Source organism: Ornithodoros turicata, chromosome 1, assembly GCF_037126465.1.
Source record: "Ornithodoros turicata isolate Travis chromosome 1, ASM3712646v1, whole genome shotgun sequence".
Lineage (NCBI taxonomy): Eukaryota > Metazoa > Arthropoda > Arachnida > Ixodida > Argasidae > Ornithodoros > Ornithodoros turicata.
This window is the reverse complement of record NC_088201.1, coordinates 96846456-96917328: the sequence shown is the minus strand read 5'-3', so window position 1 is coordinate 96917328 and position 70873 is coordinate 96846456. Positions and strand designations below refer to the sequence as shown.

The window sequence follows — 70873 nt, the reverse complement described above, 5'->3', positions numbered from 1 at the left end:
GATTGATTGATTGATTGATTATGTGCTTAATGGCACAAATGCCATAGAGCACCAAAACTATGGTGAGTGTGTCGGAGATGATTATGGGAAAGATGATGTGAGAGAGAGTGTGTGGTAGTTAAAACCTACCTACAGGTATGAGCGATGAGATTGACCAGGATAAGAGAGAGAGGAGGATGACGATAGCAAGCGAGCATGGCAGTTAAGAATGGATTATATTTCATATCATATCATTAATATATATTACACTACCCGTATTCTTGCAGGAACAGGTATATCAATTCATACGCATATAGCAACACACAGTCTTGTCTAAACACGTATACGCATGCTGTTGTACCTTCCGTACATTTTATTGCAATAACAGAGGTTACTGCAGTACTGTAACGCATGAGCAGGTTATCTCATGCCCCTTCCAGCAGTGACAGAAAGGTGTGTGTATGTGGGAGTGAGCATACGCGCCTGTGACCGGGCAATCGTTTTGCCCGTTCTTTTTTATGAAACAAGTGCAACACACAAACAGGGTGTTCCAGTAGCCACATCAGTTTTTGACGTGAATATGTCTTATAAATTTTCAACCACATGGTATGGTTTCTTGTCGCTTTCGGACTTTCCCATGAAACGGTTCACTTTGTTGGACCAACTCCTGGTAACCTTGATGGAGATAGAGCTCTCCGGAAGGTAGTTCGTGCACACTGTCCAGCTGAGTTCGAAGGCTTTCCAAACCGTTGTCATGTTTGAGAAAACGAAAGAGAAAGCCAGACACCAAGGGTAAAATGTGGGACAGGGACGCTTACACAGTGTCCTGGCTTATTGCGCCTCAACGTAAGAAATGACAAAAATGTGGTGGGACAGCCAAATAAATGTCGACAATTATTTACAGCCATCAAGTCCGCGAAAGAGCCAAGGCATAAATATGCAGTCCGCTGTTTTACGCGTTGTGCACTACCCACACAGAGTGCTTCGCTAATGTCAAACCGATGAAAGAAATAGAAAAAGCGTGTCACGGAAAATATATGGACGACATTCGTCTGTTGGGAATATAACAAGGAAATTTGGTTTCAATATCTAAACTTCTAAACGTGCCGAATCAACATGTTATCTTCTTTTTGTCACAAATAGAAAGCACGTGTAGGGTGTCCCACACCGCACTACAAGCGTGTAATGGGGTGTGGGTCTGGCATGTAAAAACTGTCGTTGCCACACGAGGAAGACTCACTATGATCTCGATGATGAAGCAAGCAAGGTAACAAGCAAAACAACAGGTATCTGAAACAACAGTGAGAAAAGAAATGCCGCTCCCCAGTTGCTTCGGGGCGCTAACACGTAATAAAAAAAAATCAAAAGAATACGAAGAGGTAAGGTCAGTTGTTTTCTAGCTTTGCCGTATTATGCATTTGTCTCTCTCTTCTTTCTTTTCTTTTTTTTCAAAAGTTACCGTCGCGATTTCTGATATTGAAAGGAGTATGTTGGACAAATCCTTTTTTATAGCAAGAAGAAAAAAAGAGGAAAGAGAGAAAACAAGCGATAGCAAATCGTGATATCTTTTTCTTTTTTTAGAAACTGAGGCATGCATTACATGAGGCATATGCTGTTATACTGCCTCAGTGTGAAGTATTCCCGTCTTTGCGTTGCAGGACCTCGAAAACCTTCCGTAAAACGTTCCTTCCGTGTGCCAATGCCCTTGACTCTTGCCTTTGTGAAGGGATAATAGGCTCGTGGGGTAGCCCAATTCCGAAGGGCTATTTTGGGAGTACGGATTTTCTAAGGAACCGGTTTAGAGAAAGCAGAGTTCCTGCTGGCCGCTAACCAACAAGATAAGGATGGTGGCGCCGCGTTGTAGCGGCTGATTCGACGTGATGGGGAAGGGAAATGGTGGGACCGTAGCCTTAAAAACACAAGAAGACAAAACCTCGATGATTTCTAATATGTGGTATATACAAGGTCAGCTACAAGACGTCTACAATTTTCAGATGTCTACCAGATGTCTTGTAGATCACTAATTTTGGACATCTAAATAATGATAAGACTTCTATATGTCTAGTCAACGTCTAGCTTGGTCTATCTTTAGACTTAGCCCTAAAGTCTAAGGTTAGAACAGGTCTGGATGTCTACTACACTAGACTACCATGTGTTCCATGGACTAGGCTGAGGGCATATTTTGACACGCATGACTTCGTTGCACATCCCACACAGAATAGATACCTAGAAGGCAACACACCTCATACAAAGTGAGGTTTTCACTTTTCACAAGTGAGGTATTTCATCATCACTTGTGAATTGATGACTGCTGAGGTGCACTTTGAGGGGAAGAGGTGATAATCTTATGGAACAGCATCTGGGGCAAATTTCTGGATGAATTTCTGGAACAAATCCTGGGTTTTCCCCCGAGTGCAGACAGCGTTGGCATAGTACGCTGCACCCTTCCAAGTCCTGTGCGTCTCATACGTTGCATACATCGTTTATCAATGCATACCAGAAGCATACTCGCATACCACATGCATATTTCTGTATGTTTTGTGAGCTATGACATATGATAATACGATTAACACACAATACGATAAAATGCGATAAATACCAAATAAGATAGACCTAATATGATTTCGGTGTACACCTACCGTACTGCTATGCCTACATCTGTTTGTGTGTAATAAAACCTAGGCTGTGGGCAAATTTTTGACATGTATGACTTCGTTGCGCATCCCTCAGAGTGGCGCAAAACTAACATGTAATTTTGCGCTATAGCTTTGGCAGAGAAGATCAAGAACACCAGGGGAAGAGACAACATCTCCTTGGACGGATTCGTATATAAGAGGCAAGGAAGAGGCAGGAAGGGACTCTCACTGGCACTGTGTCAAGAGGCCCTGCTGCAACAGTGCTATCATTGTCAACGGAGCTACCAGGCACCCAAACGTGAGCGCAGATCACAACCCCCCTGCAAGTGACAGCAAGGTGAATGTTGCGAGATCGCACAGCGACTTCAAGCAGCTAGCCATAGCGTCAGAAGACAAACCCGGGGCAGTCCTGGCCAGGACCATCCGCAACCTTGCACAGGAAGAGAAGTCACTCCTGGTCAGGGAAAGTAGTCTGAAGCAGTGCATTCGATATCAAAGAGCATCATCGTACCTCTGCAGCCCCAATCTCTTTGAGGACTGCACAACTGGACCCTAACACAAGTGCGTGCCCGGAAGAGATTCGTCATATTCGACAATGGTACTGAAGCATGTAACAGGCTCGTATTTGCTACCACTTCGGGATCTTTGTGCAAGCGATGTTTTGTACACGGACCGTAGCTCTGACTTCACCCCAAGACTATTCAGGCAATCTACTTCGTTCTTCAGTGTCCTTCGTGTATGCTTTCATGACGACGAAAACCAGCTCTTGCGAACTCCAGATACTGTCATGACAGACTTTAAGAAGGGAGAAATGAATGCAGTGAGAGCTGACCTCGGGGGAAGATGGCCAGACGAACGCCTGTCTTCTTCCACCTCTGCCAAAGCACTTGGAGGAAGATTCAAGACCTGGGTCTTGTTAGTAGTTACAAGGAGAGAGCCAAGGAGAGAGCCATTCCGCACTTTTGTGGGCGTGCTCGATGGAGTGGCATTTTTGCCCGTTAGGAATATTCAAAGTGGCATGCAAGTACTAAGGGCTCTCGTACCTGAGGAAGCAGTCGCATCTGTCGAGTACTTCGACACAACGTACATACGTAAGTGGGTACGTACATACGTACATCTCGAACCATCCCATCGGGGGACAGCAATGTCCGAATACGCAGGACCCCTCCATGGTTCCCTCCTGAGATGTTTAACGTGAATGATGCCACACTTCAGGGATTTTTTTCAGGGATCCCCATATTTTTCAGGGATCATGCGACACCGGGGAAGTTTCCTGTGCCATTTTGCAGCACATTGCAAAGGGCATTATCACGGTTGCAATGTTCGCAGTGGAGACTTTGGACAATGCTCCCGTGCTTAATAGTAACACCTGGGTAACACCAGATGAACCCAGAATTTCTACGAAATCTACATGTGTTGTCTCCGTTTACTGTCCTGAAATGTTCGTTGCTAGACCCATGCAAATCAATGAGAGAAAGCTAGATGCTCTCATTGCTCCTGAGTTTGTTCCATGTTATCGCATATTTCGTTACCTGTTTCCCAATCCTGAGTTTGACCCACACCAAACTTTTCGTTGTCTCTTGTCCTTGGAAAGTCATGAAGGCTTCAGAGTTTAGTATAATATGTATTGCACTGAGGAACGTCCTGTCGCTACAACTGGCTTTTTCGATATCTGCCCTCTTTCTACTATATCTAGTGTTTGAAAGTAACTTGTAGTTCTGTTGTATCCGTCCTTCCATGTTCCAGCCTCAGAACGGCATTCCATCATGCGGAACACAGCAACAATGGACCATTTTTCCACAATCGCTTCAAACGCTGTGCAAATTTAACACACCATCCACACTATTCGAAGCGGACACAGCGCCACCCATAAGCCATTTTCCTTGCCAATAGAGCAGTCAGTAATGGTTTAGTTGAGAATAACAACGAAACTCTCATCTCAATCCTTCGGAAGATGTGTGCAGATGATCCAACTACAGTTGAACCTCTCAATAATGAACGTCGATTTAACGAAATCCTCTGTTTAACGAAAAATTTCCGTTGCACGAACGCATCCCTATAGACGCCAATGTATTTTTGCATTCGATTTAACAAAATACATTCGTTTGGTCACCTCTATTTAACGAAATCTCTGGGCTCTTCTGCGCGTGTCTTTCCCCTTAACCACGAAGAAAAGGAGGAGAAACCTTCCCTCTCTGTTGTCCTTGCGCAAGTTTTCGTTGGTTACTTCGGTTGTCACGTGCTGTAGGCACGAGCGTGCCGACATGTGCGTCTCCGCTGCCGGTAATCGTTGCGCCGACGCTGTTTCGAAACCGGCGCGAGGGTCTCTTCGCACCTGTTTTCGGACAAGAAAACACGCATTGCTGACATCTCGCGAAGTCTAATTTGCTTGTGTTGATGAAGACGACAGTACGTTGCGGTTTTGTGCCTTTTCATTACTTGTTTTTGTTCGCGCCGCTGATGCTGACTGTGGTAAAATGGGCATGATGCCGCTGCCGTTCAAGGTTCCATCGGCGCAGACGTCTACGTGACATGTACCCGTTTCTCGTTCTTTTCGGCGGTGTACGGTTGTTCTTTCCGGATGTCATGAGTGCAAGTGAACCAACCAAGAAACTTCGATACGCGATCGCGTAGGAGAAAGCAGTCGAGGTCATCCGGAGTTACGAAGGTTATGAATGCTCAGAACGATATTGTGCACAAATTACGCGTTACCTAGCGTTATGTAATGAATAAAGCTTGATATTTTGTGCCCTTCTTACCTTAGTACCTGTTTTATGTCAAATGACGTTTTGCGGTACGCGCGGCGCTGGTAGTGCGGCGGCCATCTTTGTTTAACTTGGCGTGTTCCATTTAACTAATATCTCCATTTAACGAAACAAAGAGCCAGCATTTACAAATTCATTATATAGAGGTTCAACTGTATGTGGAAACGTAAACTTCACCAAGCAGCATTTGCATTTAACACGTCTGCTAATGCAAGTCTCAATGTGTCTCCCTTTGAACTTTTATATGGGTATACGCCAAACGTAGTTCACAACCTTATAATAGCATGAAGGATACTTCCCTCTGTGAAAAGTCATTCATCAATTACTGTGATAGTGTCAACAGCCATACAGAAAATAATGTTACTGAGCGCCCTACTGGAGATGACGGGTACACATATGTCCCTACGTTGCCAAGCTGTCCTACTATGTCATAGCACGGCCCCTCGATCGCTCTCTACGCTTCGCTTGGTATGACCTGCCAGGTGTCCCCCCCATCACCGGTGATTGAAAAAGTTCGTATTTCTCCCGCATTCTTTGTGAGGGCACTGACCAATGGGGGATGTTGCTTGTATCCCTAATTTCAGGCACGAAAGCAGATGTGGTGATGCTCACAGATACTAAGAAGCAATGTACATGGTTTCTGAATCCTGCCTTCCGGATCTGCTGAAGACCTGTCCAGAATGTTCGACAATAAGAACTGTAACAGAACTCAACTGCAAGGGCTCGTGCCTACGTGTAGCTGTGAAATTCCAAAACAATCACACCATTGTTTGGTATAGCCAGTCTTCGCTTGGTGAAAAAAAGCCAGTCTGAAACATCTTAATGAGTGCCGCCTGGTGTGTGCTCTTATTTTTATTCACCTACATCTGGAATCCCTCAGGGTTCTAATGTCAGACCTTTACTATTTAGTATATTTATTAACGACCTTGCATCATCCGCTAAGCATTCAACTCTACTTCAGTACGCTGACGACTTCAAGATCACGAGGATCATATCTTCTCCATCTGACTGTATTCTACTACAAGAAGACATAAATAATGTCATTAGCTGGTGCTCAAAAAATCGATTGAAGATCAATACTACAAAAACCAAAATTTTATCATTCACCCATAAAACAAACACAACAGTTTTCAATTATATGTCAGATGCAGAGATTAGCCGTGTAACTACTATTGGCGATTTGGGGATCACTTGATTCTAAACTGAAATTCCATGAGCACATAGAATTCATGCATTCCTCTGCACCTCGTGTTCTCGGCCTACTGACTTATAAATGTAAAGTGCTTGATACTCCCGCAATCTTCATTAAATCGTTTAAGTGCTATGTTCTTCCACTACATATTGCCCATAACACCTTCCTCACAAAATATTCCCGGCTTCAATAAATATGACTATTCAAAACTCTTGGCGTATTTTAAGCTTCAACCACTGTCATTACGGCGCAGTATTGCTGGTGTTACGTTCCTTTACAAATGCATCCACTCTATTCTTGATGCTCCCTATCTCCTCAGCCGTATTAACTTTAGTTCTTGTACTGGTACTACTGTACGAGTGGTTAAATTATCGGGCTCAATAATTCGCGAATTTGTGAGGAGCCAGGATCAGGCCATTACTCTCGGAACATTGAATTTGCAGTATCGCAGTACATTGACAGAGGTGTCTTAGGGGCCCTCCACCTTTAAAATCCATGAAGAAGTTAACAAAAGGCATCACAACTGGGTAATAACCCGTTGCATTTGTCTTCCTTTTAAGCACTTCTGAATGAGAGGGCTGAGAATATGGGTCCTTGCTCGGCTGGTGTCGGGGTCATTGCCGAATGGCCACGTCTCCCGTCATTACTCTTACCGCATCGAGCAGGTACGACTGGCATTCAGTGCAGCGTAATAGCGTAAGAAACTGCGTACATAAGTTGCCTCAGCGTCCTGGGTAAAATTTCTTACATATTACGTTCGCATATTTTTCCGTCATTGGTTTGAATATTTCGCGGAACTTTAAATTCGCGAAGAAAAGAGCGCTCGCGAATTTCACAAAAATTACTACTGTATGTGTCATCCACCGTCTTTCTACGTGCGTAACATCTGTCTAAATGATCCCCTAATGCCCTGCCAGATGATGCTGAACTCTGTACACACATCATGTGACGTGTTCTCTACTTCCTACGTGGCATTCATGCAGGCAAAGTACTGCTTAGTTGATGCTACAACATTTCAGTTTTAATTATTTATTTCTTTTTGTTTTTTTACGGCACAAGGGCAACTATTGGCCAAAGAATGCCATCACATATGTCCAGCTATTTCCATTTTTTACATCTACTATCATTGCATATGTATGTCTGTGTTTGCTCGTTCTACGTTCTAGGGTAGGTAATAGATTTCAGAGTTATATACTTTACATAGGAAGTGAGGCACGAAGTGATACTTGGGGTAACCCAAAGCAAACAGATGCCATGGTATCCTTCGGCCACCCTTTGCATGCTTTTGCTGTTAATTCAGAGGGTCCCGAAGCTTAAGGGCTTGTCTTGGGCGAGGGAGTTACCTATATTTCTCTGTCTTAAAAGGGCTTTGAGATGGTTCACGGCCAAGGGGCGAATATTGGAAGTGTTCGATATTCGTCTCGAATAAATCTTTTGGTGAATAGTTTGAATATATCTGAAGCGTAAAATATCATTTCAAGAGCGCCGACAGCAGCACTCCGACAGTATCGGTTTCACTATGCTACATTTGGCGGATTTTCTTTCGACGATTTCCAAACAAAGCCAATCCTAAGTTGGTGCCATTTCAACCTGCTGTTTGTAACCACATGACCATGTTCTCAAGCCATGCATCGCAAATCACAGCTAAGGCCTTTCCTTTTCTGCGATTCTGCAAAAATTCGCGGAATTGTGGGTCTGCCAAAGAACATGAGGTTTTGCGCAGAATTTTGCAGAAACCGCGTGCTTAGCTCACTCTATGCGCGAGATGAACGGACTTTGCTCGTACTGGGTCGGCTTGCGTTACAGCGTAGATGTGCCAACCAGATAAGGCCACCAGGCCGTATGGCCCCATCTGTGTGCTGGAACAACCCTCTAACATACTGGGATTCTGGAGTGGAATGCAAACGCTGACCCCTGCTTTGGTGTCCATAGCTGTCAAGCACCTCTCTGTGACAGTAAACTCTGTACATGCAGAGGAGTCACTTAGCAAGTACAATTTCATAGTGACAAACATCACTCCCTCTCAGAAGAAAGTACAATGTACCATGTTATGCTAAGTCACAAAAGTTGTAACCGTGTTCCTCCACATTTATTTTCTGTCCGAACTAGGGCAATTTGCCTTTTGCCGTGGAAAAGTGCAGAATTCATAGTTCCCTGCTTCAGAATTCAGGAATTGCCACAGCAGAAAAAGACTGGCTTTAATCACAGCCAACAGACGAACAGCAACCTAGTCGACGGTTGTTTATGTGTCCACATTGTGCGGCTTTGTCCTGTTATTACTGCAAAGACGGCATGCTGCATGTGGGTAACTGATGCAATTTCAAACTGACAGAGCCACTCCAAAGATGAGTTCTGTATGACGTTTCTTCACAAAACTCTCCACGTCAAAGGCGATGTGCAACGAGTCCTTCAGAAACGACTACTCCATTAACCCTTTGTTGCCCATGGCAACCACCACAAGAGACATTCGAGCCTGTATGAGGAAGTAGAAAGAGAAGAAAGTAGCTGAAAGACTTCACAAGTCGGAACTATGGGCCAACAACCGAAAGTGGCTGACTGTTTTTCTCCCAAACTGAGATCAACTGATATCAGAGTGAAAGGAACGACGAAAAGGATCGCTCTGTTCGTATCACGTGGTCTGCACATTGAGTGTCGTAGAGGAAAAAGGGTTCCGAGATATGGTTGAATATGCCATGCCTGGGTACCAGATACCCTCTAGAACTACGTTTGCAAGAACGATAATACCAAAAATGTATGCTTAGATGAAATAGGAGGTGAAGCACAAACTGCAGGAAGCTTTCAAAGGAGACGTGAGAGCCTTTGCTCTAACAAGTGACGAATGGACGTCCAAGGCTGGCGACAGTTACGTATCGGTAACTTGTCATGTTGTGGACAGTGATTGCGTCATTCAGGTCTACGCCATCGCCTGCAAGCCGCTCTTCGACGCCAATACAGCTGCAAATCTTCATGATTTGGTACAAGGGGTGATGGAAGAATTCGAACTTCCGCAGTAGAAGCAGATATTCATAATAACCGACAATGCGAGAAACTACATGTCTGCAGTCCTGAACACGGGCTGGACACAACTGCAAGGTTTCGTCCACTGGTTCAGCTCCGCATCAACGATGCGAAGACAGAGCTGTCTGAATTTTGGGAACTTCGCTGCAGGGCAAAACTAATCGTATGTCGCTACAAAAGGCGTGCACAAGCTTGGAACTGCCTTCGTGAGATCCAAGAAGCAATGAGGACCTAGCACTGCCTAGAGGTGAGTCAAGGTGTGCCCACATGGTGGAGCAGTGAGTTTCAGATGCAACAAAGGCTTTTCAGGTTGAAACTTGCCATATGCACTCTGTTGTGCACTTCACGAGTCTGAGAAGATTGACAACCTCATTTCGTCAGAGTGGAGGTGTGCTGCCTCCATGACACCTATCATTGAACCATTTGCAGAAGCCACCAGTGAGCTCTCTGGAGACGCTCTGGGGCTCTCTGGAGACACATTGTCAGAAGTGATACCACTTATGCACTGCATTGAAACTGTGTTACAGAAAACTGTAGCAAAGAAAAGAAAGAAGATTGTGCCAATATTGCATCCTGTCTGCTAAAAAAAATTCCAGACATGTTTTGCAGATGTGAAAATGAACACTGCCCCTGCACTTGCCACTCTGTTGAACCCCAGGTACAAAGATGTTTTCTTCACATCAGCTGCTGAGAAGAAATGGGTGCGCACATTGCTTAAAGAAATGCTTGGAAGTGTTGAAAGTGACCATGTTTCAGGGGGACCAACATGTGAAGTACCAAGCCCATGAGTCATTAGTGTGGAAGGTGCTCAGTGAGATGAGTACGGACGTGACAAAAGACAAAGAAACCATCTCACACCAAATATCACGTTACCTGATGAAGCGAAGAATCCCAAGGAACAGTGAACTTCTAATATGGTGGAAGGCATCTGGAAAGTTTGAGTTCCCTGACCTCATTTGGCATTCACCCAACCACTGGAGCACCACAGAAACAATGATCTAGTACATCGATACAATCCGCAAGACCCAGCAGCACAAGCCCTTCGGGCTACCCATGGACATGAAAACACTGCTTGCTTTTTCAACGTCTTCGTGGCTCACCGAATGAGCGATGTTCAGGAAGAGCTATGCAAAAATAACATTAGTCATGAGTTCATACCGGCCGGATGCACAAACTATTTACAGCCCCTCGATGTACACTTCAACATCGTGTTTAAATCGGAAATGAAGAAAAAGTTAATAGCTTGGTACTGAAGCACCTTTGCGCCACAGGTGGGAGATGGCGAAGACACCGAAGTCAGTCTGGCAACATCTGCAATGAAGCTACTATATGTTGCGTGGCTGATAGAAGTCTGGCGATCTCTACATGACAAGCCCGATATCGCCCGAACTGCATTTCAGCAAAGCGGAATTGCGCACACTTGTGCTACAAACTCTCTTGAATGCGTTTCACTGTAAGCTACTCCGTAAATAAAGTAAATAAGCCACTGTGTAAATGAAGTTTTCATTTGGCACATCAAAGCATTCAAATTATCAATTCGCAAATAGAAAATTGCATGCGCCCTTTAAATTGAGAAAATTGGGAATTTAAGGGCGCATGAAAATAAAGGATTTTACAGTAATGACAGAAAAAAAGCCTGATGAAGGAAACGTATACACCGTAGGACCCACATTGCTATGCTGCATTATAATTTCAACAGTGCAAGGATTGTGCTAAAACATGACAGAACAGACAAGTACTTCCTGAAAGGGTGTAAAGCAACGCGTTGTCATTCCACTGAAGGCAAATGCATCATATGAAGTACACATAAACATTTCATATTGTATGCATTGCATACATGCTACACCTTTTCCAAACAATACCATACATTTTAGGCAACATGGACAAGCTATTCGTGGAGCTTTTCAGATGATTGAACAAGTGGCCAACATATGAAAATGCTGAGAAGGCAAATCCACGTATGCAGCGGCCAACATTGTGCAGCTCCTACGGGCAGAAGCCAAGCATCGCAGAAGTAAGGCAAAATCATTGATGGACCGCATCAGAGATGGACGGACCGCAATGCAAGGTAAGCCACCGATGCATTCACTGGTTGTTTGTAATTGTGATTTGATATAATCATGCATTATCAAGGTTGAAGGGAGACTGCACAGAGAAGAGTGAAAGGGATGAGCTCCTAGCTGATGCTCCAAATGTGCATCACACTTACACACAGTAGGTAACACTACCTCTTTGAAACAAAACTGTTACACTGAGGAATAGCAATGCAACAGACGGAAGACGAGTATACAAACATGTACTTGTTTTCAGTTTCTTGCACTACTATTTTTCCACAATTATGCACAGGGCCTTGTGTTTTAGGGTGAAATCCAGTAAAACCCATTTTTACCCCCAATTTGTCTCTCTGTGCACCATTGTCACTTCAGGTAAACCCCAAAAAGGCCCGAAAACAAATTCTGCAAGGTACCAATACCCACGCTGGAGAATGCTAAGCGCTGCACCCTCAACATGGTTGCCCTGTATCTTGAATTCATCTAGAATGAGACAAGCACACTCGTTTTTTTATTTTCCACACGAATATGCCCTTTTCCCTCAGATATCACCCAATTTTACCTCGGTTTACAGCTCATGATATAAATTCAGAGTTTCCCCCCACATTTTCAAAAGCATAACACCCAAAAACCCAAGACCCTAATTTATGCACCTACAGTTCAAACTTCGTATTCTACCGTGTGACACTCGCCTAACTGTCCATTGCTGTAAGCAGGTGAGTTGGATGGGGCATCAGATGTAGTGACGAAATTCAGTGATTTTCCCAGCACCCTCCTAACCCCCCCCCCCCCAAATAGAACATACCAGCGAGAAAGGCAAAAAAAAAAAAAAAAAAACACTGCAAAGGCAGCAGATATGGGCACACTCCCCTACTTAGTCTTTCACAGCTTCTATGACAAATTCCATGATTTGGATCACTACAAAGAACTGTTTTCTCTGGTGATGACTTTTTTGTGCTTGACTGCTCTTAGTTCTGCACATGGTGGAGGAAGAGAGAGCTGTCCCAATGGCGCCGCTCCACCGCTGAGTGCTCATGGCAAATTTTTGCACGCGGTTCGTTCAAACGTCACGAGATGGCGCGGCGAAGGGTGGGGCTGAGCGCCCGACGTACGGGCTGTTTGAAAGGCTACGCGCAAAGTACGAAACCGCTATTACCGTTACATCATAAATTGTCCGCGCTCCTCCGTCTCCGTACTTTTCGTGGTGGTTTCTGTGCACACTTTCCTCCATCTGGTGTTGTTGTTCTCTTCTGTCTCATAGTAGTTCGCCATGGGTAAAAAGTGTTTCGTACCCCGCTGGACGACAGGGTGCAAGTCATGCAAGGAAAGATTTTCCCTGTTTGCTGCGCCGAAGGACGAGGAGCGTTGAATGTTTGGCGACGCGGGATACCGAGGAAGGATCGTGTACTTCAGGTTACTGACTACGTCTGTGAAAGACACTTTCGAGATCATTTTGTTACAAAAATGTGGACAGCCGAATATAATGGCAGTACGTTGGCGAGTGCACCACGCCGCGCATCATTGTCGAAGGACGCGGTACCTACAATGTTTCCAGACTGTCCGGCGTATCTCTCGAAAACGGTAAAATGTAGGAAGCGACCACCCGAGCGGCAACTGTTGCCGCCACAGAAGAGGAGAAACTCAGCGTTCTGCTTACACAGCCAGGAGCCGCTGGAAAATTTTCCGAGTTCGTCTGAACCGTCTGTGGTGTTCGAGAGCACTACCGCTGTAGAAGCACAAGTCAAGGTGAACCATAGTCTTCCAACAGATATGGAAACCCACTCAGCGTTTGCAAGCTTGTTCACTGACTTTCGACTAACACGCGTGCCATCAGAAAAGTGGGGTTTTCATCGACTTGAGATGGACGGTGTCAGAAGTGTTGTGTTCTTGCAACTGCAACGTATGAAGGAGCATGACAAGGGCCTGCGACAGGGGCACTTTTCCTGTTCGTCTGAAGAGAACGTCATTGGACCATGCTGCTCAGGAATTATGAGCCACAGTGCTGGGTTGGTAGCCCCTAAAGTTGTGGAAATTGATAATAAAATGAAGATTACAACTGTACTGCTGGGAAAGGTAGTTTCTACAGAAGAGCAGCTCTATGCTGCGTAAATGCTGGAAGACGTGAGTTCCCCCCTGGAGCGCGTCGATCAGATGAAGCTCTGTGCCGGTGGGCCAAGTCCAAAGGAATATCCTGGAGTTCAACCGATGAGTGTGTACCTTGACATGACCCACAAATGGCGCCACAAGAAGTGCTCGTTGATTGTCACCTCCGATGGAACAGTGTGCCAGAAATGTGCAAGCCTGTCAAGTACCGTGCGTATTCGCCAGAAGAGGGAAATAAAGAAACAGGCATTGAACCGACCTGTTGCTGGTCCGTGCTTTCGTAATCAAGGTCGTGAAAAACTAGCGGCACTTCAGCGTGCGAATTATGCCTTGAAGAGGTCGAAAAATAGGCTTTACAATAGGTTCATGCACCTCTCTGCAGAGCTGAAGAAAGCCCGTGAACGTGTGCAAGAGATCTCCGAAGAGGACCTTGAGAGCGAACTGAACAGGCTTGGAATCCCTGGCGCACAACTAATGGCAGTCAAAGAATGCATAGCTGCTACGAAGGTGGCTAACAAAAAAAAAGCTGGCGGTACACCGAAGAATGGCTTCTGACGTGCCTTCTGCTACACATACGCAGCCCATCAGCATACTCTTTTCTTCGCAACAACAACATTCTTCCTTTGCCTAGCGTGACAACTACACAGAAGTATCTAAGCATGGTGAGGGTGAAATGTGGCTTTGACAAACGATTTTTTGCCGCATTCAAGAAAAAGATGGACACTAAGGATGACAATGAAAAAATGGCTAGGAAGCAAGCGAGCTGGTGAAGATGATGCATAATGTAAAAAACCCCGAGACTAGGGAACACGAAGGGACAGAACACTTCGTGTTTGTGTCTGTCCCTTCGTGTTCCCTAGTCTCGGGGTTTTTTACATTATGCACTAAGGATGAGTTTCAATGGCATGGAATTCTAGTTTTCGATGAAATGCAAGTAAGAAAGGAAATGCGAGTTCATTCAAAGACGATGACTTACAGTGGGTTTAGTGACTTTGGGGATGGAATGAACACCAATGACAGCCTTGCAGACCATGGACTTGTGTTCATTTTCCGAGCATTTGGTGACCAGTACTCCCAGCCAATTGCAGTCTTTGCAAGTAAATACTTCCTTGTTTTGTCTTCTCATTAACAACAAAATTAGTGACCTCCTAAATAATAATCTTATCCCTGACCAGACCGGCAAATTCATTTGACAAAAAACCGTTACGCCAGGTTCTTTCTATTCACACAGAAAACAATCCCGTAAGACCCATAATTTCTGGTATCAATACACCAACGGAAAAGCTGTCTCAAGTGGTCGATCCCTACATTAAAGAACTACAGATTTCCTTTCTAAAATTATCTACTTTAATAAGAAATGCTCCCAAACCAGTAATATTCACTTGGTGACCATGGACATTCCTTCATTGTATACTAACATCCCTCACGAAGACGGTCTTGTTGCAGTCGGTTCCTTTCTTAGCTCATACCCTTCTGATGTCCTGGATCTTTCTGCCATTACTTCTCTCCTAGAATTAGTCAATTGTAACAACTTTGTCATTATCGATAAACACCACGTTCAAGTCCATGCAGCTGCCATGGGGTTCCCGGGTATCACTAAATTATGCGAACCTTTTCACGGGTCAATTCGAAGCCAGAGCTTTGGAATCTTTCCGTGTAAAACCACTACTGTACCCAAGATTTATTGATGAAATCTTTCTCCTATGGTCCAGTGATGAGTCCGCCTTGCATTTGTTTTTTGAAGATTTCAATTCTATTAATGATAAAATTAAATTATCATGTAACTATTCGAGAATCTCAGTAAATTTCCTTGACGTCACAGTATCACTTAAACCTGGTAGGCTAGTCATAGGCCTGTACAAAAAACCTACCGATAAGCATCAATACCTGCACTTCAATAGTTACCACCCTGCTGCACAGAAAAGTGTACCATACGGTCAATTTCTACGCCTGAAACGGATTCGCTCAGAAAGTGGTGGCTTCTTTGAACATGCTAAAGAGATAACTTCCAGCTTTCGAAAAAGAAGCTACCCTACAGACCTTATACATCCTTCGTTCACCAAATCCTCATCCGTTGACAGAGATGCTCTACTAATCCCCAAGCCTAAAAATGACTAACAATTTAATGTTTGCTACCACGTACCACAAATCCCTCACCAATGCAAAATCAATCCTTAAAAGGCACCTCAACATTCTACATCATGATGATAAGTTAAAAGAAATTTTTCCATCTACTCCTAAGGTTGCATTTCATCGATCAAATAAGTTATGGAATATTCGGGCACCACCTCGGTTAATGCAGAGCCAACATGGCTGTTACCCTTGTGGAAACAGACGCTGCAAACATTCAAGTTTATCCTCGTTTCCACAGTCGCGAACAGCACCAATTCTCCTTTTCTCCTTATTATCCACCAGCACCTCCATTGTAATACTTGTGGAAGACAAAAAGAGGGGGCGCTGAGCGCGCTTATTGGCGAAGGTAGATAAGCCGCAGAGCGCGAGGGAGGGGGGGTATTCTAATCGGCAGCTGCCACGACAGGCGGCGTTTCTTTGACTGGGAAGAAAGATGTAAGTTCACGTTTGTGACCTAGTAGAAGAGGTGTCCATTGACTTGTGTCTGTGTCTCTCGGTGCAGCGGTTTGGGAGAAGGCTGGTTGAGCTCGACCCCAGGTGGGACTTATGGGGTGGAATCCCACACACTCCAAATGTTTATCTAATTTCTTGTATCAGATGCAATGTTCAGTACGTAGAGGAAACTTCAAACACTATATGCAAGCGTTTCTATGGACATAAATTTGACATTCATAATAAGCGCCAATCTCCGGGTTCTGTACATTTCTATCTCCCTCATCATCATATAGACACGGATTTGAAAATTGTCATATTGGAATCTGGTGCTAATACAGATACAGAGTCCTACCTACTACGCAAATTTAAATCTCTTGGCCCACGGGGCCTAAACATAAGTTTAGGTTCCCTCAAACAAACAAAGTTGCAGTTTCAGAATCGAAAAGGCTTCCAGGTACACAAGGGGACGCAAGCAAATATTTGTGAAGTGAATACTTCAACTTTCTGCCGCGGGTGATGCTGCTGGTGGGCTTGAAAGGTGGTGTCAGCCTCGTCAGGAGCATGTCGGCCAGGACAAGAAGTAAGAAAACATCGAGGGCACCTTCCAGGGGCAAGCCATCGCCAGCAACTGGAAAAGGCTTTGCAAGTGTTCCTTCCCCGACGTTGAAGACGCACTTCTCGCCTGGTTCAAAGACGTGAGAGGAAGAAACCTGCTGGTGTCAGGTGCGTTGTTGCAAAAAAAAAGCATTGACTTCGCATTTCTTCTCGGTCACAACGCGGAAGATTTCTGCGCCAACAGTGGCTGGTTGCAGCGGTTCAAAGGCCGGCACGAAATCTCCTGCCATGTGGTCGCCGGCAAAGCGCCCAGTGTCGACGAGGAGAGCTGCTGAAAGTGGCTTGAAAGAGTCCAGCCGCAACTGTGTGACTTCGACAAAAAGTACATTTATAATGTGGATGAAACTGGCGTTTTTTTCAAGCTGCTGCCGGAATGATCCCTTTCAGTGAAAGGACAAACCTGTCATGGCGGGAAAACAAAGTAAAGATCGGCCGACAGTGCTGTGCCTGACAAACATGGACAGAACGGACAAGCGGAAGCTGGTCGTGATTGAAAGTCCAAAAATCTGCGGTGTTTCAAAGGCATCCAGCTGCTGCCTGTGGATTAGTGTGCCAATGAAAAGGCGTGGGTTACAACGCAGCTCTTCGAGCAGTGGCTCATCGCTTTCGGCCGGGACATGGCTCAGACAGGGCCGACGTGTGCTCTTGCTTCTTGAGGACTGTTCAGCTCACAAGGTCGCAACGCCGTTGCGATCTGTGACACTCCTGTTTCTGCCCCCAAACACTACGTCAGTCATGCAACCACTAGACCTGGGTATTATTTGGTCATTGAAGAGCCAGTACTACCGCAAGAGGCTTGTGTCCAGATTCGTGTTCGATATGGACCAACAGCGAGCCCCCACGCCAGTAACTGGGTAGTTTCATTTATAACCGAATGATGCCCGCCGGTCACATTTTTTATTTCTCTCGAAAAAAATATATGTTATCCCACCCACAAACAGATGCAAAAGGTGCCTGATCACAGGTCTCTGATATTTTCTTCTCCGTCCATAGCGCTTCGAAGCAACCGGCGCAATTTCGCGGCTTAAATTTTTTCCAACCTTGTGACCTGGTATCTCTCGAACGAGATGTCCCATTTGAAGGAAGTTTTTTTGCTGACAGAGTGGATGGCGCATGTTCCATCGTAGGCTATTAAATTTATATGCTCAAGAGAAAAGTATACGAAAAAAAATCCCGAAAACTCAACAGAGAGCCTTTTTACCGCACGTTTGGAAGGTCATGGCCGAGGCCCTGGATCTCCGACTGTGATGTTCTTCGCATGAGCAGAAAGATAATTCTTTGCTTTTCGTTTGACGTTAAACACATTGCTTTATCTTCAGCCATTATCCTGTAACAATGCTGTGAACACGGAAGGGTAGGGGAAAATTCTCATTTTCGCAGCAGTTTTTACCCAAAAAGGACATCTTCAAATTTTCCGATATTTTGTACTGACATAGCCGAGACCAGGTCCCCCAAACTCACCTCGGAAAAGCGTGCAACGAAGAAGGCCGCCACTAGATACCCCACTGTTGCCGTTCCTGATCACTTCAGCGCGCTAAGTTTAGCGGCAAAATGTTTTTGTTGTTTCTGCGAATGAATCTAGTCTTTATATGTCCAAATAAAACGCGTATAACAACTTTCTGTGTCGTGTTTCACTTTTGGTCCCGTTTTTAAACGTGTTGAGCGATCGGAAGGATCTAGTGCACCGCTGCGTGCATCACACAGCGTACCTGTCGTACACCAGGCGCCGCAGGCGCAGTCGTCCATTTCTCCTTCGGTGACTTGGCCTGGCTTGGATTGTGCTTCAACTGGATCTTTAGCGCGCTACAATCAAACGCAAGCCAACGTCTGGTAACAATGGGGTATCTAAGGGCGGCCTCCGGGATTGCACGCATCGGGATAGGAACAAATACATGGGAAAATGGCGACCTTGGGGGACCTGCTGAGACATAGCTCTTTCAGGATATGCAATAAAATGTTTGCTTATTTTGGTCCCACAGGGCACGCAATTTTTTTTTTTCGCACCCCTTTTGGGCAGCGCTCGCAGGGGTCAGACACACGTACAAAGAGTGGACTTCTACCCCACCCCCTGTCTTTTTCTTTTGCTTTCGGTGAGGGTGCAGTCAGGCCGAAGGCCGACTATAGTAATATGGACAGATCCCTGTGATGTCCGCAGACAAGCAAAAGTTCGGGGCGCTGTGTGGGAAAAGACTGTCTTGAGGCGTCTACGGTGTTCCCGCCGCTGTCCACATTTTAAGACAAGGGCCTTGCTTTCCTCGATGTTACGTATGGATTTCGTTTTATCGTTGGCGTAGCGTGTACTTCTGCGCTCCCCATGGCCAGCCGTAGCTACACCAGAAGTCGACTATACTGCCCGGACTACACTCAACGACACAAGAAAAAAATACCCTGGAACAAGGACTTCAGGCCGGTATCGTTGATAGGATCAGGGCTTTTGAATACCAACTTGAGCACCTTGGAGGCAGTCCATGTCCACGACACTGATGAAATATGTGTGAACTACTACAACATGTTTCGACTGCAGGTTGCTAAGGCAGGGCCTTCAGGTGAACAAGATCTTCCGGCTTCAAGCCCTGACGACGCTGACTTAAGTGACCCCACCGAAATTGTGCAGACTGTGAACAGGAGCATATCAGAGCAAGATATTGGTGTGAGCCCACTGAGGCACCCATAGTAGACGAAGTAGAAGGAACAGAAGTAGAAGAAACCAGCAAATAACAAAACAAAATTACAAGAGAATAGACGTCTCGCGCTTCGGTTTGGCAAAGCCGGAGCATTTACAAATGCCATGTTCCCACGTCCGATTTCCTTCAAGCACGTAACCTTGAAGGGATTAACCGGGTGGGAAAGCCTAAGCAACAAACTTTTGCTTGTCTGCGGACATCACAGTGATCTGTGCACATTACTATTCTCGGAATTCGGCATGACAACACCCTCACCGAAAGCAAAAAAAAAAAAAAAAAAGAAGACAGGGGGTGGGGTACGTGCGTTTGACCCCTGCAAGCGCTGCCCAATAGGGGTGCGAAAAGCAATTGCGCGCCCTGTGGACCAAAATAAGCAAACATTTTATTGCATATCCTGAAAGAGCAATGTCTCAGCTATGTTAGTACACAATATCTGAAAATTTGAAGATGTCCTTTTTGGGTAAAAACTGCCGCGAAAATGAGAATTTCCCCTACCCTTCCGTGTTCACGGCATTGTTACGGGATAATGGCTGAAGATAAAGCAATGTGTTTAACGTCAAACGAAAGAGCAAAGAATTATCTTTCCGCTCATGCGAAGAACATCACAGTCGGAGATCCAGGGCCTCGGCCATGACCTTCCAAATGTGCGGTAAAAAGGCTCTCTGTTGAGTTTTCGGGATTTTTTTTCGTATACTTTTCTCTTGAGCATATAAATTTAATAGCCCACGGTGGAACGTGCACCATCCACTCTGTCAGCAAAAAAAAATTTCGTTCAAATAGGACATCTCGTTCAAGAGATAAAAGGTCACAAAGTTTGAAAAAATTTAAGCCGCGAAGTCGCGCTGGTTGCTTCGAAGCGCCGTGGAAGGAGAAGAAAATATCGCAGAGACCTGCGGTCAGGCATCTTTTGCATCTCTTTGTGGGTGGGATAACATTTTTTTTTTTTTAGAGAAATAAAAAATGTGACCGGCGGGCATCATTCGAATATAAATGAAACTACCCAACTGTGAATGCTGCCACTGAGATGCTCTACGGGGCCTGGAATGACATCACCAGGAGCACGATTCGAAACTGCTTTCTAAAGGCCGGATTTGGGTCCCGTGCCACGGAAACTTCGATAGAAGACACGGGACATTACCTCGAAGCACCTGTGTGGAGACGCCTCAGCGTGAACGAGGTCACCTTCGACGAATTTGTGTCGGCAGATAACAACGTTGCGATGGCAAGTGAGCTGACGGACGCCGAGATCATTGCTGGGGTCAGCCAGGAAGGCAGCGGCGAATGTACAGAAGCGGTGACTGACGATGAGTGTGAAGATGTGTGAAGATGAAGATGAAGAGTGTGAAGACACGGACCGCCGTCTAACGCACTGTGAGGCTCTCTCCATGGTACGTGCACTGAAGGACTTCTTTCTGGAACATCCGACAGCGTCCGATGAAATTGTTCGTGATGCGTTTCATTCGCTTGACAAAGTTGAAGTGATTGTCGTGAACAGCGCTGTTGCCACGAGGCAGCAGAAGATTACAGATTTCTTCAAATAAAACAGTTTTGTTTGCCTTATTGTGTTTTGAATAGATTTTGAAATATTGCGGACGCTACGCGTGTCCCGGGGGGGGGGGGATTGTCAGGATTTTTAGTCTCATTTCAATGCTGTACTTTTACAGCGAATATAGCATATAATGAACCAATTTGCAATTTCCGTGCGACTTCGCTGTAACGAGGTTCGACTGTACTTGTAAGTGCAGACGGACGCGCATTGGACTTCAACATCTATCAAGGTGAAAAAAACGAAGATCCCCATCAAACCAAAAGGATTGGGGCTCGGTAGCAGCATTATGATTAGAATAATGGATCCTCTCCCTGGGAATGAAGCTGTTGTGCTGTGATTCGACAGGTATTTCTAAGGCCCTTCTTTTTCTGAGATTCCGAAATTCTGCAAAAATTCGTGGCATTGTGGGTCTGCCGCGGAGTATGAGGTTTTGCGCAGAATTTTGCAGGAATCGTGTGCTTAACTCAGTTTATTCGCGAGATGAACGGACTTTGCTCGCACCGGGTCGACTTGCGTCACAGCGTAGATTTACCAACCGGATAAGGCCATCAGGCCGTGATATGGCCCCATCTGTGTGCTGGAACAACCCTTTAACTCCTCTCTGTAGCCCTCTCTCTAACCCTCAACTCTCTGGGATTCTGGAGTGGAATGCAAATGCTGGCCCCTGCTTTGGTGTCCATAGCTGTCAAGTACCTCTGTGTGGCAGTAAACTCTGTACATGCAGAGAGGTCACTTAGCAAGTACAATTTGATAGTCGGTGACAAACGTCACTCCCTCTCAGAAGAAAGTACAATGTACTTTGTTATGCTAAGTCACAAAAGTTTTTGGAGTTGTAACTGTGTTTCTCCACACTAAGAGCTAACAGTATTTTCTGTCTCAATTAGGCCAATTTGCCTTTTACCGCGGAAGAATGCAGAATTCATAGTTCCCTGCTGCGGAATTCAGGATCTGCCGCAGCAGAAGAAGAAGGGCCTTAGGTATTTCACGTGGCATCAGCTTGCTGAGGAGCTCTTGAACCATGGTACGTGCTACACTGGAACAGTGCAAGCCAACAGAACAGACAGTACAGTTTTCCTCTGACAAAGGAATGCTGAAAAAGGGCAGATGAGATGGCAAGCTTGCTCTACTAAAACAGGAGGGTACCCGTTCAATGATCATGCTGTCGATGTGCTGTGGATTACTACAGATTAAATCGACAACAAGAAAGAAAGTTCATCCAGGTTGACCAACCAGCAGCTGTACGAGAGTACCTCAACGCAAGAAACCTCGTTTTTGCGAAATCCTACATTTAACAAAGTTTTAACAAAGTTTTTCCCGACTTTTTCCTCCTCCTGCATGAAAACTACGTACAGTATACCCCAATTAACTGAAGTCGCAAAATATGGGGGGAAATTCGAGATAAGCGAGGTTTCGAGATATGTGAAATTCCTGAAATTTGCAATGTCATAAATTGTAAGAGTCATTCATTTCAGTAAAATTGCTTCAGCGGCAGAACCGCAATTACAAAAAACTACCGATAAAACATGAAAACGAAAAAGTAACAAAACAGTCCAAATCACTTGGCATCGAAAAACGCTGTGATGAATGCTTGGTGTTCATCCCATTGTCAACACTTTGCACTGCCTTGGCTGTGCTATCTTTGTAATGATTCAGGCACTCACACTGTCAGAAGATTCCCAAAAACAGACAGCGAAACGTAATGACAATTGACACACATGTACATGGTACCATGAGCAAAAACGGAGGCAATGAAAATACCGAAAGAAATGACAAACACATGACTCTAGTGACACGACACACGCGAACTGCCTACCCGGTCATCGTTGCGACATATCTGTGCAACAACTTGGCGATACCAGCCATCCCCTTCTCCCTGGAAAATGAGAAGGTGGGGCAACTGACCTCCAACTCTGCTGCGCACCTGACAGAACGGTAAAAAATAACTTTGGTAAATGCCAGAGTGGGGCTGCCCCACAATGATTACTCACATTTTCCAAATTTTTGCTGATAAGATTTTGAGATATCCAAAGTTAGAAAATCATTCAATATAAGCAGTGATAAATGCACGGTAAGTATAAGAGATAATTTTGCGATGCAAGAAACCTTAGACATTTTTCGAGATATCAAAGTTTGAGTTAAAGAGGTTCTACTGTTTTTCCAACCTCCATATAGCAAATTCCTTCCATGACATGAGACCTCGATATAGTGAAGCACGTGTTTCCATGTAGTTCCCAGGTGCCAGAAGCCTTTTCTTGGAAGCGGACAAAAAAAGCGAGAGAATTTTGGTCGACGAAAAATGTGTCACGGAGCGATCACCCTCGCTTCGCTTTTGTCAGGCTGCAAACATAGCGAGGGGTATTCTCTCTCACCTCTCTTTTTCCTATTCTCCCTTTCTTCCTCATCCTCTCACTCTCTGAGCTACGCACTTTCCTCCTTCCCTCCCAGGGCCGCCATGTAATTGCTTTATGACAGCAGTCTGGAGGTACCAGTGACGCACCGCGCATTACAGTAAAATCTCGTTAGTTCGGCCCCTGTTAATTCGGAATTTCGGATAATTCGGCTCCTCCAGTTGGTCCCGTCAAAACAACCATGTATTTCTACGGCAGGAAGCTCTCATTAATTCGTTAAGAAATTGAGCGGGCTCCGCATAATTTGGACTTAGGGCCGGACAATCGGCTGTCACAAACACGAAAAAGATTGAAATTGAGATCCCAGCCGGAAAATCAGCTGTCGCAAACGCGAAAATGAGCGGCGCAAACTCCCATCGAGAGAGGGCATCACCCGATATCCTTCTCTATCGCTCTCTTATTCCACGTGCGCTGCCCTTCCTCACTGCTCCTCGTGGCGTTCGTACCTCAATGGGAGCGTTCGGGCTGCACATGGCTATGATTGCTCACACAAAAAGTGGTCTTTAACTGCTTCATATATAGCGGATTTTTGCAATCTGAGGACCAACTGGATGCCCCAGAAGGAACTTTCGAGGCCAGCATAAAAGACAATGGCGTTTTCGACCGCGTTCTTTCCCGCACAGTGCTACTCGCGGACTAAGTTTCCCTTGGCGACGGCCAGTTGACAGACGAAGACCGTATCAATCATGCGTTGGGCACAAAACGCGATGAATCAGACAGCAGAATCGACTGTGAGAAGATGCCATGGCCACCGCGCCCGTCCATGAAGGACGCCGCTGAGGCCCCAGCCACCCTCAAGGACTTCTACGGCGGCCCCGATGGCCCCTGTGCTGAGGAACTGCTGGCGGGCGTCCAGAAACTTGTTATTCGCGTGCAAGCATCTGGTAAACAGGCTACTATTAACCAGCTTTTCGGAAATACATTTGTGTGAGTGCAGCGCAGTGCAGTGACTGCAGTGCAGCATGTAAAAAAAAATAAAGATAATCGTTTTTTTGCGTAAATTCGTTATTTTGGAAACCCTGATAATTCAGGTTTTTTCTGCGCTCCCTTGAAATCCGAATTAACGAGATTTTACTGTATTCTTTGTTTTGATTCTGTCACATGTAGTTGCGTGCGTGTTGTAAGGTTGAGCACCACCAAGACCTCAAGAAGGAGAAAGGTGCTTTGTTGGGACGACAATGCAGCTATCATTACTGCAGTTTGCGAAGGCGAGAAGAAGGGTGTGGCCTGTCATAGAAGAAAGCAGAGCAAACTTTAGATAACGGCTCTTCTTTGAATTAACATGAATGGAACTGACATGCTTGCTCCACTTGTCATAGGTCACAGCAAAAAGCCCTGCAGCTTTCACCACGCCAGACGTCTTCCAGTGCAGTATGAGTCCAATAAATAGGCCTGGATGACGTGGCATATCTTTGCGCAGTGGTTACAGGACATTGACAACAACACAAAGATTTGACTGTTCTTGGACAACTGTACTGCGCATAACTTTGAAGATGTCCAGCTGAGCAACATCGAACTACAGTACTTTTATGCCAACCGCACTTCAGCGATCCAACCACTTGACCGAAGTGTCAAACAGTGTCAAGTGTGCGTACCGCCACCGTGTGTTGACCAAGATGTTGTTGGACATCAATCGTTTGGAATTTCTCATCCTTTCTTACTTTCAAAGTGACTTCTTTCTGGGAGAAAATGTGTCAGGCATCAATTTAGATTGTGACAAACACTGGCGAGTTCAATAAAATCCCTTTTCTAATTGGGATCATTTAAAGCAGTTTACTCTGTTGTTAACAGAGGCACAGAAGCAGTATTTAAAATGCATTTTTCACAGCCTAGCTGGAACGATGACAAGCCATACCTTCAAGAATAGGTTTTGCTTACATCCCTTTGGAGTAGCTGCTTGACAGATAGGTTCTACATCCACAAGGGCAGCACTGAGGCTCTCTGAAGACTGGAACCCTGTGTCTGTCATCATGGGGCAAAACAGCATTCATCTTTTGAGTAGAGGTGTGTGAATATTGAAATTTTCGAATATGCAAAATTGTCCTTCGAACGTCAAATCGAATATTGAATATCATATCATAAGATAAAGGCTTCTAAAAATGCCCCAGGAGGAATATAAGGAATAATAATGAGGGATATATATTAATGTATTTGCATAGCATAAGGTAAACATGCCTATATGCACATGTACGGTTAAATTATCTTTATAATGAAACAATGTGCTGTACTAACGAGGCAAGATGCGAACCATAAAAACAACTCGTACCTAAAAAATCTGCAGAATGGAAGTGCAGTCAAACTCCTTTAGAACGAACGCCTTTTTAAGAAAAAAAACACTATAACGAATTTTATTTTGCAGTCTGCCAAGTTCCCACAGGATCTAATGTATTTTTAATACATTTACAACAAATTTCTTTTGAGCAAACATACCGAATTTACAAAGCGATTGCCGGGTCTGTTGCCCGGAATTTTCACCAATACAACGAAGAGTTCCCCCGGAGAATGAAGAATGACAGGCACGTGCTCCGCTAATCCGGTACTAGCGAATGCCGGTTGCTGTCTTCCGGGGAGCACTGACCCTGATTCCAAGGCATCAGTGGGAAAAAAAGAACGCGTTCTTGACCTCTGGATGACCAGCATGACGTCATGTAAACAGTGCACGAAAGACCAGTGCCAACTCGCTGTGCATTTGTGGACTGCTCGGTATGAGATTCGGCAACGTGAAAGTCCTTCCCGACTGCAATGAAGTCATGGCCGCCAGACCGACCGCGAAATGACGGCAGTTTACCTTGGAGGAAAGGTCTCTGTCCTGAGAGCAGTGGACAGTGGACAAAAGAAAAGCAACATTACAAAGGACTTTGGGATAAGTGCATCGACGCTTTCAACGTTTCTCAAAGATCGTGACAAGATTCCACGTGAATACAATGAAAACAACAGAGGTTCGGCATCCCGGAAAAGGATCAGAACCGCTAACTTTGAGGGCATCGACAAGTCTGTCTACAAGTGGTTTTTGGAAGTAAGATCACAAGACATCCCTGTGTCAGGTCTGTGGCTGTGTGCTAAAGCCATGGACTTCGCAGTTATCTACGGCGTCGACGAGCAATTCAAGGCATGTGGAGACAATGAAAGTGCCACCTTTGGAAAGAACTTGCAACTATCCTTAAAAACAAGATTCCCGAGTTACAAGACAACTCCTCTTTGTGTTCTAGCTGCTGTACTTGACCCGAGGTTCAGCCATATCTGTTTCTTAACTGGAACAGAAAAGAGCTACATCAAGACACTGACATGCACAACTGTTGACAGAGATTTTTTCTGACCCTTTGGAACCTGCAAGATTTCCTGCTCGTCAAGAGAGTGTAGAAGGCGCGGGGAAGTCGGCTGTGTGGGACATCTTTTAACAACTGGCAACGCAAAAGGTGCGTACCTTCAAGAGGCAGCAATAAATTACCAGTTATGTCAGTCCATTACCAGGAGTCACCCCTTCTCCCTCGACAAGAAAATCCTTTATCATGGTGGGGTACAATCGGAAAACAGAAATACCCCCTTCTTGCAAGTGCAGCCCGAAGGTACCTCTCCATACCAGCAACGCAGGTTGACAGCGAACGACTTTTCACTACCTGCACCAGCACTGTCAAAAACCGTCGTTGTGACCTCTTCGCTGAACATGATGAACAGTTGGTTTTTCTCCACGGCGACAAGGTCTGACTGACAGAATTCGGGCAACTTGAACTGTAGTAACAGTTGTATTTGTATTTTCTGAAATAAAGTATGTCGTGTTGTGGTTCCCCTGCATTATTTGTCATGTATTCAATTCGATTCGATTCTTATTCGTATACAATTCGGTGCCCTTTACTACCGTATATTCTCGTGTAAGGCCCGTCCCCGTGTAAGGCCCGCACCCCCCACTTCAAGTCCAAAAATTTTGAAAAAAAAAAAGTTTTCGAGGCCACCGCCGGCGAAGTCGACTGAGCCGCCACGCGATGGCGACAGCGCGTCCTCGCGCCCAACCACGTGATCCTTGACACGTCACTGTCACGGCGTCACAAGCCGTCCCCCACCATTTCCACGTGCGCTCCATTGACATCCAGTTGTTTCGAATCTGTTGGTTCGCAGCGATGGGCAAGCGTCTAAATGCTTACACAGCAGCGTTCAAGCTCCGGGTTGTCCAGTACGCTGAAGAGCACGGTAAGCGGGCAGCTGGACGGGAATATGGCGTCGACGAAAAGTGCGTGCGTTCTTGGGTACGCCAAAAGGAACAACTCCTCGGAACCAACCGAAACCGAAAAGCCTTCCGCAGAAAGCAGTGCAAGTACCAAAAAGTTGAAGAGCAGCTTGTGCACTACGTAAACGCGACGAGAAACAACAGGTATGCGGTGTCAACTGAGATGATGGGTTAAAGCCCTCGCCATCGCCCGCCGCATGGACATTCCTCACGTGGAGTTTAAGGCAAGTCGGGGATGGTTGGTACGATTTATGAAGCGTCATGGCCTCTCTGTGCGACGGAGAACGACGCTGTGTCAACGACTTCCTTCTGAATACGAAGACCAGCTGCTGAAGTTTCACCGGTTTGTCAACTCGCTGCGGAGGCAGCACGACTACGACCTGTCGCAAATAGGGAACGCTGATCAAACCCCTATCTGGTTTGATTCTCCCGAAAGCACGGCGGTGGACTTTAAAGGTGCCAAAAGCATCTCTGTACGCACGACGGGCGGTGAGCGACAGAGATGCACTGTGATGCTGTGCATCACTGCTGACGGCAGGAAACGTCCCCCCTACGTCGTGTTCAAGAGGAAGACCCTTCCGAAGGAAAACTTCCCCCAAGGAATCATCGTACGTGTCCAGGAAAAAGGTTGGATGAGCGACGAAACTGGTTCTTGATTGGACCAAAACAGTCTTGGAAAACCGACCCGGGGGTCTGTTACGATGGAAGGCCCTTCTAGTGCTCGACAGCTTTCGCGGTCATCTCACTGATCGCGTGAAGGCCCGGCTCGCCGACGGATGGACGCACTTGGCTGTCATTCCCGGTGGTATGACGAGCGTACTTCAGCCGCTTGACGTGTCGGTCAACCGACCTTTCAAAGCGGAATTTAGGCGTTGCTACTCTGAATGGATGGCATCGGGCGTTCACAAGATGACCCCCACGGGACGCTTGAAGAGGGCATCGCTTCAACAGGTGTGCTCCTGGATTTTGAACGCATGGCGTTCTGTGTCGTTCGATATCGTCACAAAGAGCTTCAAGGTGACTGGGATATCCAACAACATGGACGGTACTGAAGACGATCACCTTTGGGCTGGCCGTGATGACGAGAGCGCGAGTGATCTCGCGAGCGGGAGCGAGGAAGACGAAGACGACTGAATAAACGTTTTGTTTGATACAGTATCCGAGTTATGATTCGCTGCATTACTCTTGGTAACAGCTGCGGCAAAGTTGCGGCTGTAGCACGTGACCGCGACCGTGTTTCGTGTAAGAGCTGCACCCCACCGGGATAACGAAAAAAAAGTGCGGGCCTTACACGAGAATATACGGTATATTCGATTCATATTCGATTCAAACTGAAAAATCCCTATTCGCACAGGCCTACCGTACTTATTCGATTCTAAGGCGAGTTTTTTTTCCACAAATCTCGAGACCAAAAGCGACCCCCCGCCTTAGATTCGTAGTCGTAGCCTTTTGTCCTCTGTCATCGCCCGACTGGGCCGACTGCCAAGCGCCCTCTCTTCTCGCGCCGACTTCCTCTCTCTTCCGCTTTCGTTTTGTCATCTGTCAGTTCAGCCGTTCAGTTGCCCATTGATCTCAACATCTCAACTGCTCTTCTCATCCTCAACGATCCTCAGATATGGCAAGCCGGCGTGTGCACTATGGTGCTGCTTTCAAGAGAAAGGTGATACTAGACGCGGAAGTGTTCGGAAACTGTGCCGCTGGAAGAAAACACAAGGTTCCGGAAAATAACGTGCGCCACTGGAGGAAGAACAAATAATCCTTGTTCACGTGCTCCGCCACGAGGAAAGCCTTCACTGGCCCGCGGTAGGGGACATTTCCTGAACTGGAGGAGTGCCTGGTGGAGTTCGTCATGGACCATGGACTAGAGGAAAACCTTCTTCATCGTGACGACAGAAATAATTCAAATCAAGGCAGGAGAGCTGTCACGCGAACGTGGCATCGCATCAAGTGACTTAAAAGCTAGCAGAGGCTGGGTGCAAAAAGTGACAGTTAGTGCCAGAAAAATTACACTAAATCCATGGGCTACAAAATGGAAACTTTTAGTGCGAAAGTCGCATATTGTAAATTTTGCACGAATATTCGATATTTGATTAGACTTAAAATATTCGGATTCGCACACCCCTAGTAGCAAGTGTTCTCTTCTTGCACTGACAACTGCCTTCAGCATTTGTCGTGTAGGCGAGAAACTGCACGGGTTGACTATGCTCTCACGAATGACTTTAAGCAAGGCCATCGTTCCTGACGGTAATCCATAGTTGGAACAGCCTCATTCATTAACACATTTGCGTATTCATCTGCTTGCTTCCTCACATGTAGTTTCACTATTGCTGTGTGTTCTCGACATGGGTAAACGCTAGGGGTGTGCGAATCCGAATATTTTAAGTCGAATCGTATGGGGGAAAAAATTCTGAATACCGAATCGAATATTCCTGCAAAATTTACAATATGTGACTTTTGCACTAAAAGTTTCCATTTTGTAGCCCATGGCTTTAGTGTAATTTTTCTGGCATTAACTGTCACAAGAGACATGCATGTCTTCTGCTTAAAGCCCCTACTCTTTAATTTTACATGAGAGTGCTTCCTGCTTTTCAGGTGAACCGACAGTTAATGGAGTACTGGAGTGGTTACTTTCATTTCAAAATTTTATGTCAGGCAATAGCAAGTTATACGGATGAGGCTGTAATTGTTTCAGACAACCACAACCCATTTGTGGAACAAACGATTTGGCATCCTGCCTCAGCTTTGCCATGAACACCATTTAGTTTCTTAGCACTCGCCCTAGGAAGTTGCACTCCTGAAATTTTAGACATAAAGGAGATCTTTAAGACACCCTTCTTGTTCGTGGGCTGTAGTCATTATTCAAGACTCCTAACTTTTTAAAGGCAACCTCACAGACATCAAATCAAAGTCCCTCGTCAGCACCGCTAAACTGCATGTGGGAGGGGCGCCACCACTTCCACAGACGATGTCTACAAAACTAACTTTGTATAACGTTATCTTAAACTAAACACTGTCCCGCCTGTGTTGGTCCTGCAGCAAAGGCAATTTCGTGAAGCACGCTTCACCTCATGCATGGAAGCATCAGGTGAAGCCCACTTTCGGGTTGTGTCGTTCATATTCGTGGAATGGTCGAATATTCGAAAAATCGAATATTGGATATTTGATTCGCGAATCGAATAGTTCAAGCGTTTGATATTCAATTCGAATTCGAGAACTGGAATATTCGCACACCCCTAGTAAACGCAAAATGCTTTCGCACGAGTCAAGGCGAAAATCCTACAAGCTGTCTTGGATGGAGCAAAGAAGAAGGATGTTGCGGCCCAATACAGAATACAGCATAGTTCACTGTCGACTATTCTAAAGGTGAAGGATTCCATCACCGAAGCTCTCAAGAAAGGCGCAAACGCCCAACGAAAGCGAGTGAAGCAAGCGACGTACGACGATGTGGACCAGGCATTTTTTTCGTGGTTCAGGGACACCAGAGCACGAAACATTCCAGTGTCTGGAGCCATCTTACAGCAGAAGGCCAAGGATTTTGCATGCCTGCTGGACTGTAACGAATTCAAGGCGAGCTGTGGGTGGCTTCACCAAATCAAGGCATGGCACGCCATTGTCAGAAAGGTCGCGAGTAGTGAATCAAGTTCAGCCGATGCACCTGAAGGTGCTGCATGGATAGAAAAGGAACTGCCGGAGATTATGATGCGCTACCAGACAACAGACATCTGCAACATAGATGAATCCAGATTTTTATACCAAATGCTTCCGAACAGAACATTGGCGCTGAAAGGGGACTCCTGTCACAGCGGAAAGCAAAGCAAGCTCCGTCTCACAGTTGTTCTCTGCGTGAATATGGATGCAACTGACAAGCGGGTACCACTTGTCATTGGCCGCAGCAAGAAGCCACACTGCTGTAAAGGGTCCAGGCGCCTGGACGTGGAATACACTTCAAACCTGAAGGCTTGAATGACCCGCAACATTTCTCGCAGGTGGCTCAAAATGAGGCGGTCAAGCTGATCTGCGTGGCAGCGCCTTCGTAGCAACGAGGGTGTCGTGCCAGATGTTGTCGACCTGGAGGACTCCTATGGGGACTCTGCCGTGGACCCAACGGGAGAAGTGACAGACGATTTGATTGTTCAGGATGTTGTTGGAGGGGGCGCAGAGGATCATGACAGTGACGACGATCAAGATCCCTGTGAGGTTCCAAGTACCCGTGAAGTTCTTGACGCGATAGACGTGCTGAAGTGGTATGCCACTACTCAAAGTTACGATGTGCTACAATGCCTTTGGGCGCTCAAATGTCGTGTAACCCCGACGTTGATGATAAACGCGACACAGACTAAAGTCAGACTACTTTGGATACAAATAAATGTCTTTTTTGCCTCTTTCCCTTATCCTAGCTCCCCAAAGCACTTCTGAGATATTTCTGCATGCTAAACAGTGCAATTTCAACGTAACAAAATTTCAATACAGTCAAACCCGCATATTTAGAATTATTGTGTATATCGAACAGTAAACATATCCCCTTGAAAATTACATGTAAAGTATAGCACAGAGTTTCGGCTTTATCGAACTTCCGTACCTCGGACACCCGATACATCGAACATTGAGCTCCTGAAAAGGCGGCCTGTTCCAAGCGCTCATGCCGGCAATCTCGCGCCGTCGGAGCGGAGGGTGGGAGGGAAGGGCTGCTTCGACGACACGGAGGAAAGGAGGCGCCCATAGTGCAGTGTGACGTAAAGCAACCAATGATAAGGCTTTTTGAGCCCCTCATCTCCTCTCCTCCGTGTGGAAGCAACTCTGCCAACTCATCCTTCCAGCCCTGCGGTGTTGGCATGGAGTACGTAAGGTGGCGATGTGTAGAGCAGCAAAGGACCTTGTGGTTTGAGCATGGATGTCAAGAAGAGAAAAAAATCTGGAGTTTTTGTCAAAGCTGGAGATGATACGACGGGTCGAACATGGTGAGAAGAAATCGTCCGTAGCACATGCATTCGGCATTCCCCGAGGCACGTTGAGTACAATTCTCAAGAACAAGGCCGGGATAAAAGTGAAGGGACCGGAACAGAATCGTTCCGGAGCTTGCCGTGTACATGCTCCAGCCTACGATAAAGTCGAAAAAGCTTTGTACAGTTGGTTTTTGGACACCCGCTTGAGGAACATTCCAGTGGACAGCCGAATGTTCATGGAAAAAGCAAAATGTTTCGCCATGATGTTCGAAGAGCACAACTTTTGTGGTGGTTCCGGCTGGCTGCAGCGCTTCAAGTACCGGTATGAAATTGTCGGAAAAGCTGTGTCTGGCGAAAGTGAGTGCGCCAACAATGGTGATATAGAGAACTGGCTGGCAGAAGAGTGGCCAGAAATTTGTGCAGCATTTTCTCCGGCAGACATCTTCAATGCTGATGAGACAGCACTCTTCTGGCAAATGCTTCCCAACAAGACACTGGATTTACGGGGCAGCACGTGCCACAGAGGGAAAATGAGCAAGGTGCGTGTCTCCATCCTCCTTGCTGCAAATATGGACGGATCAGTGAAGCTACCGCTGTTTGTGATTGGCAAAAGTAAATCGCCACGTTGCCTAAAGAACTGCAAAAGCCTGTCAGTTCGTTACAGATTTAACAAGAAAGCGTGGATGACGGGGGACATTTTCGTCGAATGGCTGAAGGAATGGGACGCGCAGCTAGCCAGGTCTGGCCACAAGATTTGTCTACTTCTGGACAATTGTTCAGCGCATAGTACCTCTGTGAAGCTGAAGAACATTACGGTCAAGTTCCTGCCACCAAACACCACGTCGAAGTTGTAGCCTCTTGACCAGGGAGTCATAAAAGCATTCAAGTTGGTATACAGGCGACGACTTGTGCAGAGGGTCCTCGTGAACCTTCGAGTGGGCCTGGAACTGAAAGTAGATCTGCTCGGTGCAATGCAAATGATAGTCGCAGCATGGGCTGATGTAAAACAAAGCACCATCGTAAACTGCTTCGTAAAAAGCAGGACTAGTTGCGGCCGCCGAGAATGTGTGTGCTGTGACGGAGGACGATGATGCAAATTGTTTGGACGCGACGCTTCGAGAACTCTCGGTGTTTCCGGGCGTCACTCCCCCGTCTGTGAGTGCGACAGACAACGCCAGTGTCGACGATGCTGTGGAAGCTGTGGCAGAACTCACTGATGCAGACATCGTGGCCGACATTGCCGGTGCCGATGAAGGGGACAGCACCGACGACGAAGAACCACAACCATAGCCGACAGCTACTGAGCTCATTTCGGCGTTCCAAGTGATTCGTCGCTCCTATGTGGACATGGAAGGCTCCGGCCTTACAAACATGGAGCATCTTGAAAAAATTGAGACACGTGTGCTTAACTTCCTGGCCCACAACAAGACACAAGCTAAGGTGACAGATTTTTTTGTTGTGAAATAAAGTATTTTCGCTACTTTCAACTTTTCTATCACCGAGGGAGTGGGGGTTGGGGGCTAGTGTCGCTCGCGGGTGCTTAAGTCGCCGCGAATTCAGCGCACCTGATACATCGAATTATGGGTATATCGAACTATTTTGCAATCCGCTTTGAGTTCGATATATGCGGGTTCCACTGTATAACGAAGTAAACTGTGTATTTTATCAACTTCGTTATATCGAGGTTTAACTGGTCGAGGTCAATTATTGTCGTCCAAGTAGGCACTTTTAACATAAATATATGTCAGTCATCGCACGCAATCATTATTCCATTTATATATTGCTAACTACCAGGAAAAAAAAATTTAAAAAACGTTCGAGGCGCAGGTTTTGGCGGCGCATGCACTGGCACGGAGAACAGCTGTTTTCAGCTTCAGCATAATTTCCCCAAACTGTAGGCCTCACAAATATTCAGAGTTCGTTGGCAATCCACTAAAGCTGCAACTGTGCTCACAATCCATGAAGCGTACCAGGGTTCCGCGTTTGGCCGGGATGGACTTTACTGGCAGTTGCACACATCTGTGTACTAGTTTCAGATTCAGTAGTCAGATGAGTGCACCTCAAAAGCTCCACTTGTCACCTGTTCTACAATTCATGTTCAAATTCCAGCGCGCTGCCCGCAACAGCTTTGTAGTAAGCTGCTATTATATTTCTAACGGTTCAAATATTCAATTTGTATTTGAATATTCGCACCCTCTACTTCTGAGCACTTACCTGTGATGATGACCTGTGCTGTGGATGAAATTTCCTTACCTTGACCTTTTCTTCATGAAATTTGTGTACAGAGTTCTTCCACATCTTTTCTCAGCTTGATATTTTCTTCATGCCATGTTGCATATTACTTCTGTAGTTGCTGATAGGTTTCCAGTAGCATATCTGGATTTGAATGGCCGCGTCTTCAGCACAACTACAGAAAATGTACGAAAGTTATTCTCAAAGTCTCACATGTCTACTTACATGGAGTTACACACTGAATGTGAATTATTTTTTGTGGCTATGTGTTGGATGTGGATCATACTTAGAGCCTGAAGAAGTTTTCGGAAAATATTTTTTCCATTTTTTTTTGGGAAGGGGGGGGAGATAAAAATTGGGTAAACAAACATGTGCTCTAAATTCATGCAAATTTTGATGAAAAACTTCCAGTATGCTAAAGTCGGGGAGACATCGGGCTCAGTTACTCCAACTGTACTAGTTAGGTACAAATGGTGATTTAACTGCATTTGCTGCCGAACATGTTAGCGTGCATTTCTACCGACGTCTCAGTGAGGGCAATTTTCGTGGTAAAAATCGAGTTTCACCCTAAAGAGGCAACCTTCCATTCCGGGTGCAAATTCTGGGAAGAATAGTGTTAAACCCTAAAACTTCAGGCTTTACTTCACTGATTCAGGTGAGCATTTTTCTGGGTATAACTAACAATTTATGTGGCCATTGTATAGCTGATGACAACACGCTCAACACAGCAACTTGATAGTGCGTCACGGGCATGAACAAACGTGATAACTGCCATAGTGGATTGTCATTAAATCAGTTGTTCCCTGGCATTTAACCTTTGTGGTCCTGCTTTCTACTAATGATGCAGTCATCATAACTGGTGTGCAATTAACACATATCAAAATTGCTAGTACAAGCAGTAGTTATGCTTCCAACTTCATCCAGGGTTACAGATATCACATCACACGCACCGCCTACTGGCACAAGCACGATCCTGTTAATTTGAATCTCTTCATAATGATGATAATTGGAGTCCTTGTGGTGCACAAGCAACTAAGGCTATGGTGCACCAAAACAGTGGTGAAAATTGTTGCTAGTTAAAAATTAAACAATTCTGCTAAAAATAATATAAACTTGACAAACTGAGACATAAAACATGACATGGTAAAAATATGTGTATGAAACTATACAGTAGATTGACAGCCATTGTCTCCAAAAAAAATGCATCCTTAAAAACAGCAACATGGCTCATTGTCCAGCAGTAGGGCTGGGTGGGGCGGTGAACTGTACATATAAAACTCATGAAGATGGCATTGACGGTGGGACTCGTGTAGTGGGCTTATGATAAGAATATATATAGTACGGAGAGTTGCTCCTCACTGGGAGGGTTAATCTTGCCCTCGTTGTTGTAATTAAAAGCTTTGATTCCGTTACGAAGCTATAATCAGAATTATACCCGGCACTACCTTGCCTCGGCACTAAGCATTGAGAGTCACTTCAGCTTGTGCATCGGTGCTTTTACTCCATGCTCCACGTGCACGCACGTGCCACAGCATGGAGCAGTTCCGGCGAAACAGATAGTTTGACTTACGAAGCAGACTGGTGTCGCTGTATGAAGGGCGTGAATGCAATTGTTGTCACAAGAAGATCTGTGATTACTGGTGCGGACTACAATTCAATAAACTTGTATTGACAATGCAACAATGCATGTCATACCGCACATGTAAAGAGCACTACAACAGGACCCATGCCAAATCCACACACACACATGATAGGCATGCACACGCTTCTCCTGCTGTCTGATTGGATGCCGCCCATCTTTGCTTCCTGTGGGTTTCAGAGGTTGCAGTCAAGGCGGCTCTGTTTTCATTGAGTTTTTCCTCTAGACGGTAGCAATGTGTGAACTAATTTTGCTCCCAAACATGAACTTTCATTTGAGAACAAGTTGTTTTTGCATTTTAGTGCCCCTTTAAGGTTTTCAAGAGCTTCATTAAAATTTTTGCTGGTCTATTCTGATCCCTATAATCGCCTTGGCTTCACTGTTTTGGTAATCAAATACTTGTTTCAATATTGCGTTGACTTTTGGGTCCAGGAGTTCGTTCAGCATCTCCAGCAACATCTTTATGCTACCACAGCACAACACGTATAGGCGGTATGGGCACGGAACAACATGACAACAATACAAGAGTTATCACTCCTAAGTGAAGATAAAGGGCATTTGGGTTTCACCTGAACAAAGAAACAGTGGGTTATGCATGCGCATTGCTGACAAGCTGCCGTGCTCGCCAGTGAAGTAGCTGCGAATGACCCGAGGTCTTATAAGATTCCTCGTCTGACGTGTTGATGACGTTGCATACAAAGACGTGCCAGTGCTACCACCAAGAGAGCTACCAGTCCCAAACACACGCTGATAGGGTGAAAGGCTTGAAGACAGATGGGTGTCGTCAATTACAGAATCCACAATCTGTGCTCATAAGTAAACGATGATGAATTCTGATGGGACAAAGCCACCGGATGACAGGTATGCAAAAATCTAAACAAAGAAACAGTGGGTTATGCATGTGCATTCCTGTAAAAACTGCTGCTCCCATCTTTAGTTTGAACTCCACTTTATTCGGACAAATCTTCAGTTCGAGTTAACGGGACTGCACTGCATTATGAAAAGACACAGACTATTTTATAATTAATACCCGTTGCAAATACCTAACAGATAAGAATAAACCTAATTAAATTATACAATGTATGCAATAACGCGTGAAACCTACACCTACATATACCTTCATTAACCCCATGTCCACCACCAATACCAAACCATATCCAGGATCAAACACGTGCTTGCAGGTCAGTGCACTTTTACAATGATTTCAAGTATGCATCTTCAGATTAGCAATAGAATCAGAAACCAACCTATAGCAATTTCTTCCATATGCCACTGGAGCAGTGATTTTTGGCCTGCAGGATTTGTCGGAATGCAGTTGACACTGTAATGAGGCAGTAGCTACTCTATAGATGACCCGCACTCCTACGTCATTCATTACGTAATGCCGCCGCACAAAGCATGCATCAGCCAACGTGTTTTTCCCGCTTCTTGCCCACCACTGCAAAATATATCCTCGAACCGGTCTTCTCGTGACGTCACGTTTCTAAACAGGGTAGTCTATAAAATGGAAGGGGAGTATGCTATTATGTAGCAGTGTTCTCGATTTCACCAAACAAGTCAGATTTGAATCAAATCCTCACTTTTAGGAGGACACTAAATCAAATCCAAATAAAGTCCAGATTTAGGTTTCTCTGAGTAAATCAAATTGTTTCAAATCATGATTCATTTTTGGCCTATCACATTACACACCTTTTTCAATTTAAAGGAGCTAGGAAAGCACTTTAATCACTACCATTTTTTTTAACCAAGCAGTTAGTAAGCTTATTAACATGCGCCATGCGAAATAATACTATCAACAGGTGCATAAATATCGCAGAATTCGATTTTGAAAATCGCGACCGTGCGCAACGGTGGCAATACCCGGAACGAGCCGTCGAGCCGCTTGCGTCATTTTGACGTCAGAAAAGTGGAGCCGCTGATTGGTTTCGAAGAACGTCGTCTGCTATTTTTCACTCGGAACCCCGCTGCAGCGGTGGAAGAGGATTCTTTTGCTTTTTCTTTGGTTTATCATATACAGTAAACGAAGATTGGTCTACAGACATTGTTCAAGGTTAGGCCGTGAGATTGTAGAGGCCATCCTCATTGAACTCCCCGAGCGAAGTCAACCAAAAATCGGTCAACCTCTCCCCGCTTGACCTTGCTTTCCCTAAAGCGACCTTCCGGAGTAGGTGGATTATGAAAATAAACTTCAGGTGCCAGTTGAACGCTGTTCTGTCCGTGTCTGTGTTTTGTATGCTGTTCGCTATCGTGGTGACTGTTTCTTGTTGTGTTGTTGGTGGCAATACGTATAAACACAGTGCAGCACTAAACGCTGCTTCATTTCACGCCTCAAAATGATCGCTGCATGGCTATGACCACGAATTCCGTCCGCTATGTCATTATATCAATATACGCTATATCACTAATTCGCTATCATCACTAGTGCTCGTCACTTCGACTAGCAACTTGGTTAGCCATTCAGTTAATTCCTTATTCAGCTGGAGGAGTGTTCTTGCCCATACGTTGTCAGATACAATCCAGTGAAATCTATCGCAATATGCCGTCGCCGGCACATCGTGGCATCAGGAGTTGAACATTCATTGCCTGAGTTACACACCAACATAGCCAAGCAGTGTCATAAGACCACCACAATTTATGGTCAACTTAAAAATCATCGAGCTAAACGAGAATTGGCCGATGCAGACTACAAATGTGGACGACGCAGATACGCAAGTTTGAGTTCATCCGTGCTCGGCGCCATTTGTTTTGTCACCATATAGTGCATCAGTTTTATCCAGCATATAGTGACCGACAACGCCGGTTAAGTTTGCGCCCGACGACATATCAGCGTGCACTGAAACAACACGTGACTGGCGTAAATTTTAGCTGACTATAAAATGCACATGTTGCGCGCAGAAACCTGCCAACGGCAAACTGTGACTAACCCAGCCATAATATTGCAAGCACACAACTAACCATCCAACATGCCGCCCTGCTAAGCCAAATGGCTGCTAAATGTGTCTTTCGTTCGCTAAGACGACTTGGGCACATATAGAAAACCCCTGAATTTGAGTTGTTAAATAGGGATGTTATGTTCTTAATTGCGGCATATCATCTTACGAAGCAGCATTTCCCCTTTTCCTTGTTTCCAGAACATGAATTTCGAGAACGGGGGTTTCACGACCAGGAATATCGAGGTTCTCCCTTATTCATCCCTTGACGGGGAGAAAGCAGGGGGAAAGAAAACGGAAAGAAAGAAAAGAAAACCAGTCAGCACTGACCCGGTGAGAAGCGCGGTCGCCGCTTTCAACTTTTATTACGTCACGAATGACGTTTTTTTCATTCTCCTCCTCGTTTGACCCGGAGGAGCGAGTCGAGTGGGAACGCGCGCGGCGATGTTCAAGTGTCTTTTTTTCTACGAAAAACATCGCGTACAGAGAAACTTTTCGTGTTTATCATCAAGTTAAGTTACCTGCTTCCACAACGCGTTCGGAACGGAAAATTTTTTAGATGGCTTTCAGAGCTCCTTTAAGAGGTGCTAAAGCTGGACAGCTATGAAATGGTTTCAGAAACACTGCTATGCAAATCTGGAATTGTTACACAATGTAGCCAATTTTCAACAGTTTCGTAACTAAGAAACAGAGATGGAAGGCATCACTGGAAGTGAGATTTCATCAGTAGATAAATTTTCTGCAGCAAAACTAATAACAAATGAGGGAAAGTAATTGTTCTGAGGCTGGAATATACAAAGGGACAAGGACATGAACAGCTGAAATATGGCAGTTGAAGTAAGTTATCGAATTATGGATATCAAACTATTTTGCCATCCCCCTTCGAGTTCGATATATACGGGTTCGATTGCTACAGTGTGGCCGCTCAGCCACTGATCAGAATTTGCAATTTGCTGCACATTGTCACAGGACTTGTCTGCAATTTCCCCTGACTTCAGCTGCTTTTTGGATAATTCCCTGACAATTTCTGGTTTTCCAGGTTGGTAGACACCCTGCTTAGCCACAGCTCTGTCACTGTATTTCTTACAAGCAGGAAGAAAACAAGGTTAGAACCGATGCACGTGCATGAGGTACTGATAAAGCTGTGCAAATGAAGTTCCCTTACAAAGGAGTTCCTAGGAAGTTCTGACACAAATGATCCAAGCATATACTTAGACTGCATACTTCGGAGCTGTTGTAGTTTCATGTCAAAGATCTTTCTGTGGCAGTGAAAGGGAGCACCGTAATTTCACGTGTATTAGCCGCAGCTTATGCACGTTTCTTTTTTTTTTTTTTCACGGGTGCTCTGCAGCTTATCTGATTACTATTTTCTCTGGCATTTTCCCCATACGCCGGCTGAAACAGCACCGACCTGCCAATGCACAAACAATGCGTAACAGGGGCGCGTCCACATTCAAGTAGACAGACCTTCCTGGTACCTTTCCGCAAGCGGCTTTAACGAAAGTGGTGACAGTGATTCATGTCTTCTGGAAGGCCACTGACCCAATGATCCATGAAAAACGCATAAGGGCACAATCTGATCTCGGTACAACACTAGAACTGACCTCCTTTGTTGTGCTGTTGGAAACACAGCTATCTAAATCTCCAACCTGTGGCGGAGCGATCCCCGATCGGCGATGTCGCGCACGAAGGAACTATACCAATGCCCTCCCCGAGGGGAGGTCGCTGAACTGCTCTCCGAACGACGCTGAGAACGCAATTGTGCCCTCTCCCAACAGGTGGTGCTGCATGGCCTTATCTCGGAGACTGTAATGATAAAAAAAAATTAAATAGAGAAAGCAGCTACTGTCCACATCGTCGTCGTTTCCTTTTTGACTCGTTCACTTTTTGTAACATCCTCCCCCCCAGAAAGGAGCCATTGAACTAGCTACTTTCTAAATCGTGCGCAGCGTAGCTGCCTCCGCCTTCACGCCTTTGTGCGCAACGACGCCGATAGGGGACCGCTCGGCCACGGGCTGGTGATTTTAGACAACCGTGTCCTCAACAGTACACCATGCTGACCTCGGAGTATGGACCACAGGGCTTATGGTCTTCTCTATGGTCCCCTTTGTCACACAAATCAGTCGCGTCATATTGCCCGTGGCTTATCTGCCCGAACATTTTCAGAACGTTCCTAAAAACAGGTCCTGTAGCTTATCTGCAGTGCGGCTTATACACGTACAATGGCTGAGCAGCAAGCAACACTACAATACTTCCTTGTCCATTATTCCTGGAAGACCGACTCCTCTGCTGCAGCCCACTGATGTTATGTGGAACGGAGTATTTAAGACAGCAATGAAATAACTCTGTACTTTGCCTCGCTGTCTCACAGCCACTCCGGCTGTGAGACAGCGAGGTAAAGTACACAAGGCCCGGAAAACACTGTTCCGCTTTATTCTTACGGTTGCAGTTTCGGTGAAGGAATCATTAAGCTGGATTTCTGGAGACTTGATCAGACAGTCGTTCGTTATGTGGACGTATTGATTGTGTGGAAACTGGTATGCTGTAAAAAGGCACCTGCGCTACACTTTGACATCAGTCTCTGGCAGTGCTTGTAGATGACAAAGACCCAACTGGCTCTACAGGCAAGGGCACCTGTGATTCTTCTGACAATCAGATGCAAAAGAGTAGTGTACGGAAACACTTATAGCCCAGTGGCCGATAATAAATGTTTGGTGCTCAGAATGTCAGTGACGTCGCTTAATCCGGCATGTCGGGACAGGAAACCTGGCAAGCCAGGAAATGCATGGTTTAAGGTCCTGACTTTTCAGTGAAAATGCACCGAATTTAGGACGTGCCATAGAATCTGGGGTTTTATATGTAGGGGCTGAATTTTTAGGGTTTAACACAATTCATTCCTGAATTTGAGGTTGAATTATTAGTGTGACACCAGATTTTTACCCAGCAAATTGCCCTCACTGAGAAGTCTGCAGGACTTGTTTGACAGCATATGAAGTTACATCATCGTTTGTACCAAACCAGTACAGTTAGCTGACTAACTGTGCCCAATTTCTCCCCAAATTTAGAATACAGGAAGTTTTTTCACTCGAGCCTGCATGAATTTAGAGCACATGGTTATTTAACCAACTTTTTACCCCCAAATTTAGAAAAGATATTTCCCAAAAACTCCAAGCTCATTTATATGGAATTTCCCAGAACTACGAATCTTGACTAAGGAGTACAGATTCAGCCCACGTAAAGAGTCTTTCCTGGAAGCCTCATTCGAAATTTACCCGTTACATATTTTGGTGGAAATGCAAGGTATACATGGGTATAGCTACGCCCTATGGAAGACGAGAGGAAGAAGTCACGCTCAAACATGCACCGGCAACGTCCGCAGAAGCTTGAAACCAACTTCCTGAGCAGCAGCGTCAAATTCGAAAGCGAAAGCAAGGCACCAAACATTCACGAGAGATTTGCCGATATTTTCGTGCTGTGCGAAGGAATTAGGCAGGTGAGGAAGTAACTGCGTATGTACTCCATTGTGTTGAGAAGCCTCACGGTACCAACATTGAGCTTCTCCTATTGTCCCGCAGGGAGCCTTGTATCTAGAGAAGCTTCTCTCCACATCACACGACATCAGAGGCGCGAACTTGAAGCAAGAAAGCTCGCGTGGGCTGAGCTCTTCATCCAGAATAACTGCACTTTCCCCTCTCAAGAGTTTTTCAATCTCGAACTGAGTACAAAGTCCTTAATTTTTTTAAATCAGGAACTCCATCTGTACGTTTGCTGCAGAACCTTTCATTTCCAAGGCCCAGAGTGCTGTACACACATGTTTGAGGGTCTTTAGTGTTTCGTTGAGGGAAAGTCCGATTGTTTCTAACTTCGTCATACCTCCTGTAAGTACACTGAAGTTGGCATTAATGTATGTCAAGTCCCTTTCAACTTGTGCCTTCATGAACATTTCTCTCGCTGCACTGACAGACACAGCATCATCAGGGAGCTGCTCTAGAACTGTTCTCATTACATTAAAGTGCTCAGAATAGTACACTGCTGCACTTAGCGACGTTCCTCACTGCATCACAACCAGTTGTGGTGGCAATGGAACGTCGGGTGCACACTCTCGGAATGCCAAAACCCTGGATGGAGCCTTCAAGTAAATGCTTTTCATGCTAGACACCAACGTGTCTACTTCGGGGAAACAACCACGAATTTCTTCAGCAACATGATGCATGGCATAAACAACACGTGTCACGTGAACGATTTTAAAGGACAAGATTAAGTCCATTCCCAGCTTTGCACATGTAAGAAGCTCCTTCGTCACTAACAAGAGAACCTTGTCGTAGTGAATGCTTCCTGGCCATAGAAGCTCTAGAGATGCAGTGAAGAAATGAGCTATGATAGAATGGCTCACCTTGTCCAGGGCCTCTGTGTTAAGCAAGATTGGATCATGATTAAAAGCGTTAAAACCCCAGTGCCGGGGAGCTACAAGGACAGACAGAGACACTTGTGATAAACTGCTTGCGTCTGTGTCTGTCTTTTTAGCTCCCAGGCACTGGGGTTTTAGTGCTTTTAATCATGATTCCAGAAAACCGAACAGCCCAATTTTTAACCCTTTTTTAAGATTGGATGTTCGGCTTCTTCAGGCTTCAAGCTGCCAACGATGAAATTTGCCATGTTGTATCCACTGGTGTCAGTTGTTTCCTCGATTGACACCCACACGTAGTTGTCACCATTTCCGTCTTGATTCTGGTGAGCGTCTCTTCCTAGCAATCTTTCACGTACTTTCTTCCTGTTGACGCTTCAAATGTGCCTGGGCAGAGATATGCTGAACAACGTTCCAGAGGCTAGAAGGTTTTCCTAGTGTCAGCAGCGAGCACCCGGGCAACCAGAGGCGGAGAAACCGGTTTGAATGACAGCGCAGGTGGCGCTTCGACCATTAAGCGTGCGTCCCGGCAGTACTGGCAGCATACAGCAGTTTACGGGTCTGCTTGTTGGTTGTTTCTCCAGTGCATACACGGTGGGGCTTCATTTATGGTGTACGTTTTGCAGTAGCATTGGCATACCCTACGATGCCGGCAAAGAAAGGTAGGACTTGTTTTGTGCTATTATGGAAAGGTGGCTACAGGTCGTGCGAGGAGAAAGTGTCATTGTTTCGGGCTCCGACCGACCATCTTCGCTTGCAATAATGGTCCAGAAACATCAGACGACAAAGTGCTGGACGATACGTGCATTGCGTGTTCTCGTCATTTCGACAAACGCTTCATCCAGAGAACTTTCAAGCACTTGATTAGTGACGGGGTTGTCGAACTGGAATATGAACAGCCCGTTCTCACCAAAGATGCGGTCCCAGCAATATTTCCTGACACACCTTTATACATGACGAGGCCCCTCCCAAAGAAGAGGAAAGAAATAAATAGGGCTGTGCGAATACTCCGATTTTCGAATACGAATCGAATAGCTCGCGCAATTCGGTTGCTATTCGCATCCGAAATTTACTACTCGAAACTTTCGAATAATTTGCGAATAGTTTTCAAATAATTTTCGAATAATTATCGAGTATTTTATGGCGTTGAGTACAGAGTGAACGCAGTGAAGGCTTACTTTTAGGGACGCTAACACCCTTCATTATCGGGGCGGGCACTACACGCCTGCCATAGCCAGAAACAAAACACGACAGAGCACAGCACACGCGCAACACAGACGCATAAAAACGCTGACCGCTGACAAACGGACGACGATTTGAAAGAGTCCACTTTGTGCGCAGCACACTTGCGTTTGGCCTGGCTTTGCTTGTTTCGGGAGACACAAGCAAGGAACACAACCCGCAACCACGTGCTCTACGTGCGCGCGCCCCTTTCCCTGCAACTTTCCTTCTCCTCAAGAGAAGTTGAAAGCATGTGACGCATGTGATGCGATGCGGTGACAAGATCGAAAGTGCGCTTGGCGATTCGATCATAGCAAGACAATGGACGCAAGCATGCAGAACCCAAGTGAGGACGCAGATGGAGACGAAGGAGCTCGCAAGAGAGCAAACCGAAGCGCCGTGTGGGAATACTTTCAACGAAGTTCGGCCGTTTCCGCTACATGTAAAAGATGTTCTGCACCCGTCCAAACACCCACGGGGACTACGAGCAGTCTTGTTAACCATCTCAAGCGGCACGTGTTGCTATACAAAGAGTTCCAGAAGCGGACTGAAGCCAAGAAAACTGAACAGTGAAGAGTTGACTCTTTTCTGAGAAAGGAACAGGTACCACGGTGTAGGAAAGACGCACTGGACGTGAAAATCACACGCATGATCGCCTTGGACTTGCAGCCATACAGCATCGTCCAAGATCGCGGGTTCCAAGAGTTGTTAGCTGAGGCAGTGCCTCATTATGAGCCTCCTTCGCGAACAACGCTTTCGTGGACACTGATTCCAAGACTGTACCATGAGACAAGGAGTAAGGTTCAAGCAGAACTGGATGCTGCTCTTGGAGATGGAGTTGAATCGATGTCGTTTACGTCCGACATGTGGACGTCGCAGGCCAACGATAGTTATATAAGCCTCACATGTCATTTCACTGACGCGAACTTCACTGTCAAGAGGTACAGCCTCGACACATCGCTGTTCTCGGGACGCCATACCGCCGCGCAAATAGCAGAAGTCCTCGACAACTTGGTGCAGAGCTGGAATATACCAGACGATGAATTCCCCGTGTACATCGTGACAGATAACGCTCGAAACTTCAGGGCGGCCGCACGGGAGCTACCGTGGATTGAGAGACCATGCTTCGCTCACTCGCTGCAACTGGCTATTCAGACAGTGAAAGAGCAAACTCCGGTGCTTGGAACCCTCCTCCGCAAAGCGCGAGCCATCGTGGGCCATTATAAACATAGCCCGCAGGCTCAAGAGCGCCTGGATAACTACCAGAAGAAAACTTGGAACACGCCACTGCATCTAATCCAAGACGTTGAAACCAGATGGAACAGCGAATACAACATGCTGAGTACGCTTTTGGAACTCAGGGGGCCTGTGACTGTGGATATGGCTAACAGTGAGTGCATAGTGGACTGCTTTACTGGAGCTGAGTGGCGACTAGCTGCGGACTACGTCCAGGTTCTAAAACCTCTTGCTCAGGCCACAACTGAGGCAGAAGGTGAGAAGTACCCAACATTGTCTTGTCAGGTCCCTACCCTATACTGCATCATACAATCTCTGAGAACAACCTGTAGAACTAAAATGACTGCCGACGGCTGCGCTTTTGCTGCCAATGTTGAGAAGAGCCTAAGAACTCGCTTTCCAGACTACGACATGGACAAGGATGCGTGTGTGGCCATGTTTTGCGACCCAAGATATAAATTGGTGGTGTTCCATGAGGACTCTGCTCGAGAGGAGTGGCTCAAGTCAGTTGTCTTGAAGGAAATGGGCCAACATGTTGCCACAAACATGGAATTTGAGGTCGAGCGCACGGAAACTGCAGTAGCATGCTCTTTGTGGTCAGCCTTCGACAGGGTGGTTGAAACACAACACAAGAAGTTTGATCCATCCAGCGAATTTCATTTATACAGTACAGAAAGTGCGGTAACTAGAGGCAGCGACCCATGCAAGTGGTGGAATGAGGTATGCCAACACAAATTTCCCATTCTAGGGAAACTAGCACGCAAGTACCTTGGTATACCTGCCACCTCGGCCTCAAGTGAGAGAGCATTCTCTGTGGCAGGAAATGTTGCAACGCCACGACGAGCATCTTTGCTCCCTAGTCACGTTCAACAGCTCACATTCCTTCACGATAACTTGCGATTGTGAACAGTCTCTATTGCAACCTGCTGCGAGCTGGGCAGAATTCCAGCCTGTTTTGTGAACTATGTGCTGATATTTGCTAATTATGAACATTAAATGTTAAATAAACAATAGGTGCATGTAAATCACTTCTGTACATTCCTATTCGAAAGTATTCGGAATTTATTCGAAAATATTCGAATTCCGAATCTCACTACTCGTATTCGATTCGCACTAGATTTCAACTATTCTGAAGTTATTCGCAATCCAAATTTTGATACTCGCACAGCCCTAGAAATAAACCTTGGGGTTTCAGAAGGTCTACCACTACGGAAATGCAGGAATGTAAGCAGATCAACGGATTACAGTGATCAGGATGGTCTTTCTGACAACGGCGGAAAATCATTGCCGGAGACACCAGCACAACTGTTCAGTGGTGTCCTACCACCTTCGGCCCTGTGCACGAAAATCGTTCTTTCGAAAGAACCAGATACATTGCGATTCACATGGCACACCAGCATAGCAAGTGACATCGACATGTGCGTACCTTTGTACTGCCGCGGTACAAAAATAGGAGAATCTGTTGTAGCAACACGTGACAAAGCCACAGCTGTATTGCAAAACACTGATGAACCATGCCTGTGTCCTGGATATGCTATACCAAGCCAAGTTGGTGACTGCCCTCAGAACACTGTCCAATTTGCCAAGAGCTGCCATCTGACATCAGTCGATGGGAAGGCTTGCTTAAAATGTAAATACAGTTAAACCTCGATATAACGAACCTCGATTTAGCGAATTCCTCGACATAACGAAGTTTTTTCCTGTCCCTTTCTTCTTCTCCATTGAAAACCATGTATTTTTTACCTCAGTATAGCGAATTCCAACTAGATATGAGACCTCGACATAGCGAAGCCCGCGCGTCCGTGAACGCCAGCTTTGGCGAGAAGTTCTTTCAGCGACCGACGCCGAAAGCACGGAAAATGCGGAAAATTCCACGCTACGAGAGGAAACGCGCTCCCTCGACCCTCTCTCAGAATCTCTCTCTCACCCCCCTCCCTCTCTCTCTTCCTTTCCTGTGCCTTCCTCCTTCCTCAGCTCCATCATTCTCTCATCGTACTTCGACGGGACTGCTCTGAGACTCTTCGCTTCCCACTCGACCACGTGTCTTGTACGTACAGCAGAGACTGAGGATGAACGAAAGCCAGAATCCGAGGAAGCGGAAGGTGCTGTGTTTGGAAGACAAGGCCGCTATCATCGCTGCGGTTTCTAGAGGTGAGAAAAAGAAGGACGTTGCTTTGGGTTTCGGGATCGCGCAGAGTTCACTGTCCACGATTTTGAAAGAAAAGGAGAAGATCATGTCAAGTGTGGAGCGTGGTTCGAGCTCGCAACGGAAGAAAGTGAAGAGACCGTCCTACGAAGAAATAGAGAAGGCCCTCTTCGCCTGGTTCATGGACGTAAGGGCTAGGAACGTCCCAGTGAGCGGCGCCATGCTAATCCAGAAAGCCAAAGATTTTGGGTGCATGTTAGGGTGCGACGATTTCAAGGCCAGTAACGGATGGCTCCAGAACTTCAAGGCCAGACACCAAATCGTTGGCAAAGTCATCAGCGGAGAGTCTGCGTCTTGGAAAGAGGAGCGCCTTCCCCACGTGCTAAGCAGTTTTGATCCTGCCGACATTTATAACGCCGATGAGAGTGGACTCTTTTTCCAAATGTTACCGAAGAGGACGCTTGCTCTGAAGGGTGAAACTTGTCATGGAGGGAAGCAGAGCAAACTAAGAATTACTGTTCTCTTGTGCACAAATATGGATGGAAGTGACAAGCGTGCGCCACTTGTGATAGGCTACAGCAAGAAGCCTCGCAGCTTTAGCAACGCTAAACGTCTCCCAGTTGAGTATGTCTCCAATAAGAAAGCATGGATGACACGAGACATCTTCGCGCTGTGGCTACGGGACTTCGACGAGGACATGCGGCGCAGGCAGAGGAAAATTTGCCTGTGCTTGGACAACTGCACGGCTCATCCCGTTGAAGACCTTGTTCTGAGTAACACAGAACTGCAGTACTTTCCGGCAAACTGCACCTCGGTCATCCAGCCGCTTGACCAAGGCGTAATCAACAGCGTAAAGTGTGCGTACCGCAATCGCGTGTTGTCCAGAATGCTGTTGGACATCAGGTTGAACAGTAATACGAAAGTGGACGTGTACCAAGCTGTTGAAATGCTAGCTGCCTCGTGGGTAGCTACAAGCGCCAGCATAATCAGAAACTGCTTTCGAAAAGCAGTCTTCGTTCTCGACCATGCATTGGCATCGCTTGACGACAGCCAGAACACTGAAAACATTTCACCGGAACTTGTTGCAACGTGGCAGTCCCTAAGTGAATTTTCCGACGTTGTCCCGGACGGGACGACGCTGGATGACTACGTGAACAGTGATGCCAGTGTCGTAGCCACGGAAGAGCTGGACGACGCAGAAATCGTGCGTTCTGTTAGAGATGGAGGCGGCAGTGACACGGAGGACGGTGACGAAGCGCAACAAGATGAAACGTGCGATGTTCCATCGGGCACACAAGTGTTAGACGCCATTGATGTTTTGCGGCGCTACGCACTGGCGCAGCAGAATATGGAGCGGGCTGTGGAGGCCATTTGGTCTTATGAGCGGGTAGTGATACCAGCTATGCAACAGCAGTACCAGACGAAGATGACAGATTATTTTACGAAATAAAATTTTCAAAGTGAAGTAAATCGATCATGTCACGTGTATTTTTCGACAATGTAGGGTTGACGGTGCAGAGCAGTTCGCATTTTAATTATATCGTCAGCGTGATAATTTCATTAGCTCTACTTTCTGGTATACTCGATTTAACAAATTTTTTGAAATAACGAAGTAAATTGTGCGCGTATGCTTCTTCGTTATATCGAGGTTTAACTGTATACGAAGAAACTCATTCTAAACCGCATATACCAGCAGCGAAAGAAACATGTCACAATGAAAATGCAACGTGCAAGGAAATCTGTGCATTCGTGCTGGACGAAAAAGAAGCTTGTGGAAGTCCAAGAGTAGGCCTGTGCGAATATTCGAAATTTTCGAATATTGAATCTAATAACTGTATATTCGATTCGAAATCGAATAGCGATATTCGAATAGATTCTATACTTTTTCGAATAATGCATGTTGTCTTTATCAAAATGACCGCTGTGCCCGTCCGGGCGCGCCCATATAGGACATCCAGCTTCGAACAACAGGCCATTCAAGATCAAGTACATGAGATGCTGCAGAGAGGGATTATCAGGGAGACATCAAGTCCATGTTCTTTACCTGTCGTCTAGGTACGCAAGAAGGATGAAATGTGGAGATTTTGCGTAATTTTCGGAAGATCAACGCGATCACCAGAAAGGATGTCCACCCCGTACCCAGAATAGATGACAGAATCGACAAACTGCAGAGATCCCGTTATTTTACAACACTGGACTTGGCATCAGGTTACTGGCAGGTGCCCATCAGTGACGAGGACAAAGTAGAAACGGTGTTCACAATGGGCTGGACTCTACGAATTTAACGTACTGCCTTGCATGGGCTTTGCAATGTCCCAGCCACATTCCAGCGTATGATGGACAAAGTTCTGGCAAGCCAGCTATTGAAGGTATGCCTTGCACATCTAGACAATATTATTGTACAGTGAACTCCCCTTAAGGTGAACTCGGATAAGCTGAATTTTCGGATGAGCTGAACAAATTCCAAGCCTTAGGTTGGTTTCCCATAGACCTAATGCAAAAAAAATCCGGTTAACATGAACTACCGCGGCCGGCAACTTCGGTTATCGTGAACTCTCCCGTAGTGCAATCAGAGCTGCCATTGACGTGTAGCGCCTCCTGTTCGCGGGCTCTCCAATCATCTCTTTTACATCCGGGCACGTGAACCAATCACCGCTCAGCATCCGGAACTGTTTCCACATCCATGTGTGAGGCCATTAATCAGATATCAGCTGTCGCCAGTCTCAACACGCTACAGCGCGATGTCGAAGCAGCCCTGCCAATCCCTTCACCTTGAAACAAAGGTGAAGATACTGACTGACGTGGAGAGTGGCAAGTTTTCGAAGACTGAAATCGCCAAGAAGTACGGCATTGCGAAGAGCACCATCACCGGTATCGTCAAGAACAGCGCACGGATTCTCGAATCTTACAACAGCGGCGAATTTGGGCCGAAACGAAAGAAGATGAGGACGGCCGCACACAAGGACTTGGAAGACGTTCTCGTCGCTTGGGTGCATCAAGCACGCGGTGCTGGTCTTCCTGTGAATGGTGTTGTGCTTCGTGCGAAAGCCCAGGAGATAGCCTTACGCCTCAATGTCCAGTTCACGTGCAGTGATGGCTGGTTAGACCGTTTCCAGAAACGGCATGGCCTGGTGTTTCGGTCGTTTGTCGGGGAAGCTGCAGCTGTCGACGAAGCCGTATGTGATGACTGGCGCTTGACAAAAATGAGATGCTTATTACAAGAGTACAACCCGGAGGACGTCTATAACGTTGACGAGACTGCCCTGTATTACCAACTTCTTCCAAATCGGACGCTCGCGTTTGCGGGAGACCCGTGCACTGGCGGGAAGCACAGCAAACTCAGGGTTACTGTGCTAGTCGGCGCGAACATGACTGGGACGCACAAACTCAAACTTCTCGTCATTGGCAAGGCCAAGTCACCAAGGTGCTTCAAAGGTGTGAGGACATTGCCTGTTGACTACGAAGCGAACTCGAAGTCTTGGATGACGCAGGTGCTATTTGAGAAATGGCTGCGCGGAATGGACCGTCGTTTCGTTAGAGAGGGTCGAAAAGTTCTGTTTTTGGTCGACAACTGCCCGGGACATGGCATCGTTAGTGGACTTACGGCCATTCGGGTGGAGTTTCTCCCGCCAAACACCACGGCCAAGCTGCAGCCAATGGATCAGGGAGTGATCAGCAGTCTCAAAAGGCATTACAGGCGGTCCCTTCTCCAAAGAATGCTTCTGTGCATGGAGAATGGTAAAGATTACCAAGTGACCCTCTTAAGTGCAATCCACCTTCTGTCCAATGCCTGGGAACAAGTTAGTAAAGAAACCATAGCCAACTCGTTCCGGCATGCAGGATTCATCCAGGACTGCTGCTCAGCTGCAGAGGAAGGCAGTGAAGAGTTGCAGGAGGACACAGACTTGATGTCTACACTGAGCAGTATTGGTGTGCCGGTGGACATTGCTGTATACTCCAGTGTTGATGATGATGTCGCCACATGTAGGGAGGACACCATGGATGCGCTGATTGGAGAGGTGCTCTGTACTGAAGCACAGACGTGTGATGACGAAGTGGAAAATGGGTGTGAAGACGACGAAGTTCCACCAGTCACCTCTAATACTGAAGATGATGCTTTGAGCATATTGGTGCAATACTTCCAGCAACACAATGACACTGAACAATTTCTCGCAAACATTGGACAGATGAGTTCATTTGTGGCGAAGCAACGCTTGTCCCAGCAGCGTCAGTCGAAGGTGACAGAATGGTTCAGCTGCCCCTCAAGTGCAAACCCATAAGCATAATAAATGTTGTGTTCATGCCAGTTTTATCCCGTGTACCAGATATGAATGATCTAGTTTCATTGCCGATGACAATTTGGGTACTTCTGTTAAGACGAACTTCTGATAAGACGAACAAATTTTTGTCGCCCCCTCATGTTCGTCTTAAAGGGAGTTCACTGTATTTTCTAGCACATAATTGGACCACCTAAAGCACTTGAGGGAGATTTTCAATGCCTAAGGCAGCACAGGACTCCGACTCCAAGCAAAGAATTGTCATATCGCCACCAGCAACATCCGGTACTTGGGCGACATAGTCTACGGACAAAACATCTGTCCAGACCCACAGAATGTGTACGCAGCTATAGAGGCTAGGGCTCCCCAAAACCCGAAAGAAGTGCGCAGTTCCTTGGGTCTATATAATTACTACCAACGCTACATCAAGGACTTTGCACGGATTACACGTCCACTGACAGAACTTACGAAAATGGACGTCGCGTTCCTCCGGGACGACAAGTGCCAACAAGCATTCAAGACACTCAAGGAGAGGCTTTCAAGCAATCCAGTGCTATGTTTGTTCAATCCGGAGCTGCCCGTCAAAATCCACATGGGCACTTGCAGATACGGCATCAGCACAGTCCTGGCCCAGAGTGACGGGGGGTACGTGGTGAGTTACGCAAGTAGTCACCTCAACAGAGCGAAAAAGAAATACGGCACCACAGAACAGTAGTGTCTCGCCGTGGTGTTCACCATGAAGCAGTTCCGACCTTCCATCTTTGGAATGCCGGTAACAATCATCACTGACCAAGCAAGTTTAACATGGCTTATGACCATAAGGAATCTCAATGGCCACCCCATCCGATGGAGCCTTCTAATCCAACAGTTCGATATAACCCTCAAACATCGTCCGGGACGAAGGAAGGCAAACGCCGACTGCTCATCCCGCCTCCTGCACGAGCCAGTTCCACCCAACGAAGAGGAGATACCACTGTTGGTGGCCAATGCGACTGAGGGAGCAGATCGACCCTACAGGATCCGGATACGCCCGTTGTGAGGTCATTGAAACGCACCACGCGGGCCTTTACCCCCATAGGAGTGGTGTTGTATCAACGGGTGAAAGGGTTCCAGGAGGAGAGGCTAGCCATGGCTATACTGAAGGACCTACGACGGGAGATCCTGGCCTCCTGCCACACGGGGCATCTCAGCATGCCACAGACATTTGAGAAAACTCAACAGCGTTACTTCTGGCCCAGGATGGTGACAGAAATTAAAAGATGCCATGTGCTGTCATGCATGGACTGTCAGTCTAGGAAGGCACCGCAACTGAAGCCCGCAGGAACACTGCTCTCTCTTCAACCCACCAGGAACCCCTTCCAACAGATCGGCATGAACTTCGTGGGACCCCTGACAAGAACAGAGGATGGCAACAGCTACACTGTTGTGATGGTTGATTACCATTGAAAGCCGGTCAAGGCCGTCGCAACACTGCAGTGCAGCAACAGCATTCATGGAAAGCATTGTCCTGTGGCATAGAGCCCCAGCGAGGATCATCATCAACAATAGCAGGCAAGTTGTGGGGGACGTGATGGAAAAACTGCTCCACCTAAGGAACACGAATCATGCGCATACTGTGGCTTACCACCCGCAGACCAACGGCCAGTGCAAGCATTTTAACAGAACATTGGCCGACATGCTCAGCCAGTACATGTCCTCCTACCATATGGATAGGGACTAGTTCTACCCTACGTCCTGTTTGCATACAGCAGCTCAGTGCACAAGACCACAGGGTATTCCCCTTCTTTCTCCTGTACGGCCGCGAAGAGACATTGCCTATCGACGCTATGCTTCACCTACAGCTGGGGGACCTAACAACGTCGTCCACACATACTCCGAAGGTGGGAGAGGGCAAGAGAGCTGGTCCTTGAGCACAAGGAGAGGAGCAAGAAGAACAAGTAAAGGTACGACCCAGGCCGACGAACACAGCAATTTCACCATGGGAGATCTGGTGTATGTCCGAATGCTGCTCTACGAACGTGACAGGACAACTAAGTTCCGACATCCTTACCATGGCCCTTTCCCACTACTCTGCAGGGGTCGAAACCAGAGGTGAACTGGAAATGAAAAAAAAAAAAAAAACGCTATTTTTGCCGGACCGAACTGCAAACGTTTTCCTCTCTCCCCTTGAACGAGCTGGAACTGAACCGAAAAAATATGGGCAGTGACCGGTTCGCCAGACAGTGAAAACGCCTATACCTTCCCACACTACTGCCGCGCACCAGCACCATACATCGCTCAAAATCTTGCGAATCCACAGAGCGGACAAATTGATAAACCAAGCGGTGAGTCCATGCACCTCCTACAGCCTCCCCTCCGAAAGGTTCACAACATCCCTGTACAATTTTGTGACTCGAGGTGTAAAAAAAAACAACAAAGAAACATGAGCTACACGACAGCTAGACTTTGCATTGTTGCCTTGGCTACTTCCGTTCATTCAGCGCCGCAGTGTGAAGGCGATGTAAGTCTTAATAGTTCATAGAGTAACATGCGCAAGCAATGCAGACCTCTAGTGACTATGGGAAAGAGGTTGGCGTGTGATCCAGACCCAGAGCATGGAGGAAGAAAACATAGGAGCGGCACCCTCTTTTCAACGGGGAGGAACGTGTCAGCCTGCGCATGGGACTCTACGATATGCCTATCTACCATGTGGCTGCTTTCTTCTCTTTTTTTTTCTTTTGAAATTGAAATGAAGAAAAAAAATTTTTTGAAAAAAAATTTTAAATTGAAATGAAGTCGTGTTCGGCGGAAGAAAGTATTTCCACTGACGATAAGGTCACATTAACTTGATGTGCGGTGCAATTGTCTAGCAACAATAAAACCTTCCTTTGTTCCTTTGACATGTCCCTGTCGAATTCTTCAAGTCACTCTTGAAACAATGCACGAGTCATCCAGGCCTTTTGATTGTGACTGTAGCGGACCAGAACAGATGCGGGGTTGGAAAAACCGCATGGCTTTTTCGATTTCCCTATCACAAAGGGTTTCCTCAGATCGCTACCGTCCATATTCGAACACAGGAAGACAGTAAGGCGCACCTTGCTATGTTTTCCCCCCGCGCAGTTTTCTCCCTTGAGAGCGTGCGTTGCTGAAGGAAGCAGTTGATAAAACAACCCCATCTCGTCACCGTTATAAATGTTGCATTCGGTGTACCTTTGAAAGATGTCTTCAAGATGCTCATCCAGCCATGCCTCCCTGCCTGCACGGTCCATTGACGCACTTTCGCCGACAATCCGTCGATACGTGATGCCATAGCGGTCCTTGAATCGTTGCAGCCATCCTCCGCAGGGCTTGAAATCTTCATCGAGGAGGTAAGCGAAGCGTTTTGCTTTTGCGGCCAGGACCGGCCTACTCATGGGTATTTTCCGACTCCGGGCGTCGAGAAACCATTTGTAGACTGCTTCCTTGATCTCATCGTACGCGCGATCCCGAATCCTTTTTCGCTTCGCACTCGCTCCGCTGCCTGCTGCTTCTTTCCGCAATTTCTCTTCATTCTTCAGGATTGTTGATATTGTTGACTGCAAAAGCCCGTGCTTCTGCACCAGGAACGTCACCTTCGTTCCTTGTCCATGATGGCGAGTTTCGCTTCCAAAGATACTGCCTTGCGCTTCCTCGGCACAGACGCCATGACAGTCTGTAGGGAATGTTGATGCTCACAGGCTGCCAAAGTGGATGACTGTCAAGCATGAAGAGATTCCCACAAAAGAAACTGGCCCAAGAATGCAAGCAGGAGAAATGCAAAACGGGAATTAGGGCAAAGGCGCGATTGGTCGCAACTGGGAGCGACCTTGACTTGTGAGTCATAAGGATCAACAGCCTTGTCAGTCACGGAAAGGCACGTGGAGTTCTCCTCCCCACAATGTGCTATCTTCGGCGCGCTCACGGAGGTGTGTAGCACGACGAAAAATGACGATGAGGCGCACGTGCGGCAGCGCGGCTGGCATCGCTGAAAAATGTACTGGGCGTGGAAGATTTCATCGTTATGCGCCGGCCCTAATTCCATAGAAGTAATGCAAACTTTGACGGTAAAAATGAAAACCATCATTGTGCAGGATATATCGTTATAGAGATTATCATTATGCGGGGGTTTGACTGTAGTATGGTCTGCAACGCGCGCTTCAAGCGCAGGCGGCAGCAAACGCTCACCGTTTACTTTTGCAAATAAAGTAGCATTGAACTTGTTCCTTTTCTTCCTGCCTCTTCTTTAATTCGATCTTCGGATAATTCGAACAAATTTCGCGTTCCCGTCAGGATCGAATTAACGGAAGTAGACTGTATTAAACTGACTGTGAGTGGGACATTCATGTCTGTTTGAGCAAGGAAGGGATGTAACGGAAGACGAAACCGAAAATAAAAATATGGCGGGGCAGACCAGGCCACCGGAGGACGCTACAGGAGGCGGTCTGAGCTTATGGTGGGTCCCGTGGGCCCGCTTTGGGCTCGGCCACAAGGGAATAAAAACAACTCTCCCTGATAGGGACGGCAGTTGCAGATAACCAGAAGGCAAAACCGGACACTGACTCGCATAGCCGACCGCGGACTGTTCGCCGCCCTGTTTTCCCCGTAGTCGCCTCCTGCAGCTCAACGGGCTCTGTCGGTTTGTTTGAGCCGTCATCCGCACATAGAGTGTCGTCCCTGGAAGCCCCATCCAAAATTTACCCGTTACATACTGTTAAAACACCACAAAATACAATGTGATGCTTAGCTACAACTGCATTTTGAATTTAATAAAGATATGTTGTCGTGTATCTCCATCAGCTTAGATGTGCAAGCACTTGCAGCCAAAAACTGCATAATTTCTGATTTCCTGACGTAGAATTCGGGATTTGTCACATTAGAAAAACCTAGCTATCAGGTATGTTGCACACTTGCCTTTTCATTAAGATGATACATGGGCATAGTCACTTCGACAGTCTTTGTAAGAAAACCCCAGCTTCTTGGTTTGTTCGAGACATCCTTTTATGGAGAACCAGCTGACATTGCCAGGAAGGGAAGGCAGGTCATTTTGGGATCACTGAACTTCGTGGTGATGCTTTCTCCATCCAGAATCCACTGCAGAAACCACAATGAACAGTACATAGTATATTAGAACTATTGCTGAATAACTTGTGCAGCAATTTGTATGCGATAAGTGGATTAAGTTGTCTTATCCCCTTTTTAGTATCTTCACTGCAATGACATCTAAATACCAGTGTGTAATGGCCAAATAAAATATAGGACCATATTGCAATTTATTGGCCCACTACAGGAGGGTACTAAACGCGACATGCATGTGTGCCAATGCGACGAACTGTCGGATCAGGCTCAGGCTCATTTTCTTTTTCACCTAATCAAGTGCAAGCTTCTGCATGAAAGCTTGTAATTTAAACTAGATGCCCCTAACTGTCTGAATTTCATTCTATCCAATACGATTCAGGCTGAGCTTCCCATGATGGGTCTACCATATCTCACATTAATTTCGATATGCTTCAAAGTGTTACTTATTCCACGCAAAAACACTGTTGGATCAAAAATAAGCAATCTTGTTTCAATTGTTTCGAAATGGCAGTGGCGTGCAAGCATAACCCTACTTGTTTCCAGGACCGGTTTACGTGCTGCAATATGCAGCATGAGCAGGAAATGTGGAATTTATTGCTCATTGCACAAAAGCATATCGCATTCCTAATTGCCTAGATAAAATGTGGCTGAAGTCTGTATTGCCATGCAGCTACAAGACCCGTGTATTAAGCACATTGCAGAGTGAAGGCTTGTGATGTATGTATGGCATGTCTATCGGCACAGTAGTGTAGTAGGCAAACAGTTTTTTATGTGGAGTTCAGGGATCTTTGTATAAGGAGGAGGATTCCACGCTTTTCCCCTTCTGCAACACTAGCAAATGTATTATTCCGGGAGCAGTCCTAGCCCCCACACTGCTCCTCCCGTGGCACCACAGCTCTGGCATAGACAATACAAATTCAATCTCACATAGCAAATATTAATGGGACATCCATATAACATCAAGAAAATTACATTCTCAAACATCAAAGTTTGGATATCGATGGAATGTCCATATGACACTTGCAGTGGTGGAACTGACAAATTGCTGTTTGTAGCAGCTCTTGTAGCAGGAAAAATGTAGTTTTGTAGCAGGTTTTGCTGCTTTTGGAGCAGAGCACACAGAGCTCTAATTCTGTTTCAAAGAGAAGAACATTGGTGGTTCTACTGGCGCCATCCCGGAGCGGTATATAGACGTCCTGACAGGACCTGGACTACCATCTCTACAAGCATATGCTATCGGATGATGCTAATCCAATGGTGGCAGCCATCACCTTCAGGGGTCTCGCGATGGGCACATTTTACGTTTTTCGAAACTTTCAGTTTTCGTTCTTTTACCAATGAAAAGGATGTGCCTTTCATCACTGCCTGAGGGACTGGAGACAACCTGAAGCAAAAGCTACGATGTTACCAGTGGATAAAGATCTTTACGAAGCGCTTCGTTTCTTCTCACTGCTTTGTCGGTATGTTCGTCGAACTGGGGCTTCTCGTCAAGGGCGCACAGGCAACTCATGTACTCTCCCACAGTTTGAATGAGCCTGACGGAACTGGGAGACCATTGGATAAACGTAAAGTGACGCTCTGGGAACAGTACAACAAGCTCACGCAGTGTGGTCATTGATTTCTGCGTCAGCGGGACACCTGTAGCAAAGAGGAGGTTGAAGGTCTTGTGCTCGTGGGTGGGGCGCGCAAGACCGGAGCCTCGTGCACACTGCCTGACAAAAAAAAATCGCTGCGCGTCTCTCAGGCAAAAATAAAAGATTATCTCACTTGGCGTCTAAAGTAGAGACATGACGCCACCTATTCAAAAATAATCAAGGAAATCGAAGATGGCATTTTTGAGAAAATTGAGATGCAACATTGGCAATTTTCGCATACCATGTGTGATTCTCAAGCTAATAACACAGAAACCACTGGACTGAGAAAAATTAACTCTATACAGCACGAAAGCTCTTTCAATGTCCTATCGAATGGCACTGAGCTCAATGTTCTCAGAGGTTCCGTCATGAAGCAAATTGGTAACAAAGTTTGCCCTTTTTGAACGTTTACGCCAAGTTTGGCATTTTTTAACAGAAAATCTGTGACTTTCAGAGTTCTGTGGGTGGCTCTTGACAGTGTCTATGGTGCAGCGTATAATCACAAAAAACTTCCAGTTCTTAGACATAAAATTAGCGGTGCTAGATCCCGTCAAAGTCGGTCCAGAAGAAAGCGTGCCCAAGCAGCCTCAGACTTTCCTCCTCTCCTACACGGAAACTACTACACGCACGAGCGTCGCATGTGGCGCGATTTGCATCGTTTGAGGTGTCCTCTAACATATATTTTTTCTGGGCGAATTAAAAAATACGACTTTCACACGTTGTTCGATTTAAAATGAAACTACCCGAGTGCGATTGCGAATTCGAATCCTTAGAACAAGGCACGAGCTGCTTCATTAAGCTCTCACGCAACTCAAGCCCCTATGGCGATCTCCAGCTGTAAGACACCAGTGCTCTTACCTCTGAGATTTGATAGAGACATCACGGTCAGTTGCGATTTAACGATGACATTGAACTCACGTTTGACGTGAGCAGCACGCTGCGGCTACACGTGAGACGCCGGAGCGTTGCCACGATAAAAGTAACATTACTACAATTTTCAGTTTCGGTTTCTATGTCCAGAGTTCGTTTTTGGAGCAGCGTTGGTGCAATTCTTCGAAAAACCGGCTACTTGTAGCAGCATGTAGCAAGATTCGGAAAATGGCGCAATTTCGCGCAGCAGTTCCACCACTGCACTTGTGATACCTGCGACCTTTCTGGGACATCTCCTGGATGTTGGTAGTTTACTGGGATGCTGGCCATCTAGGACATTATTGCCAAGATTGCGCTCCTTTAGCAGTACCATAAGCCTGGCCCTGGCAGCTCCACTGCACAAATGCCACCTCGTCCTACCCGGCATCACCACCAAAGTCTGACTTGTGAAGTGTTTTTTTTTTTATTCCTGCATGAATACCCTGCATGTGTGATGTTATATCAAAGAAGGGGATATGTCATGCTCCTCATTTTTGTTCAATTTCTGCTCAGTCACGAACTGAAAGCAATGATAAGAGGAGAGGCATGTAGTGTATAGACGCATACCTATGTGTTGCACATTTTGCAGTTGCATTATTCGAGAAAACCCAGCTGCAATTATTTTACCAAATGTTGACTTGAAGTTTTTTTGGTTTGGTGTTTTTCAACTTATCCCCTTCCTGCACACAGAGGTTAGACTGCTCATCATAGGGGCATTACTTTTCTTGTTGACTGGAACAATTAAATTTTGAGGAAATTTAGGAAAGCTACCATGTTTGAATACAAGGAACACATTATCAGTTGACTTATAGTTGACTACTTTGATGTCTGTAGAACTTAAAAAGCGAGGTCAAATATTACGCTATGCTAGCGGAAATCAAGGATTACAGACGTCTCGCAAAGCTGTGATATAGCACCAACACATCACATACGTTAAGTGCACTAAGTATAGTGAAAACCCTTATTTTGGGTGAGTGAAGCATAATTCCTTGAGTCTGAGGGGAAACTTCACACAAGACAACACAAACTGAACAAGTCATCCCGAACATGACGGGAATTGACGTTCTGAGGCTGGAACACATATAAAGGACAAATACATACAAAACCTCAAGTGCCTAAGAAATTAATGGTGAAAGAAGGAAGTCACTGAAAGGGTTAGCCAGCTGCAGGACTCGAACCCACATCCTCTGGATTGCCCGTCCAGGGCTCTTACCAATTGAGCTGAGCTAACACACTTCCCCAGCCAACTTCCAAGCATGCGTCACGCTGTCGTGTGAATGTGTGTGCGAGTGGAAAAATATGTAAGAGTGAAAGTGGAGTGAGTGTATGTGTTTGTCCCTTCAAATGATGCACCCTTGGAAGTCACTGGAGAGGCATGTTAGCTTAGCTCAATTGGTAAGAGCCCTGGAGCGGTAATCCAGAAGATGTGGGATCGTGTCCTACAGCTGGCTAACCTTTTCAGTGACTTCCTTCTTTCATCAAGTCATTCTGTTCTGTTTGCTGTTCGTTACGTATCAATGTGTTTGCCTATACTATATGTTGCCTTATCCATACGAGGTTCATTAACGTAAAAGAAGTGGCCCTTGTGCTTAACTGTGCTTAGCAAGGCTGTTCATCAAAGCTATACAAGGTCACATCATGCGGACTAAGGGACATTTTTTTCTTTCTGATGAGAGAATGTAAATGAAGCAACAAGGCTGATGATGATGATTCCAGTTTTACTGGCGCATCGACAACAAAGGTCATAATGCGCCAAAACGTTGACAGTAATATGATTACATAAAATTAAATACAACCAGTGAGATAAAATATGACGATGTCTGATACTGCCAATATAAAACTACAGAACGTTTAAAATTCCAATGTCTGTTAAAAACTGAAAAACCCTTTTAAAAGGGATTATTGCCTCATCACCAAGCAATAGGGCTGGGAGCAACAAGGCTATACAAATTCAATACACCTGGCGACATGCTGTGGCATGTGGCAACAGAAGCATCAAAGTGGAGAAGCTTGATGGCTTAACAAGGCCATTGGAGCTCTGGAAAAAAGGATTGACTTGAAGGACCTAGGTGAGCCAAAATATATCCTTGGCATAGAAATCAATCATGATAAAGTCTCTCGGAAGATAAGCTTGAGCCAAGAGAAATACATCTCAGAGATTCTCGACAAATTCGGCATGCGAGATTGTAAGCCTGTCAAAATGCCCATAGTGAAAGGACATTCCGTGACATCAGGACAAACGAGCAAAGATTGCCATGATACAAGTTACGACGGTGTTGATACCCAAGAGCAAAGTGATTCACACATGCCCTATCAGCAACTCATTAGAAGTCTAATGTACTTAGTACAAGCTACAAGACCAGATATAGCTTTTGCTGTAAGCTATCTGAGCCAATTTAATAATAGCTATATACTCACTTGCACTGGAAAATGGCCAAACGAGTGCTTCGCTATTTGAGTGGCACCAAAAGACCGGAATAACATACACAGCTTTCGGCTTACCAATTGTTGGTTACACAGACGCAGCTGTGACGAAGATGAGACAGGAAAATCCAGGAGCGCTTATGTGTATATGTTGTCAAAGGGCGCAGTTAGCTGGAAATCCTCAAACCAGCGGGTCATTACACTTTCTACATGTAAAGCGGAATATCTGGCACTCACCTAAGGCGAATGGATAAAAATTTTTTTGACCGAACTTGGATCTGAGAAGTTCTGTGTCAGAAAACTTCAAATATACCGCGACAACCAATCGGCGATCAAGCGGATTGAGAATCCTGTCTTTCACCAACGCTCCAAGCATATCCGCCTCAAATATCTCTGTCAGAAATGAACTGGAGCACAGAGAGTTCAAGGTATCTTTCGTCCCAACTGGAGAAATGACAGCTGACGCTCTAACCAAACCAGTATCGAGCGATAAGAACATTTCTTGTGCTAGGGACTGCGGGCCTGACGAACATGATATGGAATTTCTACATATCAGCCGGTTTGAGGGGGAGTGTGTTACTGCCATAAGTTCACCCCGGCTGATAATCACGTTATACTCATCACCTTCATCATCCTATTGGTTTCTGGTTTCAGTTTATTAAATAAAAAGCTGGCTGCAGCAACACTCGCGCTGCTTCTCGTTCCTTCGCTTAGCACGCAGCCAGCGAAGCGCACGGCCGAGTCTTCTCTTACGTTCTTACACCTGTCACTACTGTGGCCGTTTACGTTACCCACAATGTGGCGCTGTGGGTGATGTGAGTAGTGTCTACTCATTCCATAGCAGTCAAGGACTAGGGCAGATGCTCCAAGCCGTGTGCAAACCCTACATAAGGATGTACCCAGCACCACACATGTAGTAGCCAAGAAGCATGTGGAAGGAGAAACAAGGAGGAGAGGTGATTCGCGCATGGTTAAAAACCAGCGTACCTGGTGAACGGCTTTCTCAGCAGGAAGGGCCATTTTCAGAAAATTTTTTAGGGGACGTCCAGAATTTCAGTGTTTACAGTTGCCTGTAAGCAACGACCATCTCCATCATCATCTTTCACTATCTACAAATGGCACTGGGGCAGCCAGTGCTCTTGAGGATCTGGAGCATATTCTTCTTCATTGCCCTCACTACCAACCTTCCCGAACCACACTCTCCGAGTCTCTTCGTCAGCTCGACTCTCGCCCTTTCTCCCTATCGAAATTGCTTGGTCCCTGGCCCAATCCAGCCCAGCAACGCTCTGTGCTCAAAGCTCTTCTGATATTTCTGGACACCATCGGACTTCGATCGCTATTGTGAAGGGGCTCGTTATTTTATTCCCCCCATCCCAACCAGCAATGGGGTAGAGTATTGCCTGCGGCGATGAAACTCCCCGCTCTCCAATGTCGAAAATAAAGTTGTTGTTTGGGGCAGCCACCCAGCCTGCTGCCCGACATTAGCCCCATCTCATCATCACCTCTTTATGTGTGTGTAGGCAACGCAGGCTTCTTTACATAAAATACATGACGTTGCGATTCCTCCGGAGGATACAAATCAAATAACGGAACCAGAACACTGACGCAACTGCTCTTTCCAAAAACTCAGAAAAATATTTCGCTATTTAGAACCAGCACGTTTCACAGAGGAAATAATTCCAAACACTGCAATATAGTAAAAATACAATGTAAGTAAATACAGTGGTCGTCCGCTGATTTCCTAAAACGAGGTTACCCTATATCCTTAGTTGAAGACGCTCGTATAAAGGCATCTGAGAAACATAGGGTACCTCTACTGAACCCAGCCCCCAAGGCCGGTAAATCCTCTCCAATTTTCGCAGCATGCTTTTCCACTGCATTAAGAAATTGTAGGTCAATCTTCAGCCGACATCTCAACATTCTCCATGCGGACAATAAGCTAAAGGAATCATTTCCTGAAGCTCTGACCGTAGCTTTCCGCCACCAAAGAAACATACGTAATTTGCTCGTCTTCTCGAAAATACACAAGCAACCCCCGGGTTGCTGTCCTTGTGGACAGACACGTTGCCAACTTTGTAAATTTATTACACCCTGTACCTCAATTATTAGTAACGCTAGCGCATTTTCATTTAACATTAGACATCTAGTAAATTGTTTGACTTTCAATATTTGCTATGTGATCTAATGTGAGCTGTATGGAATGCAGTACATCGGAGGATCATCCAATTCCATGTGAGAGAGATTCTATGGACACAAAAGCGACATTGTTCGCAACAGACCTACTCCAGTTTCTATACACTTCAATCAACCTGAACATAACTTTCTTGAACATTTAAAAATGATTATCCTAGAACCTGGATTTGCCTATGACTGCACACAAAAAAATAGAGTCATTCTTAATTTCGAAATTTAACTGTCTTTCTCCCAATGGTATTAACGTTTATTTAGGTCTGTGTGAACTGTGTGAACCTTGCCTTCATGTGGTTTGCAACATTGGTTCTCTTTGTTGCTTTGTACCTATATGGAGGTTGACCTCCCTTTTACTTATCTTGGTCCTTTGTGGAACCCATTAGCTTTGTAACCCCCTTGGCTTCCTTTTCTTCCTTGCCTTTTTGTCTGTTTCAATTATATATGTGCAGTCGTATATATGTGCATCGACTGTGTGTATACCCTTGTAAACCTGATGATGTGTGGACTCCCCACGAAAGCTCGTTTTCCAATTAAAGGTTTTCACATTAAATTTTGATGCTTCATCCCTTGTAATTTCTGTCATCCCCAACCGTCTCCAGTTGGACTGTGGACTTTTTACAATTTTTTTTGTTGTGTACCGCTCTAAAGTAAAAAACAACAAATGTCACCAAATTTGTCATTGTTACATACCGTAATTTCCCACGTATAAGCCGCAATGCAGATAAGCCGCAGGACGCGTTTTTAGGAACGTTTTGAAAATTTTCTGGCAGATAAGATGGGCTGTATGAGACGACTGATTTCTGCGACAAAGGAGACCATAGAGATTGCCATAAACCATGTGGTCCATACTCTCGGGTCAGCATAGTGTATAACAAAGGAGGTCAGTTCTAGAGTTTCTACCAAGATCAGATTGTGCCCTTGTTGGGAGTTTTTCGTGGCTTGATGAGTCAGTCGTCTTTGAGAAGACGTGAATCACAGTCACCACTTTCGTTAAAGCTGCTTGGGGGAATGCACTAATATACCAGGGAATACAGGGGAACACCGGCCTTGGTGGCTCAGTTGGTAGCGTGTATGCCTTCTGATCCCGAGATCGCGGGTTCGGACCCGGCCGAGGATGCCAGCAACTTGGTGGCAGGGTTCAAGTTGCTTTGACAATCTGTCTTCCACGAGGGACATTAAATACAGGGTGCCGTGTGGTGAGCTTTCATCGCACGTTAAAGAACCCTCAGGTGGGCAAAAGAAATCCACAGACAGGCCACTGGGGAGTCGCACATGACCTGTGTTGTCTCGCGACGTAAACCCCCAATTATTATTGTAATATTGGTACCAGTGATGGCCAGTAGCTAACTACATGTAGTTAAACTACCTGATTGTAGTTAAAAAGTAGTTATCAACTACTTGCAGAAATGTAACGGCAACTACTAGTTAAACTACTATTTCGAGGAGTTAACTACAGTAGTAGGTTACTGCACGCACCAACTACTTCCGATTTTGCTGCAAGCTTTACGGCACGATTGCGCTTCCGATATTTACCTTGAGCTACTTGTTTGATGAGAACGGATGTGCAGAGCAATTGTGCCATGCATGTGTACTAAAGCTTCACTTTTATCACTGCTTGTGATTCATACTTAGGTGTCCAAGAACACTACAAGGGATTGGTGTTGATGGACAACGTTAAGTAGTTATTGATGTAGTTAAAATACATTGCAGTGGTTAAAGTAGTTTTAACTACTCCCGTGAAAAGTAGTTGAACTACTAGTTAAACTACTCCATCGCAAAGTAGTTCGTAGTTATAGTTAAACTACTGTAGAGGTAGTTAGTGTCCATCACTGATAGGTACTAGCCTGCCAATGAGCTACGATGTAGAAAGATGAAATCTTGCAGTATTAACATTCACCTTGATTTTCCTATTTCTCCCGTAATGTTACCCCAATATTGTTTCACTCATGAAAAATATTCCAGTAGGCAAAGCCAATAGTGATATGGTGACACACAAAAACTACAATACATGGCAGCGTAATAGAACAGGAAGAGCTAGTAGTGATGAAAGGAACTTCATGCCACAGAACAAAATGTAAATACTAACAATTAACCAAAATGACATGCTCTTCCGTGTTCATATGCACACCACGCTATTCGAAGGAGTCGAGATCCTAAAAGTCGGCCAGGAAGGATGGATGCAATATGCGGGGTATTATAGAATGATCTTCCTCACCTTATCATGGAATGACAAATAGAAGAGTACCCAGTTCAAAAGACCTATATGCTGGCAGCAGAATATGAATTCTCGCGTCGTATGGCGTGTACAGCACACACAGACACTCGAGGTAGCCCACACACCAGGGCTTGGCTGTCAAACCTGAAGGACTGGAACTTGCTTTGTTGTACGTACAGCATAGTGGGATGTGTGACGAGACAGCTTGACGGAACAGGTATGGCGTAAAGCAGGCATATGAGGCACATTCCAACCAGTAGCAAAACGCTGATACCTGGAAAATAACAGTATCGGTTTGGACTATGCATGGAGAACCACGGAATGCAACTTGTTTGTCGCTGGCCATTTGGTGAGAAATTCTGAAGCATAGTGATGTCAGACAAGTGCGGTGTGTTAACCACAACGAGGCTTCCCTGTCCCAACGAGGCTTCCAAAACTAATACGACGCGAACCAAAAGAATGTCGCAATAGGCGTTACCTCAGAAGAAACGGAAGGAAGCACTTCTCAACGTACGGTTGCGTGTGAATTATCGTCCTAACTTGGTTTTGCTGCACCAGCGAAAATACAACATGGAATGACTTTGCATTTACGGAAGCAATTACACAAGTGTCTAAGCCCTCAAGTTACAATTTTACGTTTCACGTGGAACAAGCGCGGCGTTAGTACACAAAGTGCTCACAAAATCCAATAAACACTCCTTTACCGCAACACTGAATGACAATGAAAAAATGGCTAAGTAGCAAGCGAGCTGGTGAAGATTATGCATAATGTAAAACCCCGAGACTAGAGACAAAACCAACAAAACCACGAAGGGACAGACAACTTTCCCGCACATACGCAATTATCCAAGTGAAAGAGCGTGGCTAGGATTGGCTAGGAAGCGCACAGCGCAGCCCGGTGCCGCCGCCAGTGAATTTGTGCCCGCCGCTGACTTCGCCTTCGGGAGAGGAAAATGAAGGGTGCGTCCGAATCACTGATCTCTATGTATCTATGTATAAAGGCTGGATCGCGCATGGGAGAGGGGCTCGTGTGGGAGAGGCGTGCATTCGGGCCGCCATGTTGGGAGGCCCTAAAACGCAGTGTGCGCCCATAGAAAACAATGGGAGGCAACGGAGATTGTGACTATTTATTGCGCTGCAGGCGTTGATCGTTGTTTGTCATCACACAATTTTGTAAGGTGCCAGTATACTGATGTATCCTAACAGTGTTTCACAGATGTCCTGTCGTTCGATTCTTAATTACGTTATGTTTTGCATTCCGAAACTAGACCGTCACGGCAGTGCAGCGCTGGGGATTGTACTACAGTACGTTTCCCAGCCAATATTTCAATAAGAAACGATGTGAGGTTAACAACAACCATGTATGTAATATCCCGTGCTGCGTTCTGGACAAAAATTGTTCCATAAAGGACGGTCCGGGAAAGGATATACTCGCATGGCAGAAAGAGATCAGCAATTTCTTAGGCAATTTGAGGCTTTGTGTGTGTCTGTCCCCTCTATGTTGTTCCAGCCTCAGAACATCAGTTTATCTCTTGTTAGAAAGAGATCGTTCTGTAGAATCACAGCCGTTGTTTTAGCCGTGTATCGGTTTCGTATGATTTATATCAAGCACCGCTGCAGAAAGGGACTTTTAGTGAACGACTGCGGTGCTTTGCCTCGCAAATATGGACACACCGAAGCAGCCCAAATACGTTGTGAGCGTGATCTAATTGCTTCACGCAATTAGAATTGCGCCAAACTGAACGGTTGCGCCAAACTGAATGTCCGTCTCCAGGACTCACATTCCTTTGTTGAATACAACTGCAGCGTGAGAAAAGCTGTTTGGGGACGGGGTCCTGGTATCCAGTACTGACTTTGTCATGCTTGTTATGTGGAGCATGTTCCAAACAATGCAGCTCCACGTATGGTCTTCAAATTGCAACAGGACTATTTGGAGGTTGAAACAGTTGTGATTTTGTCATTTTGGCCCTCGTGTACCCAGTCTGTGAAACGCAAACAAAAAAGTCTAACACGATATGCTTTTGTAATGAAGATCACTGATGATGAGTAAAGAGAATATACGAGTTCAAGTTTATTCAATACTTTATATCATTCATTATATTATTGAACATTTTATGTCAAGTTTATACAACATCAAGTTTATTCAAGTTCAAGATTTATGTCTTGCACTTATGCGTTTCAGGATACAATGAACGTGCAGGGAGGTCGCAAAAGGCTACATTTATTGTTTTGTGACCTTGCCACATGGCAATATATATTTTAGGAATGACAATGGTCAGGTATGCTCTCTAAATTTGTTGCACTCAATTTTAGGTTGGAATGAGCAATGAATAGCAACTTCCCCACTGATATTTTCTCATATATGCTAAATTTTAAATTGAATGTGATCGAATATGTGATAATATAATAAGAATATATAAGAATATAATATGTGATAAATGAATGTGATCAACAGTAGATGTAAACAACATGAGTAGCCAGAGAAGTGCATTCTTAATAAATAATTGTCTTCTTATAGCGTATATGTGCATACCTATTAAGAGGACATACCACCCCCTGTTTTCTATGTGAACTTTGCATAGGTTTTGTGGCTGAACTACGAGACAGATCGGAATGCGGAAACTTTCATTGGAAAGGTGCCGTCAAGATCTCTTAACTCTGGGAACTTAAATATCGCTCTAGCGTTGTAATTTTTTTTACGGACACCTGAAGGTGGGAACCGCTCTGTTTTCTATGTGAACTTTGCGTAGGTTTTGTGGCTGAACTACGAGACAGGTCGGAATGCGGAAACTTTCATCGGAAAGGTGACGTCAAGACCTCTTAACTCTGGGAACTGAAATATCGCTCTAGCGTTGTAATTTTTTTTAAAAAAAGAAAAACAAACGAATTTTGTCGCTACAGCTTCAAAAAATCCAAATAAATAAATGAAAGCAAATAAAAACAATCCGCTTCTGAGGTTAACCGGGGACATGTTTCAGGATTCAAATCACAAGTTTTTTGTGTGTTTTTAGCATTCTGTTTTTTCGAAAAAGAATTAAAAGTGAGTACAGGCATGCATCCAAGGCGTTTACCACTGATTCCGGAAAATGGCGCCGTCCGCTCGCAGCGCCCAGAGCCGTATATTAAAAGGGAGTCTGGCCATTAATGGGTCATGCCTATACCTGAAGCTCCACCCATTTTTTCAGCTTTCCGACCAATGAAGTCTTGAAATATGGGGCGCTATCAATCAGCCTATCCTCACTATTTGCCCCCCTCCCTATCCAACATGGGCAGCGCCATTTTGGGTGGCAAGTGGATTGGATGGGATTGAAATGGATACCTCACGCAATATGCAAAACTAGTGGATTTTTTGTGCAAATTTGATGTGCGCCACCAAGGGAGCGTAAGGCACATCGGGAACTGTCTTCTGCTTCCGTCATTGTACCACTGCCGGCAGAACCACCTGCTGGGACAGATTCTGTCGTCGGTATGTTTTTTAAACAAATCTACATGAATAGTTTGAATATAAAAGGCAAGAGTGTTTATATCCATGAAATCCAGCAATTAAATATAAGATTATAGAGCACAGCGCCGTTTTTGTTATGGTTTCGTTGTGATCGCCGCGATCGC

General features: G+C 45.7%; 8 protein-coding genes across 8 annotated transcripts; 7 read left to right on the top strand and 1 right to left on the bottom strand.

Moving 5' to 3' along the window:
• Window positions 1-17332: 17332 nt before the first annotated feature.
• Window positions 17333-19601, top strand: LOC135379491 (tigger transposable element-derived protein 6-like). Its single transcript, XM_064612468.1, has 2 exons — window positions 17333-17773; window positions 19452-19601. Exons 1-2 carry the CDS (start codon window positions 17333-17335, stop codon window positions 19599-19601), a joined length of 591 nt encoding a protein of 196 aa, XP_064468538.1.
• Window positions 19602-29405: 9804 nt separating this feature from the next.
• LOC135379460 (tigger transposable element-derived protein 6-like) lies at window positions 29406-31753 on the top strand. Its single transcript, XM_064612467.1, has 2 exons — window positions 29406-29450; window positions 31154-31753. Exons 1-2 carry the CDS (start codon window positions 29406-29408, stop codon window positions 31751-31753), a joined length of 645 nt encoding a protein of 214 aa, XP_064468537.1.
• A 973-nt stretch (window positions 31754-32726) lies between these two features.
• LOC135379444 (tigger transposable element-derived protein 6-like) lies at window positions 32727-34023 on the top strand. The gene is made up of 2 exons (XM_064612466.1): window positions 32727-33345; window positions 33776-34023. The coding sequence occupies exons 1-2, from the start codon at window positions 32727-32729 to the stop codon at window positions 34021-34023; spliced, it is 867 nt and encodes a 288-aa protein (XP_064468536.1).
• Window positions 34024-45808: 11785 nt separating this feature from the next.
• LOC135379428 (E3 SUMO-protein ligase ZBED1-like) lies at window positions 45809-47302 on the top strand. Its single transcript, XM_064612465.1, has one exon. The coding sequence runs from the start codon at window positions 45809-45811 to the stop codon at window positions 47300-47302; it is 1494 nt and encodes a 497-aa protein (XP_064468535.1).
• A 1163-nt stretch (window positions 47303-48465) lies between these two features.
• On the top strand, window positions 48466-49992 carry LOC135379412 (tigger transposable element-derived protein 6-like). The gene has a single exon (XM_064612464.1). The coding sequence runs from the start codon at window positions 48466-48468 to the stop codon at window positions 49990-49992; it is 1527 nt and encodes a 508-aa protein (XP_064468534.1).
• Window positions 49993-51283: 1291 nt separating this feature from the next.
• Window positions 51284-52822, top strand: LOC135379396 (tigger transposable element-derived protein 4-like). The gene has a single exon (XM_064612463.1). The coding sequence runs from the start codon at window positions 51284-51286 to the stop codon at window positions 52820-52822; it is 1539 nt and encodes a 512-aa protein (XP_064468533.1).
• A 469-nt stretch (window positions 52823-53291) lies between these two features.
• Window positions 53292-53858, top strand: LOC135379380 (uncharacterized). Its single transcript, XM_064612462.1, has 2 exons — window positions 53292-53471; window positions 53565-53858. Exons 1-2 carry the CDS (start codon window positions 53292-53294, stop codon window positions 53856-53858), a joined length of 474 nt encoding a protein of 157 aa, XP_064468532.1.
• A 1864-nt stretch (window positions 53859-55722) lies between these two features.
• LOC135379364 (tigger transposable element-derived protein 4-like) lies at window positions 55723-57470 on the bottom strand. Its single transcript, XM_064612461.1, has 2 exons — window positions 57377-57470; window positions 55723-56489 (listed from the first exon to the last, which is right to left on the bottom strand). Exons 1-2 carry the CDS (start codon window positions 57468-57470, stop codon window positions 55723-55725), a joined length of 861 nt encoding a protein of 286 aa, XP_064468531.1.
• Window positions 57471-70873: the final 13403 nt, after the last annotated feature.

Coding starts and splice junctions, on each gene's coding strand:
- LOC135379428 (XM_064612465.1), top strand. CDS start 45,809: ATGATCGCCTTGGACTTGCAGCCATACAGCATCGTCCAAGATCGCGGG.
- LOC135379444 (XM_064612466.1), top strand. CDS start 32,727: ATGATACGACGGGTCGAACATGGTGAGAAGAAATCGTCCGTAGCACAT. Junction 33,346..33,775: donor GCTGTTTGTGATTGGCAAAA/GTAAATCGCCAC, acceptor CGTAAAAAGCAG/GACTAGTTGCGGCCGCCGAG.
- LOC135379412 (XM_064612464.1), top strand. CDS start 48,466: ATGAACGAAAGCCAGAATCCGAGGAAGCGGAAGGTGCTGTGTTTGGAA.
- LOC135379364 (XM_064612461.1), bottom strand. CDS start 57,470: ATGACGGCTCAAACAAACCGACAGAGCCCGTTGAGCTGCAGGAGGCGA. Junction 56,490..57,376: donor GTCCGCGGTCGGCTATGCGA/GTCAGTGTCCGG, acceptor CATTCCCTACAG/ACTGTCATGGCGTCTGTGCC.
- LOC135379491 (XM_064612468.1), top strand. CDS start 17,333: ATGGCGGGAAAACAAAGTAAAGATCGGCCGACAGTGCTGTGCCTGACA. Junction 17,774..19,451: donor AACAGCGAGCCCCCACGCCA/GTAACTGGGTAG, acceptor TTTCGACTGCAG/GTTGCTAAGGCAGGGCCTTC.
- LOC135379380 (XM_064612462.1), top strand. CDS start 53,292: ATGGACGTCGCGTTCCTCCGGGACGACAAGTGCCAACAAGCATTCAAG. Junction 53,472..53,564: donor AGAGTGACGGGGGGTACGTG/GTGAGTTACGCA, acceptor ACCATGAAGCAG/TTCCGACCTTCCATCTTTGG.
- LOC135379460 (XM_064612467.1), top strand. CDS start 29,406: ATGGCAAGCCGGCGTGTGCACTATGGTGCTGCTTTCAAGAGAAAG. Junction 29,451..31,153: donor GTGCTGCTTTCAAGAGAAAG/GTGATACTAGAC, acceptor ACTATTCTAAAG/GTGAAGGATTCCATCACCGA.
- LOC135379396 (XM_064612463.1), top strand. CDS start 51,284: ATGTCGAAGCAGCCCTGCCAATCCCTTCACCTTGAAACAAAGGTGAAG.